The 72,089-nt window shown below is 46.2% G+C and overlaps 1 protein-coding gene and 1 long non-coding RNA gene across 2 annotated transcripts; one reads left to right on the forward strand and one right to left on the reverse strand.

Annotated features, from left to right (window-relative positions):
- The first annotated feature begins 9,829 nt into the window (after nt 1-9,829).
- Nucleotides 9,830-46,557, forward strand: LOC109281680 (uncharacterized). The gene is made up of 4 exons (XR_009461486.1): nt 9,830-9,986; nt 10,074-10,192; nt 40,283-40,394; nt 46,148-46,557. It is a non-coding gene; the product is annotated as an uncharacterized LOC109281680 (long non-coding RNA).
- Nucleotides 46,558-70,157: 23,600 nt separating this feature from the next.
- RHOB (ras homolog family member B) lies at nt 70,158-71,683 on the reverse strand. The gene has a single exon (XM_006269351.4). The coding sequence runs from the start codon at nt 71,537-71,539 to the stop codon at nt 70,949-70,951; it is 591 nt and encodes a 196-aa protein (XP_006269413.2). The 5' UTR covers nt 71,540-71,683; the 3' UTR covers nt 70,158-70,948.
- Between the last annotated feature and the right edge of the window lie 406 nt (nt 71,684-72,089).

Raw genomic sequence — 72,089 nt, forward strand, 5'->3', positions numbered from 1 at the left:
GCATACAATACTGTAGCTAAAGCCTAACCAGTGTCAAGTAAAGAAGCACTATCACCTCCACGTCTTGAACTTTATACTTCTACTAGCAAATTGCCCATCAAGAATGATTGGGTGGGGCGGGGGCGGGGGGGGGGAGGATGGAGTGCTACCACCCACCATCCTGTGCCGTTGCTGCCTCCCAGGAACAGGGAGGCAGGGGGAAAGTTTGCAAGCAGTGGCCACCATTGCCACCCACCACCCTGTGCTGCCACCACTCCGCGTCCAGCCACGTGCCACACACCTCCTGCTCTGCATCTGGCCCTGCACCCCCACCCCCCATGCTCCACATCCAGCCCCCACCCCTCCACCCCCTCAACCCCACCCCAGGCCCTCCCCCGCATAAGGCAGTGGGTGGCTGCTGCCACTCACTGCCGCCACTCCACGTCTGGCTATGCACCATCCTCTCCCACTCCGCTCCGCGTCTGCTACCACACCATACCACCCAAACCCCCTCCCCGCCACTGCGCATCCTCCTAGCCCATTCTGCTGGACCCCGGCCCCGCGCACCATTCTTGATGGGCATTCTTGATGCAGCACTGGCTGGAGCCACACCCCACTGGGAGTCATGTCTCCCAAGCGTGTTATGGACAGACAGACAGACAGACTAAGCCCTTGAGAGAGAGAGAGAAGTAGCGCCTCCTGATGTCTAGTCTGAACTACCCTCTGCCAGCTTGTGACCGTTATTTCTTGTCACTCCTGGTAGTGCTTGGAGGAACAGGGACTCCCCCAATGCCTGCTGGTCCCCCCTGACTAGTTTGGAAATGGACACTGGATCCCCCCTCAGTCTTCTCTTGCGGAGGCTGAACAGGTTCAGGTCCCTTAGCCTCTCCTTGTAGGGCCTGCCCTGCTCCCCCTGATCATGGATCTGTAATCCACCAAAACTGCTAGATCCTTCTCCATAAGCCTGTTATCCAGCCAGTTGTCACCTATTTCATATTCAGTTTTGAGTATTCTTCCCAAGGTGTAGCACCTTACAATTAACAGAATGATGCTCAGTATTGACAAGTCCAGCCCAACTTTCTAGTCTATCAAGTTCCTTCCGAATTTGATCCCTGTCCTCCCGTGTTTTCACAGTCCTTCCCAGTTTTGGATCACCTGCAATTTTACTTAAGAAGCTCTTTATTCCAACATCCAAGTTGTTCAAAAACATGTTGAACAAGACCACTGATTTGGTTTTGTATTTGTAGTTTGTACTTTTGTAGGCCACAAGCACAATGTGGCAAGACATCGTTACCAACACAAGTTATCATTTGCTGGTTCAAAAATAAACTACTATATAAAGGTGATAAGGGCACACTATAGCTGAATGGAAAATTACTGCTTGCTCAAGACCAACAGATTTGAAATAACAGCTATTAACCCCAAGACCACCCTGGAAGGCTGGAAGTATAAAAGCCCAGCACAAACAGCGGAGGTCAGAAAACTATCAGCAGAGGTGGCAGAGCATCGCAGCAGTGAACCTGAGAGTGCCCTCAGAGCCTGAACAACCCTTAGGTTCTGTAAGTCATTCTACTTAGTTTTACTGGTTATTTACTGATTCAATAAATTCAGTACCTTGCTTAGACCAAGTGTCTGTGCCTGTATCATGAATCTTCTTCACTCGCTACCTAAAGTAAAATTTTGGGCAACACCTTCAGGATGTGCGGAGGTCATGTTTTCAAGTTCTTGGGTAAAGTTTTCAAAAGCATCTCAGTAAGTTAAGAGCTGAAGTCTCATTTCCAAGAGTGACTCAAATTAGGTTCCTAAATCACCTTAGAAACTTATCCTTTCACTACATCTAATAGGACTAGAAACTCATTTAAAAAATAAATTAAAAAAAAAGCCCTAGGCAAAAATTTCTTCATAATCTTGTCACCAAGAAATTTGGCTATCAGTAGAATATCAAACATCACAAGGCCCACAATAAAAATCCCAAGATTTGTCAATACTTCAGTGTGTGCTGCTGACTTATCCAGTAGTTTGGATCTAGTGGTCATTGTGGATGTAACAAATCTACCTTGGTTTAAACTAGCACAGAAAAAAGACCTCTTATTTTACCTTTCCTATGCACTTAATCAGCCCCACATTCAGTAAAGACTTGATTTGGCTAGAACAGGGTTGTAAGAAGGGCTAAAGCAGGGCTGTAAAAAGAAATTTATAGGTATTTAATGTAGGACAGGATTGGGAGGAAATGGAGGCACATCATCAAGGAGGCCAAAGCACTACAAGTGCTGGTTAGATATAAGTAGAGCAGGGCAGTGCTGTCCATGAGGGATAAGTGTGCAGCCCTTGGGCTCTCCCCCAAGTGCTTCTCCACCTATCACTCAGGCTTCAGCAGTAGCCAGGGTCTCCAGGCTTCATCTTCCCTCCTTTGGCTGCCACGTCCTGCCCTCACCCCAAGGGGCAGGGCAATGCCACAGCACAGGGAGCTGAAGGCAAACCGGAGCCAAGTTGAAGTGGTCGGAGGGAGGTCATGGTTGCACCGAATGGGGGTGGGGAGGGGAGGAGGAGCATACCTGTGCAATGCAGCAATGGATCACGATCATACACCTGTGTAGCACAGCTGCTGGAGGGAGGCATCCCCAGGTGGATACACAGTGCAGCGTGGGGGAGGGGGCATCCACACAATGCACCTGGTGAGCTCCCAAGGGCTTCTAAGTTGGACAGCTCTGGGCTAGAGCATATTGCAGCATAAAAAGTATGGCTGATTTAAATGCAATTTTTTACAAAACGCTGAGTAATAATTGAGTAATGTAAAAACATTTCACACCCAAACTTGGATCGAGTTTCCATATTCATGAACAGACACTGACAGATGAGGTGAGGCTGTTAAATGTGGATTTTGCCAAGGCTCTGTTGTGGCAGGAATAGTCCCAGGATACGTGCAGGGTTGATGCCTTCTAATCTCAAAACCAGCAAAACCTGCTGAGTCCTTACCATGGAACTGGGAAAGTCTCAGTAAAGGGGAAATGGAAGAGGACCACAGTGGGCTATGGATCACTGCCTTACACTAAGAGATGTGGTGGGACTCAGTGAAACAGTCCCAGGCCTGTTCTTGCAATTTACATTAGACAGTCATTAGACAAAACATAGAAACAATCTTTAAAACCAAGACCAGAACTCAAGTCTCCCCCCAACCACTAGACAATAGAGGCAGGCCCCCTCTTACTTTCTCATTTCTGATCCCCCCAGTCTTATATTTTTGTGCCCAGTGGCCCAGTTTCAGGAGGAGTGATGGAGACTGCAATATTTTAAACTTCTCTAGAAATTGAGAGATGTGGTTTTGAATTTGCTGAGGCTGAAGAAGTCATTAAATTCAGATCTCTCATTTGTTAGGTGAGTGTTCAAACTATTAGGCAAAAGGTGGGCAGCAGCAGCACCACTGCCAGCAACCAGGTCTTGAAAACACTAAGCTTTTCTGGGAGTCACGCCCCTACCTCTGAGAAAGGCGTAAGGTTTCACATCCCACATGGCCAGAGATGAGTAATGTGCAGCTCTGAGTCAAGCACTTAGACCCTTGTGCTCAGTATTTATGGCTGCATCCAGGAACCACCCATCTTAGGGCTTGATCCTGTTCTACCTCTTCGGCTCCTAAATACAATTGTATTCCACCTTGCTCAAGTTCCTGAAAAATTATTAACACACCTACTTTTGTCATATGCCTTTATTTTCACCTCAAGGATGAATCACAAAAGCCATTAGGTGGGAGAAGGTCCCACATGACTTTTGCATTCACTGCCTTTCAGAGGTTCAAGCAGAGGGGGAAGGGGTCACACATGGATGCCTCAATAGGTGGAACAGGCTCTGGCCCTCAGTGTCCAGTTTCTCTAAATAGCTCTGCTGAAGTCCTAACTTGCCCTTCATTAAAGCCTAGCTGCCTAACCTTGCTTCTCAGAGGCCAGGCACCTATTTTAGATGTTGCAATACCCAAATTGGAGTCACCCAAGAGACAAATCTGCATTTTCAGATGGGAGGGGGGAAGGAAATCACATTAGACACCTCTCCGCATCTTCAGGCACCCAAAAACTTTGGAAAGCTGCCCATGAAAACACAGCTATAACATAGAGAACCATGGCAAGAGATTAAAATACAAAAATTACAGAACAGAAAAGGGTGGAGGACTTAGAAAAAAGAGAAGGGGTTGAAAAGTAGGGGGAAAACACACTAAGGATATGTCTAGAAAGCATCAGGCTATAGCCAGGCTAGCCCACACACCAGTCAAAAGTAGTATTACAACATAGTGCAGCAGTCTGCCCAGTCTAATTAGTCCTGCTGAGAAAGTACCAGGCCCATAACTGATCACACAACTCTATAAGACACAACAGTGCCAGCATTATACAGCAGCTCTGCCTTGCACTGGAAGTGCGTGCATGTATCTATAGCTGAAAGCCTTCTTTTGAGCTCCCAGAGAGCCTTCTGTGTGAGTCTACAGCTATATAAATGTGCACTGATCTTAAGACCTTTAAACCAGCTGATTCAACAGACTGTCTTTGTTTATGAACTTCACTGGTGAGGAAATTATACTAAATATCAGGTCTAGTCATTTTTTGAAGTTCGGTTCATTTTAAATACATGCTTGGGTTGTATTTTTTGTATATACTTTCTGTAGCTTGAGCCTCCCTTTTTAGAAATTGCAGATTAATTTTCTGGGGGTGGGGAAATGGCAAATCATTCTTGAAACAGTCAAAAAAACACCAAGTTTTATGTGCTGTCAGCAGTGAGAATATCATTAATTCTTCTTTCCAGCAACGAGAGCCATGAAGGGGAGCACACAGCACGCATCTCTGCTGACTTTAGTCACAGTTGAAAAGGTCAGATAGAGTTCAATACCTTCCTAATAGAGCAGCAATTCAGGTCTTTAATTATTTGTCACGTAGACTAACATGAGCATCCTCTTGCAAAGAGCACGCAGTGAACAGAACAGTTAAAAATTACATTGAACCGTACTGTCTCATTTAACCCCCTTGATGACCCTGCGCATGGTGGCATACAATCTGATTTGAATCCCAGGTGTATGTTGTTCATATGCAAGTTATAGAGGAAAGGAGCAGGCTCTTTATGCTGTACATTTAAAGAGAAAACGCTGGCAGATGAGAAAGAGGAAAAAACCAACCCAGCTCATTCTCAAAAATGGGGCAAGACAAGCAACTTATGTAGCTTTAAAAAAACAAAAAACCTAGCACATTATGAAATCTTGAAAAAAATTTATCTTAATCTTTAGACTAGACTTTAGCCCTTCTCAGATGTTTACCACAACACTCCCTGGTCCTGGCTATGTCACAAGGCTGAGCTGTGCAGGCTGTCAAGAGGGGCAGAGTTTATGCTGGCCAGGAAGGATTGCTAGCACAAATTGCATGAGTCACTACCGCTCGCTCTTCGGTGGAATTCTGACCGAGGAGGCTTATTAGCCCATGGAAATATTACCCTGAAGCATTCGTGGAGGTCCCAATGCTTGAATCATTTACAATGGGACAAAACATGTAACATAGTGTAAGGCACAATCCTCCACTAGCGGAGAGACAGAAAAAGGGCTTGAACCTCAACCCATTGAAGCTAATGAGTGTTTTTCAATTGACCCCAACAGGCTTTGGAACAGGCTCTTAGCAACTGAATAGCTCCTCACCCTTTCCGATTTCTATGGTTAAATACATTTTCGACAGAGGCAGTTCTCAAACCGGGGTATAGAGAACTTCCAGGTGGTCCTCAATGCAGCTTCCATCACAGTGGGGAAGGAAGCACTCACAATTGAAACAAGAGGCGACCGCGGGAGTTTCAGAGTAGGCCTCCTTCATCGAACCAAGTTCCTTTTGATTAATGTTCCCTTTATGCATTTCTGCCTCTTCAGGTTTCTGCATAGGAACTGAAGGCTGTTAATCAGTTTGTAACTGCTGGTTTCTTTGCTAACTCTCCTTCCCTATCCCCCACCCCATCTTTTTGGCATTATAGAAAAACAGGGGATAGTCAATCCTAAAACATGAGGTCATGCACTCTCCAGACAGCACAACCAAACAGCACAGATACAAACTGGATACATGTAGAGCAGCTGCAATCATCGTGTTTAGTGAGTTTATTTTTATCGTGTCTACTTAAGACTCTACCTCATTTTTTCATCTTACTTAGCCCTATATTTACTACAGAGAACTGGGTCACCTCTCCAAGTAATCAACCTCCCTTCTTTCCAGCACTTGAACAATTTCCCCCCATGCCTTGCTTCAACTATATACATTTTTGCTGAACTAGTATTTTATAATAGTGTCTCAGGAACAGGGGAAATATAAGGCTAGAATAAGTAACAAGTAAAATGTGAAGTTGAACCCATGTTATGCAGCAGGCAGGTCACATGGGGCATTTGTACATGACACAGGAGTTTAATTCTCCCTAAACTGAAGTGGTGGTTTTTTAAAAACACTGCTTCAATTTAGGGCGAAGTAAACCCCCGTGTTGTGTACACCCATGTCAGAGCCCGATCCTTACCTGCCTCTCTCCAGCGGCGGGGAGGGGAGGGGACAGCAAGCTGCCGGCAGGTGGAGTGGTCCCTGTGCTGCAGGGGGGGGAGGCTGGTGCTTCCCTCCGTGTCAGCGCTGGTCCCCACCAGGCAGCACCCACCTGGCTTGGGCAGTCCCGGGGGGCACCGCAGCCATGGAGGGAAGCACTGGGCCCCCACACAGCTCAGGCAGGCAGGAAAACTTAGGGCGGGGGGAATGATTAGGCTTGCCACTTTTTTTTTTTTTTCCTTCTGTGGAGCCTGCCTTCCCAGGTTGCTGCCAGGCTGCCTGCACTGTCTTCCTGCACAGCCGCTGAGCCACACAGAGCCCGGTGCTTCCCTATACAGTGGTAGGGTAGGAAACTAAAACTCTTCGGAGGTATTTTACTTTGCAGCACCCCAAAGTCATTTGCTGCATCCCAAAGTCATTTAAGGTGCATTACACTGCCGAATGTGCTACAGCAGCTGGAATTAATGTGCAATATGCCACCGAATGTGCAAACAGCAATGCCATTAATGCAGTGCAAAAGGCATTTAACTTGCTTTAAACCCACTTTAAAGCATTGTCTACAAATGCCCATGGGTTTTAGCCACTGGAAAAAAAGACCATACTAAATGTTTACTATAAGGAGCTGTGGGATGGCCAAGTTCAATAATAGAGGAAAAGGGGAACAGATTTTACAAATCTTTTGGAGTTCTTTAGACCTTCCAAAGTCTTTCAAAAGCTAAACCAGGGGTGGGAGAAACATGGCCTATGGGTTGGATCTGGCCCCCCAGGTCATTCTATCCAGCCTGCAGGGCCCCTAAAAAACTTAGAAAATAAATATTTATCTGCCCCTGGTTGCCTGTCAAAGATGACAGGAGACAGGGGCAGTAGGACCCAGGGGAAGCCAGCAGCAGAACTAAACAACTGCAGCAGCAAGTCTGGCCTGGACCCTTCTCCCTCCCCGCAGTTCTCCCCCCTACCCTGAGCCCCAGCCAGAAGCCTCTGCCTACCAGGGGCTGCAGGAGGCTTCTGGCCTGGGACTGCTCCTGCCTCCCTGCACTGAGGGAAGTACAAATAAGAAGAAGTGGGGGAGGGAGGTGGGGAAGGACCATAGGCAATTGCCTCAGTTCTGAGGGCCAGCCAGGCCAGCTCCTGTGGTCATGATACTGCAGCTAAGAACCACATGGTGCCAGAGGGGCAGGAGGGTGGGGAAATGGCAATGGCAGGCCAGGAAAAGGGGCAGTGAGTGGGCAGGAATGCAGGGCATGTGCTGGTGCACCAGGGCCAGCACCAGCAGAGCCCAAAGCAGGGCGGCAGGAGCACAGGACGTGGGCTGCCAGGGACTATATGGAGCCAGGCTGCGCTGCTCAAGCAGGGAGAGGGGGGAGCCAGCTCAGCTCCACAGCACCCCTGGCAGCCCAGCCCTATGCTCCTGTCACCCTGCTCTGGTCCCCACCAGCACTGGCCCCAGTGCACCAGCACAAGCCCCACGCCCCCTGCCTGGCGGTTGCTGTGCTCTGCATCCCTGCTCACTGCCCTGTCCCCCTGCCTGCTGCAGCCATTTCCCTGCTCCCCCCCACCCCCAGCCTGCAGTGCTCCAGCACCATGTGGTTCCCAGCTGCCACACCGGGACTGCAGGAGCAGTTGGGACGCAGTGCTGGAGCCAGGGGTGGAGGGAGGGGGAAGCAGCAGGAGAAGGGCAGCAGTGGCAGACAGGGGACAAGTGGCAGTGAGCCGGAGCATGGGGTCCACATCAGTGCCCCAGGGCCAAGAGGAACAGGAGCACAGAGGCTGGGCTTGCAGAAGTGCTGGCAGGGACTCTGCCTGCCATATGGGGGGGGGGGGGGGCGGGGGAAGGGCTGTGGGCAAACCCTCTCCCTCTACACAAGAAATAACCTCCCCAGCCACCCTCCCCCCACACACTCACAGCCCCCCACAAAACCCATACACACTCATACCCCCCACCCCCACACCTATTCACCCCGCCCACAAATCCCACACACACACACCACACACTCCACATACCCACAAACCTATACCCACCCTCCCACCCACATATCCCCACAATACAAAACAGTAATACTTAATTTTAAGCTATAATACTATCACTCTATATACTTTACACAAACACATGCAAAGCAGGACAAAAATATTTTTTGAAATGAAATTAATGAAGGTTGTAGTACATGGTTGATTTTTAGAATATAATTTGATTTTGAGAATATAATTTTTTGGTTCAGAGATGGCAAAACTCCTTGCTGAAAGGACTACTTCCAGGGACAATGGGAAGGACTTCTGGTAGCAAAGGCCAGGGGTTAGGGGGCTGGATTTCTGGTCCTAAGGTGATGACTAGGGGATGGGGCACCTGTCAAGGGCCGGGGCTACCCATGCAGCCCTTGATGGCTTGCCAAAACTTGGTAACTGGGCATCCATCCAAATAATTGCCTGCCTCTGAGCTAAACAGAGCATGAAAACTGCAAATGTTACTTTTCCAAAGTACAAGGATTATTTCAAAAGTATACAACACACTGTATATTGGAAACACTCTGCCCTGTTACCTGAATGCCTCAGTGATAGAAAGAAGCAAAAAGGAGATCTGAACTTGAGCCATGTCATTAGTGACTGCATGCTTCAAGGCTATAAAGCAGGCTGATGTTAGGTGTTTTAAATGAGTGCCTTCCATTTTCTGCTCTGACCAGATTAGATGAAAAGCAATGGATTCACAGTGTAACAGGACAGTTTTCTTTCAAAATAGCATGCAAGCGATTAATAATGAAGGGGTATTTTTATTATTCAGCAGTGGTGAATTTACAGCTTAATATAATGGGGATTCTGTCCTTTTGAAAGCCAAGCCAGCAGTATTTGCTAAAGGTGCTGGATTAAGATCTCTGGGTAATGAATGCACGGACAGACTTCATGGGAAATCAGAACACAGCAGTGTCTGCAAAAATGTTTCCCATCCTGCCCAGCAAGCCTGACCTGCAGCCACTTCCTCAAGGGGCAACTTTTAGGGTTCTTTCTTCCTTTTTTCCTGGTTCATGTTCTTGCTACTGAGCTTCCAACACTGTGCCAGTTGTGGTGCTCACATTTGCTAGATACTATAAAGCAATTCACTTGGTCAGTCTACCTAGACTTGACAGCATTAAGGACCAGCCAGGAGCTAGAAACAATTTGCACATACCAATTACCCAAGCTGGGTCTGATCCAGTGCACCACCATAAAAGAAGGTGCACCACTTCCTAATGAAAATCCACCACCATCCCACGTGATATCCTCCTCCTAGACAAGGCATTCTCTTTTCCAGTGTATTTTTTGCTGAGTTGACTGAGTCTGTCTGTGCCTTGTACTTGTACAGCTGAACAGCCCTTGGCTCTCTCTCACCACAGAAGCAGTCACAGCGAGTTACCAGGCGTGCCTGACAGCAGAGCCCGCACAATGGGGCAGTTGATGCAAACAGACGTGTTTTGAAGACTGAGAGGGCTGGAGTATTTTCCTGAGGTTTGTGTGAGAGCCCATAGGAATGTGCAGGATGGTTCTCCTGTACTTTACCCAGGTGTTAGCAGCACCCTGTGTTGTGTTTTCCAGACGGAGGCCAGACGCTGGAGCGGAATTAACCAATTTCCAGGGCTTCCGATGGCTGGGCGTGCCGCGTGTACGTTCTGCACGCCATACCACAGCCCAGACTTGAATCAGCAGAATATCAGGTGAGCCAAATGAAAGCCTTGCCCTACCCACACTGCTAGGAGCTGAACCATAAGATTCTCAGCTACAACTCTCTCTTTGTGAAACTTAGACCGTGGCTGGCTGATTCAGCTAGTTGGAGACATTTGTGCTTTCAATTAGATCCAAGCAGTCATAAACACATATGAATGAGCAGAAAAAAAATACACTCAATATGAGTGGGAACAGTGTACGTATAATGGTAAACCTGAGTAGAGCTGGAATAATTAGCCATCATTTGATTGCATTTCATTCACAACAAGCATTTTATGATCTCCCAGAATTCATTATTTACTGGAGTAACTACTCTGACTGACCCTGCACTCGGCCCTCATTCCAAATCCAGTGATTGCAAACCTTCCACGTTTGGGTTGTGATAATTAAGCCACTAGGGTACATATAATCGTTATATTGATTGATGGAGGATCACTCAACAGAATCAGGTTTACGATGTATACCTATAAATTCCACCCTCACCCTACCCCGGTGATTACATTAGGGATACACTGGGGGTTCGTTATCTATTTTGGACAGCCCATGAATTGTGGGTGGAGGGGTAACAGGTACCTAATTGCATAGAGGTGGTTTGCTTTAAGTTTAGGGAGACAGGGCACATCACTAACGACTGCCCAGCAGCCTGCAGGTATAGCCTATGCAGGGAGGAAGGGCATATCTTTAGGACATGCATCAAGTCCTTTACAAGTGGATCCCACTCCAGTGGAGTTTGGACCCCAAGGGGAGTGCAAAGAAACAACAGAGAACACTGTGTGCAAAAAGGGACAGGAGGAGAGGAGAGGGTAAGAAGCAGAGAAGGAAATGGAAGTGATACAGGGGATGCCACAAGAAAGTGGTCTGAAAGAGGAGGAAGACATAACAGGGGGAAATGGTGATATTGAAGGAGGTGGAGAAAAGGGAAGAAGGCAGGAACCTGGAACAGGGGAAGAAGATAAAGCAGGGGAAAAAGGCATAGGCAATAGATAAAGAGGAGAAGGAGAAGGAAGTGGGAGAAACATAGATGCCTTTTGACCAAAGGAAAAAATCCAAAAAGAAGGAAACAAAGCAAGCTAAAATATGTAAAGGAGATTTGAAAGAGGAGCCCAGCTTCTCTCCCTTGTCCTCCTTGGTGTCTAGATGATGGTAGTAGTGACAGACTCATAGATTGAACTTTTTAATGCATATGCCCCCTCCACCCTTGTTCAGTCATGTAAAACCAGATCCCTAGCCTGATTGGATAGACTGGGCAGTGTTCTTTTAAATCTGGGGTGGGCAAAATATAGCCTGTGGGCTGAATTCAGCCCACCATGCCATTTTATCTGGTCCATGGGGCCCTTAAAAAAAATTAGAAAATTAATATTTATCTGCTCCTGGCTGCCTGTCAAAGATGACAGGAGACAGGGGCAGTAGGACCCAGGGGAGATAGCAGGAGCCAGCAACAAGGCCGACTGGCCCTGCTCCACCCCCAGGCCCCTCCCACCCCTGCCCCCCTGCCCTACCAGAAGCCTCTGCCTGCCGCAGTTTTCACTGCTTCCCTGTCCTGTGTGCCTGCTCCAGCATCACGTGGCCCCAGGCTGCATCTCTGGACCACAGGGCCACACTGGTATCCCCAGGGCCAGGAGCAAGAGGGGTGTGTGTGTGTGTGTGTGTGTGTGTGTGTGTGTGTGTGTGTGTGTGTGTGTGTACAGTGAGGGATGGGGAGAGAGAGACAGAGACAGCAGTGAAAGAGAGAAAGAGAGAGAGAGAAAGAGAGTGTGTGTGTAGTGTGGGATGTGCAGAGTGTGTGCAGTGAGGGAGAGGGAGAGAGAGAGAGAGAGAGAGAGCGCGTGTTCATAGGGTGAGTCCCACAAGCACACCCTGCCATACACGCAGACCCCCACCCCCTCTCACACACCCCAGCCACCCCCCCCACAAACCCCATACCCACCCACACATCCCCACACACACTCACATGCTCCCTCATCCCATACTCACACCCTCCCCCACACCCCACATCCCCACAAACTTATACTCCCCCCATGCCCCTACCCCCCACAGTATACAAGAGTAAGACTTCATGTTAAGCTACTGTGCAATCACCTCTATGTACGCTACACAAACACATAGAAATCAGGACAAAAATATTTTTTTAATCAAATTAATGAATATTGCAGATGTTCAATTTTTAGAATATAATTTGTATTTTTCTGGTTCTGAGATGGCAAAACCCCTTGCTGAAAGGACTACTTCTGGGGGCAAGGGGAAGAACTTCTGGTGGCAAAGATCAGGGGTTAGGGGGTGGGACTTCCGGTCCCAAGATGGTAACCAGGTGTTGGGGCACCTGTCAGGGGGTGGGGCTACCCATGTGGCCCTCAACAGCTTGCCAAAACTCAGTAAGCCCTCGGCCCAAAATAATTGCCCACCCCTGTTTTAAATTAATTGGTTGAAAGAAAAGCTAGAAGGCTAGCAAACCCCGACTGGATACTTGGGGAGATGTCATGTCATGGTATATAGGAGTCTTCCAGCTGCAGCTGGAGCAGGTTGCTGCAGGGCTGGGAGCTGAATAGAAATTGGGGTGAATGGCTGCCCATGGAAGGGGTGGGGACCTCCCATCTCTTCACTAGAAAAGTCAGCTGAAGCTATGTGAAAAGGGAGAGAAAGTCTGTCTCAGGGCTTGAGACTCCTCTTTTCTCCCCTTCTTTCATCCTTGCCGTCTTTTGGTTTTTCTGGGGTTTGAGTGGGATAGTACTATGGAGGTATTAATCCCTGGAGCAAACTGTCCAGGGTTGGAGCCTGGCAAGTTATGGGCTAGGGCCAGAGCCTGGCCCTCTTCTGTTGCTTAGTCCAGGCCCTGGTACAGATGGACCTGGCTCCTCTTGAGTTCTTCTGCAGCCGTTCTGCCCCAGCAGAGCTCTGGAACTGGGACTAGGAATTGTGGGGGGTGGTATGCTGACTGGAGCCACAAGTCACCCCTCAAAGCCACCACGTGGAAGTGGAGGCTGGTGTCCTACAGCTTCCCAGGGAGTAACAAAGGTCCCCTGGCATTGCAGAAGGACCTACACTCACCAGCAGCTCCCCAAGGTGCAGCAAACCCCAAGGAACAGTTCAGAAGTCTCTCTGGTGTGGGTCCTCTGTCCAGCCTGTTGCTGAGTAGTAGGTATTGGGGTGCAGGCTGCCAGAACTAACCCTTTGTGTGAGTCTCCACTCAGACTGCCTGGGCATGAGTGGAGTCTCCCAAAAAGGGGTGCAAACTAGGACACTATACCTTGTAGTTTAAAAAAGTGTTTGAATCGCATTTAGTGTTTCCTTTGTTTTCTGTAATAAATCTGTCCTTTTGTGTTTACACTGCTTGCAAGGAGGGGGTTTTGTTTATGTGGGACACCGCAGCCAAATTCAGTGATCCCAGATTTATGGGTGGAGGCACAGTGAAAACTGATTGGGTACCCTGAAATTTGAACCTGGCCCTTGTTGCTGCCAACCAGTACCCAGCAGAAGGGTTAAGCTTTTATTTCCAGGGTGTTGGGCATGACTAAGAGAGATTTGCCAGCATTTTTGCTACCCATTTTATGTTGAGTGTGGTTTTACAAACAAAACAGGCTCCCCACAAGAGGGGAGGGGAATGGAAGCTGAATGTATGAGTTTGGAAGTTGGGAAGAGCTGCCAGAGATTTTAAAGTTTGTACACGGGCTGAAACACCCTAAAAAGATGCTCTAGAATGAAGGAGGAGTGGTGGCTCATGGTAAAGAGGAGAGCTGGAAAGTATTTCAGCCAGAAGGATGGAGGGTTTTAAGAAGCTACAAAAGATAACGTTGATGGCTTTTAAAGGAAGTGGGGAGGGGGTAACTCATGAAAAACAAGATGGGAAAAAGTGAGGAGCCATGAAGGTGCGCTTTTTAAATAAGGCACAAGAAATGTTTTTAAAAAGTGCCCCATGGATGAAGGTAAATGAGGGCTGGTCCCCATACTTCTCTGCCTGGATAAAGTCGGTAAGAGGTGAGAGCAAGGCAATCTAATAGGAGGGAGGAGCCCAAATGGAAGAGCAGGACTCGAGATACTAGAGGTGGCAAGAAGACTGAGGATTTATACCAGAAGAAGGAGGTGGATGAAAGGAGGGTTCAAGAGTTATTGGGTGAACTAGAAAGGAAGGTGTGAGAAGGGGACACCTGGAGAATGGAGAAGGAGATGATGCCAAAAGACATAGGAGACCGCCATAAACTGTTTAAGAAGAGAGAGACCCCAGGCAAGGATGGGCTGCTGGTGGAAGTGTAGATAAGACTCTGGAGTCCCTTAGGGCCATATTTGTTGGAAGTATATGAAAAGATTTTAGAGAAGGGGTTGGAGGGGAAAGTTTTTACTGATAGCATTATTGTTGATTGTTCAAGAAGGGCAATGGAGAGTCTTTAAAGAATTGGATCTGATGACACTTTTCAATACAGATTATAAATTATTTACAAAGCTATTGTCTTAAGGATGAGGGATGCACTTCCTCAGGTTATACATGGAGATAAGGCATGTGCTGTACCAGAGCCGATCCGAGCAGGGTGCGGGGCCCTGCCCCTGCTCCAATCCCACGCGCCCCAGACCCGAAGAAGCTGCCGTCACCATCGGCAGCGATGGTGGGGTGGGGAGATAGCGAGCGGCTGGACATGAAGCCCAGCTCCACAGGGCCCCCCAAAGCGCGGGGCCCAGGGCGGTCGCCTCGATTCACCCCCCAACTATGAACGGCCCTGCCTGAGTGGGAGCCATAGATGGGTTGTGAGCACTACAGGACACACTTCTTTACTGTAGAGAGAGGAAGCTGGGGGTGGCTCTTATGAATTTTGTTTTAGAGAAAACATGATAGGGTGGCACACACATTTGTATTTAAGGTTTTATGGGAGATGGGGGGGTTTCTAATAAGTTCATTGGGTCGATAGAGCTTTTATATGGGCTATATAAAAACACTGAAAACCAGTGGACATTTAAGTGAAGCTTTTAGGATATTATCCAAGGCTGGACAGGGCTGTTCCCTGTCCCCAACATTATTTGCCTAATGAAGCCACTTGCACAAAAGCTAAGTAGAGAGAAGGTAATCAGTGGGGTACGAGTACCCCAGAGGTGTGCAGGCAGGATCTCTGATGTACCCTATATATGAATGATATAAAAGTTACAGTCAGAGATAAGTTGTCTTTGGGAAGAGTTCTAGCATACAATATCAGCATATAGAGGGGCTGAGTGGGGCAATATTGAATGATCCAAGCATGGCATGAATACTAGCAAGGTCACTGCAATATAAATGGGGCCTGGGCAGAACCCTATGGTGTCCAGAGAAAAGTGTGGGGTGGAGAAAACAGCGGGCCACATCTTTTGGGACTGCAAAGGGTCTTTCACTTGATCTGTGTGACAATGATTGTGCAGACATTATCAAAAGATATGGTTTTATATGGTCTTACCCTGAAAAGGCCAGATGAAGAGTACCCATGGGTGCTTTTACTATGTTTTAAAATGAGTTTATGGAAGTTAAGAAACCTGATCATTTTGAGGGACTTACTTTTACAGTAAAGGACTGTTTACCATTACCATTTGTAAAGGACTGTGTTTACCATTAGTCCTACTCACTAGGAATGAATGAACTGTTTTTATGTTAGCCAAAACTGGGAAGACTTCAGTGACGATGGTGCAGTGAAAACATTCAGAAAGACAGATTGGACTATCTTATTCACATCCAGAGTCTAGGACTGAGCTGTTGTTTTTTTTACCTGTTGTGTTTTGAGTACGTGTTTTATGGATCTTAAAGTGTTGTCTTTTCATACTGTGTTTAAATGTTTTTACACACTTTATGCATAACAGGCTTTGACATGGTGTGTTGGGAAACATTTTATATTGTAGGTGTTATTAGTGATTTTATATTTTTATGTGTGAAAAGAAGATTGGTTTTACTTTCTACAGGGATGCAGATTCTTGTAATAGTGTGGGGAAAGGCAGGGGGAGTGAACAGAAAACCAAGGAGGGCATAGCCACAGAGGTACACTGTAAAAAAGAAACTAAAAGAGTCTTAATAACAAGATTGGCCTGGTTATTTTGTGAAGTGGTCCTGAGTTAAGGTAAGGGGAAGTAAAGGAGGAAGGGAGAATAGGAATATGTGCACTAAAGGGATCTGGGGGGTTGGAGAGGGTAAACCTCTCGAGACCATTGCTCCTTGTTCTGTCATCTGCCACCACCCACAGCAGTCCAGCTCTATAGAGCAGGAGTGTCAGATATACAGCATGTGGACTGGATCGAGCCTATAGTCATGTTATCTGGCCTGAAAAGCTCCTTGAGGGGCTGGGAACTTGGTGGCAAAGTGAGTGGCAATGATCTTAAACCCCCTGCAGGTATCTGCAGGAGTTAACTTCCACCACTCAACCTATCACTGAAAGTGGGTGAGAAGTCCTGCAATTCAAACAAGTTAACAAGTTTGATACCCCTGCTAGAGAGTAAGAGGAGAATGTAATTGCTTTTTCATGTGAGATGCACAGAAAGGTGCATTGATGCTGTAGTTACATTCTTGACGGTATACCGATTGGTCCTTGGCCCACTCCTGATGACATTTCCAGAGGATACACAAATTGGGGGAATGGTAAATAACCATGTGGACAGGACAGTTTTACAAAGCAATCTGGACCATTTGGTGTGCAGGGCCCACACAAATAAAACATGGCTTGAGAGGGGCAAATGCAAAGTTGTATGTCTAGCTTGGTCTCTCCCTACAAAATGCGGGACCATGTCCTGGAAAGATTGTAGTGATCATAACAGTAAAGCAGCTCAACCCAATGACAGCCTGTGGCAAAAAGGGTTGATATTCCTCCCTTGCTTACACATTTAAAAAATGCTTGAAGAAGTCAGGAAATATATATTTCTTAAGTAAGTATAATAGCGCTGATGCTTCTTAAGGAAGTCTGTGACCAGTTCTGTTTTCTGGCTGTGGAAAAAGAAGTGAAAGTGGAAAGCAAAAAGAAACAAACCACAGAGACTGTTAGAAAGTCTGGAGTCTTACAGGTCAGTTTTCTTACCAAAAAGACCGGGAGGTGATTTTCTTGTAGTGTGTAGGAACTTCCATGGGAAAAAAATATCAGGCATTAAAGGGCACTTTAACCCAGCCGAGAAAAGCAGACAAGCTAAAGCAGCCAGACAAATTCCAGTAAATATAAGAAACAGATTTTTAACGCTGAGGTTGAGTAACCGCTAGAACAAGGGCAGTGGCAGATTCTCTCTGTCTTGATGTCTTCAAATCAAGTTGGATGACATTTTGCAAGCTAGACATTAGCCAAAAAAGTTGTCACCCTTATCACAACGTTAACCCAGTGAAGTGTCCTGGCCTGGGTTATTGAACAGTTCACAGTAGGTGAAGTTTCTAACTTAAAATTCTACAAATAGCCAAAAGCGGCTTTGAACCCAGCTTCTAGCTATAAATGCTTTTGAGCCCCATTAAGTCAACATAGATGCAACAGCAGCTTACACAGACAGGGAACTCTGTCCAGGATGTTCAGATTGGCTTGAAATGTGTCCAGCCACTCGCTACTGCTATGAGTTCCTGGTTTAAGGGTCCCTCTGTTTAGCTGAGATGCAAGTCCCTAGGTTTGGGGTCCAGGTTATATTTATTTTTGTACAGAAGAAAATGTTTCATGTTAACAGAAGGGACTCTTCAAGGAACAGATTGCTTGTGGGTGCTACAGTTAGTATTTTTAGACAGAGGCTGAGAAATATTTAGCTATAATGTGGTGTAATGAATAAATAACCTGCCTTACACAGGGCAGAGGGTGATAATCTCATAGAAATCAAAGGACTATCCAAGCTAGTTGTATCTTTCATATTGTAACTACTTCTGCATAGCTGTGAGTAGTAGGTCAATGGCACTCAACATTTTAGAGTAGCAGTCTGGACTCTACACTGAGGGTCACTGCCCCCCTCCCTTTACTAGAGGGGAGTAAAGGAGGTGGCTGCCAGGCCAGGTGCAGACATTATACAAACTGACATAAGTGGCCAAAACCCAGTCTAAACCCAAAACAGTACAGAGGTTTTGCTCAGATAAACCAATTTAAAAGTGGCGGAACCCGGTCTAAGATAGACCTGGATGGATGTAATATTAGACTTAAGTGATTTAGGTTAGACCAGTTTATTGAACTTCTGTACCAGATCCCATACTGACTCAAGTTAAGTTGCAGACCCCTGGCATCCCAGGCTGCATTTCCAGGTCCCCCCCCACAACCCCTTCTTGCAGGGTGGTGTTCTAGCCTCAGCTGTGCTCACCTGCTCTGGCTGAGCACACCTGTCAGTGGCAGCTGGGTGTTAAGGGTGGGGAGCTGGCTCCAGCCCCAGTCTGAGCCAGCAGAGCTGGAGGGGGCCTGTGTGGCAGGGGCTTCCTCCACCTTGCTGCCTGACCAGGGTGGCCAGGGCAGCTCCTCTCCCCAACACCAACCCTCCCCCCCCCGCCCCTCGAGTGGTTGGCTGTCAGTGGTCACAGAGGGTAGGGAATGGAAGCCACCCACTGTGCAAGCTCCCCCAGCTATACTGGCTCAGGTTGGGGAGTGGGGGGAGTGCATGGCAGGGGCCTTCACTCCCCCCCACCCCACTCCCACTGACAGCCAGCTGCTTGGGGGGGGCAGGTAGGGTTGGGAAAAGGAGCTGTATTGGCCAATCAGAGGTGGCTAGCTCCTTGATTGGGCTCAGCCTTCTCTGGCAGCCTGCTGGGAGGCATGGGGGCATACTCCCAACCTATGTCTTTGTTGGAAATCGAATGGATTTCCTGTGCCCATTTAAAATCACTGTAGCTGGCCACAACCTAATCCACACCCCATAGTTGTCCCTAATTTTATCCACCCATATCACCTTTTTGGTGTGACCTTCCAACCATAACTTAATATCTTCTGCCATTATTAAATCCGAGAGTAATTACAGTAAGAATGTTCTTCCTCATGCTGCTTCGTCTGATAAGAATCTGAAAAGTTTCAGCTCTGGGCTATTTCTCATCTCCCAAAATTGGCCTGATTCTTCAGTATCATTGAACATGAACTCCCATGTTAATCAATTTGTAAAAGCAATCAAGGTACCTCAGTCTTCCAGAAGCACTTTAGGAGCCTTAAATAAAACATCTTCCATAAAACCATACTTGCTCACTTTGCTTGTGTTATCATCAGTCCTTTAATTGGCCAACACCGCCTTTACCTGCAACCGTTAGCCTTTGTCCATACACCACCAGTCGAATACCATCCACCGCGGCCTGCATTTTTACCTCTGGTTCCCATCCTTCATCTTCTTTTGCCATCTCCTGCTGCCAACGATTCACCAACTCCCACTTGTTGCCCAACCCCACTCCATTGTCCAACTCTGTAGTCCATTCTCCATTGCTAGGGTCAGTCACCATCAATCAAAATTAGAATGAAGCTACAGACTCCTTTACCTTCCAAGTCATAGCTCTGGGGATCCACAAGTGGAACTAAATTGGGAGGCTGCTCTCCCCAGAAGCCAACCTGGAGATCTTAGCAGTGGCCAGATAACTGGCTCATTAGCTGAGGTGGGGCTCCCAGTCAGAGCCCCAAAGCAAGTGTGGCCAATTATACAATTAGTCCAGGCTGGGCTGCCTGTTAGGGCCCTTCAAACTGGAACTAGTATTGTCAGAGCCAAAATGTAGCAAACCACAATTAGAAGGATTTATGAAGTCATTCTAGAACCAAAATATACTTATAGAGATGACAAAGCATGGACTAAAGGACTTCACCTTAGGACAAAATCACACATCTCCACAGTGGTACAAGAAAGGAGTGCTTCCTTCACGTCTATACAACGGTCGCTCGTAGTCTACCTTGAACAGTTTGACTACAATACAGTCCTCGGTTACTTGTTCATGTTTCTGAGCCAGGCCTTAAAAAAAACAACCTCCCTTGTTTTGGGGCAACAAAGCACAGCCTGTTTAGCTTTTTGTCACAAAGAAGGTCCTTCCCTTTCTTACACAGTTTTTAGGATGGAATTAAACTTTTCTCCTTGCCGGCAACAGAGATATATGCATCTCACTCCATTTTCTCATCTCAAACTTATTTTTGCCCTATATTCATAAATCCTGCTCGAGTCCTGCCCAGTAGCTACTATATCACTTGGGCATTTAATTAACAGTGGTTTGGATTAACTACTTGTATTAATGCCTAAGCTTACAAGCCTGATATTTAAAGGTCCCTAAAGAATCTCTACTCTGTTCTTCAGCTATCCTATAAAAATGCTCACTGATGGAGAGGAGCTGGGTGGTTTAGAGAATTGCTAATGCTATATTGAGCCCTTCTGGCAAGGTTACTTGTTTGAAAAGGAGCCAGCTCAATGGTGACCCAGCTGTCGTACTGTCTGATTACTTTGCTGTAGGTGGCAGGGAAAAGGAGAGGGTCAGCTCCATTCATAGGTATTCCCTATAACTGCATAAATTAAACCCTGTAGATTAATCTGGAAATCAGGACCCAAGATCCAATCCTTCCTCAGCCTAAAGTGAAGGTTTTTGGGAAGCAGGAAGAAAGAGGAACTGCCTGCTGTACCCTGTTCCCATTAGTGTTCTTTTGACCAAAAATCCAACCACTTCCCTAATCACCATCCACCAGTTTGTAAGGGGGCACACGAGGTACTAGTCATTCCTGCCCCTTCCCCACAAATACACAGATGAGCAGGCACTGAGAAGGGCAGAAGGCAGAGGGCTCGTCCACACCCAGAGCAACTCCCTCCATCAACACTTACTTTGAAATAAGTGTGCGTCTTTCTAATGCAGCATGATTCACTCCCCAAGCAGATATGTACTAAAATAACTATTCAGGAATATTTGTTCCAGTACTGCTGTTTTGCTAAATAACCTAACAAAGCCTGGCTATCCCACTCCCCCACCACCCCCTTAAGTCCTAGTGTAAAGTAGCTTTAAAGTGATCACAAATATTACATTACCCTGTTGAGACTGTCAAGGGACCTTAAAGAAGAACACAAGAGGGCCTGATCCTCATCAATAAAATATATACTGTTCAAAGTGACTTTGATTAGAGAGGAGTCTCTCCATCCTACTCTGCTGTCACATGTTATGTTAATGAGGACAAATAAACTCACTGAAGAACTCCAAGGGCAAGCACAACAACTCCTAATATTTCGAAGAATTTCTGCACTTGCTGGTAAATTTATTTTATTGACTCCCAGCACTTACGCATTTTGTTGTTGTTGTAGAAGTCAAAGTGGGATAACTTTCCCAATGCAGCGTTCTTTTGTTTCTATATCCACTCTGTGTGATTAATATTACCTCCTTTGTGAAGGAAATGTACAGAGAAAGGAAGTTTGTTTTTGTAACCAAAACCAAAAGTTACCAAAACAGGTATTTACACTTCTCTTTCTTGCAGCGGTCCTATCTTTCTAAAAGCAGGATGTTTCCATGGCATTTAGGTTTGGGTTTTTTTCGCATTTTAGGGTTTTTGTCATCCCAATTTTTTTAACATGTCCTTCATCTTCAAATCGTGGTCCCAGTAGGCTGTAAAACCTTAAAGATGGAGCATATGTTCAGAACGATAACTCTTCCCCCAGGCCCTGTTCTGAAGTGAGTCGTGCCTGCATACGCTCAACTTCCACAGCAGTTACAATGCGTGAAGAAAAGTTGCAGACTGCATCTCTTTCACCAGACAGGCTTAGACAAACAGAACTTAGGGCATTTGTAGACGACACTTTAAAGCGGGTTTAAAGTGGGTTAAATGCCTTTTGCACCACTTTAATAGCATTGCTGTTTGCACATTCGTCGGTGTATTGTGCGTTAATTCCAGCTGCTGTAGCACATTCAGTGGCATAATGCGTCTTAAATGTCTTTGGGATGCAGCAAAGTAAAACACCTCCGAGGAGTTTTAGTTTTCTACCCTACAGCCACAGAGGGAAGCACCAGGCTCCGTGCAGCTCAGGGGCTGTGCAGGCAGCCCGTGCAGGCAGCCTGGCTGCAGCCTGGGAAGGCTGGCTCCACAGAAGGAAAAAAATGACGATCCTGATTTCTCCACCCCCCACCCGCACCGAGCCTGCCTGCTTGCCTGAGCTGCACGGGGCCCTAGAGCTTTCCTCTGTGGCTGCAGTGCCCCCCAGAACTGCTGGAGCCAGGTGCCACCTGGGGGGGCCCACTGCTGCTACGGAGGAAAGCATCAGCCCCCTCCCCCCCCACCCCACACAACTCAGGGACTGCTCTGCCCGCCAGAAGCTCACTCTCCCCTCCTTGACTTTGGAGAGGCAGGTAAGGATCAGGCTCTGACACAGGTGTACACGACATGGGGGTTTACTTCGCCCTAAATTGAAGCAGTGTTTTTAAAAAACCACTGCTTCAATTTAGGCAGAATTAAACCCCTGTCTCATATACAAGTGCCCTTAGAGAGTACTCAGTCAGGTAAGTGTGTAGCAGGGAATAGAAAACGAGCAAAGCATATCAGTATGGAATAAGTGGGCTGTATTGACAGAATACTGCTCCATTAATAAGTGAGATGTCAGGGCCTGTTCAGTGGCACAGTAGCAGTGTTCGGCATCGTCCTCTGAGAGGACCAGGTTCAGATTGTATTGCCGTCTGAGAGAACCAGTCTATTTAAGAAGGAATGCAGGAGGCAACATGGCCAGTCCCTGTGGTAAGAGGGCTCTGCACCAGTCAATAGCACGGCCTTGTTTAACAAACTAACAGCAGTCACGTGCTTTGAACAGAGTCTTGGCCAAGGTCGCATTCCCAGACAGCCATCGTTCCCAAACACTTTTGGGTCATTTTGCCCTTTAAGTTTCTGAACTGCTGTGTGCCCCTCTGATTCCATGAGATGGATAATAAATAATATTTCATGTCCCTGAAACTACTCAGTAACTTCTCCAGCAGGCTAAGAAACTCTGTAGAATTGCCCTTAGTGTTTTCTTTTTTCTTATGTTTTTTTCATTTATATTTTCTCTTCCATTCTCTCATGTGCCCTCTAGAAGATCACCATGTACCCTACTTGGGTAAATACTGTCATAAAGAAAGCTCCCGAGTACAACTTGATAACAGCATATAATAGCAGGGTTTGCAATAGATAGGGATTTTATTTCCCCAGAAAATAATGTCCAGGATTGCTGCTGAAAAAAACCCAGAAACAAGCACCACACTCAAAGTGCAATGGCTTAAAGATTTCATTTCCACTAAGCCACTATATAAATTGCCATATGCTGTCACTGAGAAGTATCCTTAACTCTCACTGGAAAGTGCTTTGAGTTACCCTAGGCAAAAAGTGCTGCTGAATATATATTTGCACCCATACAGAGTGGGTGCAAGATGCTGCTGCTCAGAGAAGTGGCTCTATAAGCTGCAGGGAACTCAGTGAATCCAGCCTGCAAGAGCTAAATTCCAAGACAAGTTTGTTATTCAAGTTCCAGATGCAGGGGCTGAGATGCAAGGAGCATGCATAGCTCTACTGAATCAAGGTCACTCAAGGGAAAGCTGAAATGAAACATAGCACTCCAGGTCTCAAAACACATGCAACATAGACACTGTGGTGGGGTACTGGATTTATGCCAATAGTCATCTCTCTCTCTCAGGCATGCTTATTAGTTTGCACCCAGGAGCATCCATTTCAAGACACAATGCACCTGGAACAGGTCTGCCATACTCCATGGCATTACTGAAGTGTGGGTGCATCTACACATGCATTAACATGCCTTAGTTAATGTGCATTAAATCTAGTACCTCCAGCCACTTTAACACATGCTCTGGAGGTGGGGGAGATGGAGCTTTCATTAGATTACCTCTGAAAGCCACTTTAAGTGCCACAGTCTCTCCTGCATCAGCATCCCCATGCTTAAAAATGGCCATGGGGACACTTGAACTAAAGCTCATTTGACAGGCTTTAATTCAAATGCCCCTGCCACCATTTTTAAGCATGGGGATGCTGATACACAGGACACAGGAGCCTGCTGGAGCATAGCAACTGCCATACTCCAGCAGATCAGCTTAACTGAGTCTGCTCCAACACACTAATTACAGCATGTCAGAGCAGCCTCGCTGCTCATGATAGGTACCCATGGTTTAAGTGATGCTTAATGTGCATTAGCCTATTTTAATGTGCATTAATTAAAAAGCATGGCTTTTAGTGATGCTTTAATGCATATTAAATAAACTAATGTGCATTAACATGCACATGTAGATGCGCCCACAGTAATTAAACTGTATTATGACAAGTTTCTGCCAAACTCACTAACCAGAATTGCTACCATCTTAACTGCCCGATTGCCTCGCTTCTTTGAGCTCTTAATTTGTATTCATGTTCCAGACATTCATTTCCTGAAATGAGTGGTTAATCCCACTAACTAAGCCTAGCACATGGAAGGGGTCTGCGAGCTGCTAAGTGACCTTGCTGTCCTGTTAGTGTTTGCTGTCACGGGCAGCTGGCAGAGGAGAATCCATTACCATTCCTGTGGATGTTACGCTCTGCCAGGGGCGGCTGTGGGAGTTCCCCGTGCAGAGTGATCCTATTGCTTAGGAATTGTGGGTGCGCTTTTACCTAAGCAAGGCAAATCCTTCTAGATTTCTAGACCTTGTCGAAAAGCCTGGCAAGACCAGTATTTCCTGATTCACATGGGCAGCAGATCTCCGCAAGGGGATGAGACGGGGACTGGCAGGTGTAGTCCCTTTGGTTCAAGCTTCAGTAGATGGAATCCAGCCCAGCCAGAAGCCGAAGTGGCAGAGGAGCGCTCCATTTCAAGGGGAAGGGGCAAGCGTGACTAAAGCTGGCAGGCAGAACGTCTGTATGCATGAGGAACCACGCTGCTGGCGTGTCTGCTCCCTCCCTCCAAGGCTCAGGTTTCTGAACTCCTTCTCGCCAGCTGAGGGACAATGATTGTGCCAGTCACTGACACTTGCATGTAATGTATTTGTCGGAGTGATCCAGTCCTGTCAGGCTGCCCGAGGGAGCGGCCGAACGAGTACATCCAAGATGCACAGCAAGGGGGAGATTGCTTATTCATTCATCAGCCACGGTGATTTCTCTAGGCCAGGTCTGCATGGGGCTCAGCAGGTTTTTGGAATCAATCCAGTCCTCGTGCATTTGCTCATGCAGAAGATGCACAAATAGCAGCATTCAATCCAATAGCTGATGCCACTTCACCATAGTACTAACGATGTGATGAAAGAAAAAAAATCGTTCCTGTGATAAAACACTGGCCTGGCAGTCAAGGGAACTGGGGCTGTTGCTTGGTCCTGCTATAGGTTTCCTGGGTTAGTAGCTTTTCCACAATGAGGAGGAGCTGTTTGCCTGGGCACTGCCTGCCACTAAGGGTGGTACTGCCTATTTCTGTCAGGGGCAGATCTGGGGGTGGGAAGCGGTGCATTGGTGCACTTGCACCCCCTCTGATTCCTGGTCCTCCCAGGCTAGGGACAGACATTACACAAACCGGTTTAAGTGATCAGAAACTGATTTAAACCTCTAACAGAACAGATGTTCAGTGCACATTAACCGGTTTGAAAATGGCTGAAACCGGTTTGAAATAAACTTGGTTGAATGTAGTATCAGATTTAACTGATTTGGGTCAAATTGGTTTATGCAATGTCTGTCCCAGACCCCAAAGTTTAAAACCAACTGCTTGGCAGCGTCAGCAGTGTAGAAGCAGTCAATTGACTTCATGGCTCATTATAATCTACCTGCTCCCTTCGAAAGTCTTCACTCCTCCATTTTGAGTTCAGCCCAGGACCTCTGTCACAAGCAGCAAAAGGCTATCTACTCAGACCTTCCACTTCACTTCCCCAGACCATTTTTCACTTTGCTCTATTTTTAGGCCTTTTCCAATGCCTCTTCTTGAATAGTCTCTCTGACCCAATACAGAGCACATCTACCCACCCACCCACCTCCTTGTGCAGGTAGTTATTCCTGGGTCTCCCAGAGATATTTTCCATCCATCTGCAGGCCACCCCTCTATCTGAGCTAGCCAGATGGCTTCTAACAGAAGCTGCACTTTCTATAAGAAGGCCCATCACCAAGGGAAGTAGTTGATAGGGCCCAGGTGAGACTGATTTTATCCCCGTTAAAGAGCCAGCCCACTCCAGGATACTATCTTTCATCTAAGGAGATCAGATTGGATGGAATGAAGCAGGGAAGCAAGGATAAAGAAACTAAGCTAATGTTTTCCCATAGATCTGCACACGCGAGTAGAGCAGTCTATATATTTGCAACTGTCTGGGTGGGGAACGTGCTTTGCCAGATGCACTGATTGCTTACAGCAGAATAACATGATTCAAAAATATACAGCTCACACTAAGGCTAGCCAGAACTATCTTGGGGCTGGCACACAATGGATATGAATGGGGACGGTAAGAGGCTGGAGTGGTGTCACCATGATCTCGCACATATTAGTGTGTGGCCAAAAGGCCCTACAGAAGCAAAAAGGATAAACAAGACACTTAGCTGGCTATTCAGTGACGTTGCTTAGTGAACAACTGCAGCCTTCGAATACTCCAGCTTTGAACTACTAGCCAAAAGTATCAGAAGAGGAGCGGGGCAACTGTGAAAGAGAGGATTAGTTTCAAAAGCAGCTCTCTGTCCAGATCTAGGATATTTACTGGAAGGTGGTTTCTAAATGTTTATTCTGCGTGTTTAAATAGAAATAGTGCAGTACAAAGTATCATCTGTGCCTGACCAAAAACCAGCTGAGTTTAATAGGACCTCAATGAGCTTCAGACCAGTCCCTGTTGTGCATATTCTGGTTTTGCCCAGCACTGTTACCAACAACAAGCAACAAAAGAAGAAAGGAATCAGGAACCGTCTGCATGGTTGAGTTGATGAGCACAGCTACTGCAGAATACTTATGCTACCATAGCACCCCATGCTGTATTCTTCAGAGCACCCTATGAGGGCTTTCTTAATCTGAAATTAAGTTTCCACATGGCAAGTTACTCCCCAATATGTTTGGTACTCTACGCTAACCCTATCTCATTCCAAAAATAGCCTCCCTGTGTACACAAGTCCATCGCACATAGATCAGTGCCACCCATCTGCAAAATGCCTCTGCACAGTCTGAAAATATTCTTATTGTGTCAGATGCTGAAAATAACACTAGAGAAGACAACTCATCATATCCACATGATGGATCAGGGAATGACTTCATTGGCTTATGGCTTTGTTCTGTTTCTTTAAATAGCACCATTGGGAAGCACAGTGTCAAGTTTCCCCACATGGTATTTCATGACTCTGAAATCCTGTCCCAAAGCAGCTGTTGTGCAAGAGTACACACCTAGGGTACAATGATTCAGCAAGGACTTCTGGAAAACATCCCCATTAAGTCTGCGCTGTGTTCCCTCCCAGCTGCTCTCATCATTAGCACTCCCACTTGCTTGAAGTTTTACTATGACAGAGCATTTCCTGTGGGTTGTCTAATGTAGCCCTGAGGCATTTTGGCACACAAGATCCTTGTCAAGTGGACTATGCCAAGCTTTATTTGATATGCGGAGCATTGTCCATAGGGCTCGGTCTCTTGAAGTTCTGGAAGCTTTGACGTGGTTTAACTGGCTGACAATTTGTCTGGTGAGCTCAAGCTGTATTCAGGTCTGCATTTTTCTGTACTCAGCTTTATTTGCAGGCTTAGCACAAAAAGAGACACAATAATATGCACCTAATCGTTATGGCCTACTAAAGGTGCCCCCTTCCTGTTTAACTGTTTAATCAGACCCCTTGTCTAGAAGAGATGCACCCGGAGACTCAGTGTCTGCATTAGCTCCTAATGTAGCTCAGTTACCTGTCATTTGTACTGAAGCAGTTTCTCCTGCTTGGAATGAGGGATATCTGGATTCATGCAAATTAAACTTGGAAGGAGCAATCAAATGCACAAATAAAAATGGGAAGTGACTGGCTAAGCTACAGTACTTCAGAAAAGGACCCAAGTGCTAGAGTGAACACAAGCTCAGTAGCACCCTAGAAGGTATTAACGGGGATGTCACATGTGAGTCATTGGAAGCGACTTTTCCCACTCTTTTAAGCACTGTTGAGGCCTCACTTGAACTCTGCCCAGTTTTGGGCAACACACTTCAACAAAGGTGTAGATAAATTCAAGAAACTAGGGGAAAGTACTACAAATTATTAGAGGTCTAGATAACCTGACATATGACAAAAGGCAGAAAGACTTGGGATTTCATACTCCAGAGAAAAAACAGCTGAAAGGAGATTTGAAAACAGTCCTTAAATACAAAAGGTCATTATAAAGAAGATGGCAAGCAATTGGTCCCTGTGTCTATAGGACAAGAGGTAACAGGCTTAAATTGCAACAAGAGATTAGGTTAAGTTAGAAAATTCTTTCTAATATCAAGAAACGCACAAGTCTAGAAGTCTTGGTTCAGAAATTATACCTTTTATTAGGCCTTTCTAATATCAAAGCATTGGAACGGATTACCTGGAAGTTTAAGTGCTAGTCAAACAAACATTTGTCTGGGATGGTTTGGACTGAAATGAACCTGCCTTGGGCAGGGGATTGAACTAGATAACTTCTCAAGGTCCCTTCCTGTCTATCTTTTTTATTACAAGTCTATAAATTGCAGCTTATCTTTTCTATGTTAGAGGTTTGTACCAAACGATCTACACCTCTTGCCAAACACTGATGTCTGGAATAGGGACAGATCTCCAGTGTGAAAGTCTTCAGTCACCAACAACTGCAGAAATAAAAGGAACTGTAATATAGCTGGGTGGCTGCCCAGACGTAGAGCTTATCTACTTGGGAGTGATGGCCAGCACCCCTATTCCAGAAGAGGTCTCCATGTGGATGCTGATCCTTTCCTACAGTTATGTGCACAGGGAGTTAGGGTTCCTAGGATCCTGTGTACACTCCTAGGGCTTTGTGCATACTACTTTAACTCTTTACCATATCCTGGAATAATTTTCCCTCGTATGCAGGCCATAAATGCTTCAGGATCGAGCCCCCTGAATATAAGCATTGCTGATATCACAATAAATTGTGGAGAACTGCGAACAGTTGCTTTGCTTACTGTGAAATGTAGACAGTTCTCCTAGCACTGGTCCCTGTACAGTGAAGTCTAATCAAAATGAACAGAGTGGTTCTCCCCACTCACAACTATTGCCTCAGTTTGTTTGACTTAGAAATATGCGTTTGTTAGACTCTGTTCACTCTAATTTAAAAGATTATGACAAGCATAGCAATATAAATAGAAATGAGTAATAGTTTTACTAAATCATGCTTTCTGGTACCAATAAACATGTTCTTTGCTTTAGACTGTGAAAGAGCCTTCAAGTCCCAATCCTCAGGAAAAAAGGGGAAGGACAGGAGCAGGGGTGGGGGACACTTCTCAAAAATATATTTCCATAGAGATGGCTTAAAATGGCTGTGACATGCAAATACGATAACTTCTCAGTTCTCAGAAAAATATATAGCCTTTCTTCTTAAAGATGCCTAAATACTTTACAGATGTTAATGGATTTAGCCTCCTGAGACAATTCTGGGGTTTAGGAGTATTATCAGCCAGATTCATAGGAACCTAAAACACAGATTTACAGGTGACTTGCCCCAGGTCAAACATGCTATTCTGTAGCAGACCTGAACTCCTCAGTCTTGTGCTTTTGGGAGAGAGACAATATTTCTTTAACTAGTTTAGGCCCTGAAGCATAAATATTTAGGCACCGTATATAGTACACACCTTGATTTTGAAGGGGATCCTGAAAAAAGGACCTTTGATTGAGTGGCAACAGCTAGGCAACCAAGCATTCTCCCAGCCCCACACTAGATGGGTCCAGCAGACCAACCTGACATACCAGATGGGGGTCATGAGCCAACTCTGACCCCTGTGCTAGCTCTGGAGTCATGTGCTTGTTTGAACTCAGCACACTGGGTCTGAGACCACACTGACTCCAGTGCTATATGCCATGTCCAAGGCCACACACTGGCTCCAGATCCATGTGCTGGACCTGACCCAGCATGCAGCCCCAGAGACAACATGTGGTCCCAGACCTGGTGCACCAGGTTGGACCCAGCTTGTGGCTCTGGAGCCAGAGTGTGCCAGACCAACTTGCATACTGGCCTGACCTGGCACACAGCAGGGGGAAGAAGGGTCCTCCAGGGTCCAATCATGACAATTAGAGCCATGGTAATAATGCTGCCACTGCTCCCCACCCCCCATGGGGGATCTCTTTTCCTTGCATATAATGCTCACCCCAATTTTCCCCAGCTGGGTTTTGGAAGGAAAAGGTGTTAGTTATATGGGAGAATATAGAGTTAAGCATCTTTGAGTCAGCAGGGCCTGATGAAATTCACCTTAGTATTTTAGGAAGTAGCCAAAGTAATCTCTAAACCACCAGTGATTGTGAGAACTCGGATGATAGGGGAGGTCTCAGAGTGGGACATGAGCAAAGAGTCATCTTTAAAAAAAGGGTGGGGAGTGGAGAGGGAGCTACTGAGCTGTCTGCCTAGCTATGATTCCCAGGAAGATAGTGGTGTAATCAATTTAGAAGCACCTATAGTTGTTAGAGACAGCCAACATACAAACTTAGGATCATAGGAAAGTAGGGCTGGAACAGACCTCACAAGATCATCTAGTTCAGCCCTCTAGTCAAACACAAGAATGTCAAACCCATCTAATTTCCTTCTCTGGCAGGATAACTAGCCTTTTGGATTAAGAGGAGCCAATGGGTGTGTTATAACTTGACTTCATTAAGGCTCTTGACCATCGCACATGACAGCATCAGAGATATACCAGGGAAATACAGTCTAGATGAAGTCCATCTTGGGTCAGATGCTATGTTATAGCAAATTCGTGGAGGAAAAGGGCACCCATAGCTATTGAGCATGGGGTTAAAGGATACAATATCTGAATCAGAACTTCTTAGACCTTAATGCTGGAGAGAGGAACATTGAAGAAACGGGCTGAAATCAACAAAGCCTAATCCAGTATTGATCAGGATTAAACCTCCCACTCTGGAATGGGAAACCAAATGCACAAATACAAAACAAGGAATAAGTGTTGGGGAAGCTGTTGTGGGATCACACATGGAACAGGAGTCAAAGCAGTGCTACTGTAGGAGAGGCAAATTTAGTGCTGGGATGAAAATGAAAGTATTCCTCACTGGTCCATGCTCTGGAGGCCTCAGCTAGAATAGCATATTTAGTTTTGGACACCACACCTCAAGAAGAAGGTAGACACACCGGACAGAGGCCAAAAAAGAGAAGCAAGAATGTTAAAAGGGTTTTTTTTAAAATATGACTTGTGAACGAACGTTGAAAGAACTGGATTTGTTTAGCCTAGAAAAGAAAAGACAAGACAAATAGGAGACATGATAAGAATTTTCCCATATGTAAAAGGGTGTTACGAAGGTGGTTGCGGCCAGTTGTTCAGTGTGCCCACTGCACTATGCAGAGGACAAGAAGAAACCAGCTTAATTTGCTGTTAAGGTGATGATTTAGGTTTGCTCTTAGGGGGAAATAACTCTAAGGGTAGCTCAGCATCTGCATAAGCTACAGAAGAAGGTTTTGGGATCTCTTTCACTGGCAGCTTGTACTGCTGCTCCTTGCTGCACTGTGCAGCTCACCTTGCCACTGCTCTCTACAACAGCCCCTCTACTGCTTCCCATGTCCAGCCAGCCTTACCCTTAGCTTCCTGGCCATGAGCTGTCCTGATGCACCCTGCTACTAAGGCACCCTTGGGCTGTGGACTCCCCTGCAGGCTGCACTACCCTGCCCCTGGGGCAGGGGAAGAAAGGGGAAGCCAGAGGGGCCAGATCCAGATGTGCAGACACATGTGGTTTATGATACAGCAACATGCAGTTTGTGATGCCACAAGCCTTTTTGCAGTGCCACAAACCATGTATGTGTTAAGCCAGGCATGGTGCTGCTAATTTGCAGTGCCAGGGCAAAATTTGCTACTAGGATTTTCCGGTAGCAAAAAAAAAAAAAAAATGGGGGGGAAAAAATGCGGCGCAAAGCATGCCAAGGAGGCATGCACAGAGGCGAACATGTAGATATGCCCCATGTGCCCCAGCCAACTCCACAGCAGAGCCCCCTATGCTAGGGCACATTGAGACAAGAGAGCAGCCAGTCCAGGGCTGCCTGTTCCCCCATTCTGAGACACACTGCACCCCAGCCAATGCTGCTCCCCACCTGCCTGGAGCACAGGGTGCCTCAGCAAGGGAGCTGCCTGCCAGCTAGTCCCATGTTGAGGCACCTTATCCCCCAGCCAGCCTCCCCTACAGCACATGGAGCAGCAGCACACTGCATCCTGCTGCAAAGTGTATGGGCATGGGCATGCACTGTGGCACAAAGTAGGGCCACTCATGGGCAACTGGTGCCTCCTGTGTTAGGAGGGGGGACGTTCCCCCTCAGCAGCTGATCAGCAACCCCCACAGCCAATTTTGCCACCTGAGAAGCATAAGCAGGGCACCCAGAAGTGCCAGCGGCACTCCTGGAAGTGCCAGCGGCGCTTCTCCTGGCGCCCCCACTCTCTGGCCAGTGCTTGCAGGGTGGGCATCAGCACTCCCTCTTGCCCCCCTGCCTATCGCTTAAGTGGGGAGCGCTGGCTGTGAGGGGGTGCACCAGTGCTCTCAGGGGTGCACATGCACCCCCCCCCACATGTCACCACTGGTGCCCCTACAATTTGTGCTGCTGCAAATGCACACCCCTGCTCTTGTGGACATGGCCAGGGAGCGGGAGCATGGAGTCCCAGTTGCTTCTGCAGCCAGAGCAATAGAAGAGCTGCAGCTGGGTGGGAGCCCAGGGGCTGCCAGTTGGACTGCCCTGCTTTAAAGCATAGGGTGGTAGACATGGTTGAATGAAGTGAACACAGGTCTGATTCAGCACATACTTCCTGTGTTCGCTCACAAAATCTCTCTCAAAGTGTTTCAATCTACAGTCACAGGAGACAGGAATAAAGGGTCTGAATCTAAGCCCTCTGCAATCAGTGGCAGAACTCCCACTGATCAGGTCCTTAAACATCCTGAACTCCCATATGTGCTCACTTATATGAAGCAAGTTTAAGTCAGGTACCTTCCCCACTGGACAAAATTATTTACCTTGGCAACACTTTCACAATGTGACACATGATTTCAGTCATATAAATTAACTGGGATTCATTGAAAGAGGTGTTTTTGGAGGAAGAACACTTGCTTCTCTCTAATGCCGATATGAGCAGAGGTTTTAGATGCCCATTTTAGTCATATATTTGTGTCAGACAACTCATAGCAGTTGATCTGAGCTCAAGCACCATCTCTTCAATGCAGAGATCATGATTTCTCTTATAGTTGTACAGAGACAAATGCCTTGCAAAATGGAAAAGCTTTCACATATTACTGCTGACCCTGCCCAATAAGAACACACTATAACACTAATATGTTTTCCAGTGGTGCAGAAACTCATCTGGACTGTGTCTTGTAAAGGGGGTTTTTTGCAGTGCTCTTCAACTGCAGAACAAGGAATGTTTCCCTGAAGGCAATAGGTGCCTTGCCTCAGATTTAAATCAAGGCAGAAATAGGCTATTTGGGCCCAATCTAAAATCTCAGTGGAAAGACTGATGTTGACTTTGGTGGGCTTTGAAACAGATGATTCTTTTTATTTCTATTTCCTAGGTAACATAGATTTAATTTCCATGGGAAAGCTGCAACAGTTTAATGCAAATCGTTTTTTTTAATCGAATTAAACTAGAGCAATCCCATGCCTGAACACACTTCAGATTGAGAGAAGAATAATTTTGCTTCCTTTAAGATCAGGTTAAAGTAACTCCAGCTAAATCCAGAACCACCAGTCTACACAAGGTCTGCTCTCAGTTGATTACAACTTCAGCTGTAAAACCAAAAAGATTATACCAGTGCAGATAGGACTTAGTTTTAGGCAATGATGTAAGGCTGGAATCAAATTGCTGCTGTGCTTAGTGCTGACATACAAGATGTGTACCCAAGGGCATGTCTGTTAGTACAGCCTCTGGTCCTGGATATGTCATGAGTTAATGTACTGTACCCAGCTGCACAGGAAAGGGAGTGGGCTGCCTGAAGCAACCCCGTGACTCGCACGGTGCATCCTGGAAGAGCTCTTGCCTGCTGTCCTGGGGAAAGAGTTCCAAGCAGGAGAGATTAAAGAAAAAGAAAACCAAGGGAAAGTTCTTAGATGCTGCTACAACATCAAAGCCAAACCTTGCTTTTATACAGCAAGAAACCTTCCCAAAAAATAAAAAAAATTAAATTAAAAATAAATAAATAAATAAAAACACTGACTTTTCCTTGGATACTTCTGCTTCTTTCTACAGTCAGTATATACATAAGCACCTTGGGAATGTATCTTTCTGCCTTGGCATAACAGAAAATCAGATCATGATATGTAGCTTTACCAAACTACTAGTCCATTAACACCCTGTGTACTATGACTCTGCGAGGCCTAGAGCCTGAGTCTGCAGGGTGATCATTTTACTAAAAATGTCATGCCAGCCTGCTAGAAGTGTGGAGCTAAAGCCACAGAGAGTGAAAATAGATGCATGAAAATGTTACTTTCACTAGAGGTCTGCCCACTTCACTTTCCCCAACCTTTATAACTGTAGAGTGGAAAAAATAAATTTAGAAACCAGGGGTTCACTTCTGCAAAATTGTGAGTAATTTCTCATCCAGATGGTTCACTGAAATCAAAGCTAATTGTACAAAAAGGAACTACTGTTCACATAAAGAAGTAAAGGAACAGGCCCTGAAATGTAGGGTCTAAGGCAGTGATTCTGCGAAAGCACCCTGGGGTGCCACCAGATCCTTTGAAGGGTGCCATGAGGTGCAAGGAGATAAGAAGATAAGCCAGCCTCAGGTTTCTCCCTGCCTGCACAATCCCTTATCCCTACTGCCCAGCCCCCGTGTAAGGAAGTAAGCACTGGGCATGTCTACACAAGACACTAAATGAGCAGTAGACTAATACTACTGTGCATTAGTGCGGCAGGCAAAAGTTATGCTAATGCACTAGCATGCAGTAGAATTGGTCTACTGTGCATTAATGTCACAAAAAAACATGTGCCACTGCTACTGCACAGTAGCACCACTTTTGGTGCGTTAAGTTAGCACTTGTTATTGCAGGCACTAAACTTAATACATTGTAATTATGGTGCATTAATGAACATGTAGACATACCCACTGTTATATATAAATTAGTTTCTGAAATCGGGTACCACTCAATTCATAAAAGTTACATGGGGGGGGGGCCTTGAGTCCAAAAAGGTTGAGAACCACTGGCCTAAACTGGCTTGAGAGTGTTCTCTAGCCAGCTGTCTTTATAAAACCTTTGGCATAAGAACTCAAGGCACAGCCTCTCTGCTTTAAATAGCTCAGCCCTCTGTTCTGCCAGGTTGCCCAGGCTTTTTGTGCTGCCCCCCTCTTCCCTGTCCCCACCACCCCAGTTCCGAAGAAGCCATGTCATTATGCACCCATGGCAGCAGCAGATACGTTTCCCAGAGACCCAGTGTAACTTCAGTTATAGTTCAAGCTCTGACATCCTTTTCCCACTCCTGCGCACTTGGGTGCCTTCCAAAGCACTCCAGTCACTTTGCTGGGGCTGGAAATCATTCTGCTCCAGCCTGCCTTAAGAATCACCTCACTACTTCTGCTAGTAGATTGTCTGCTAGACCAGTTAAATGGATATAACCCAGAGTCCAAGTGCAGCATAAAAATGCCTTATACCAGGAAGCTTCCTATACCACAATAGATTATACCAGTATTTCTAATAACATAACAGTACTCACATTAGGAGAGGGTGGCATCACTTAAATTATAAAAGTAACATTAGCATTATCCATTTTTTGCCCTGATGTAACTGTACCACAACCTTAAAAAACTTCAAAATCCCAAATGCTTTTGGCTTATTGCTAAGAAATACAATTTCAGGTCAGCCAAAATCATTGTCAGACCTGGAAAGGGCACCAAGAGGTCAGCTAATCTATTGCCCTGCTCTCAGGCAGGATTCATTACACCTTGGGACTGAATGCTGAAAATAGGTTTGGTCAAAAGTGGGAAGGGGGGGCGTGGGCGAAGACAGAGAGAGAAAAAGAAGTGGAATTTTTTTAAACAGCCATTTTATTTCAAAGTGTATCTAGATTCAATTTTTAAAGAGGAGAAAAAACAGAATAAAATGTTTTCTTTTCAGGCGAATTAATGTATTCTTACCTGATTTTTCTTGTTGTTGCTACTGCTGTTATTCTACTGAGAAAAAATATATATATTTGCCATGATTGTGTTTTCCAATTATTATTTCAGCCAGAAAATGGCAAGGTTGATGGGGGGGGGGGGCGGGGGGGGATCTCATTTACAGTCAAACCCCAAGAACACAGGATGGGGAGAAACATCCTAGAACACAAAGTCCAGCCCCTACTACTGCAAACTGCCACATCATATCATCCCTTTCACACCCCTCTCTGTTCTGCTTGCAAGCTTAGTGTGTGGTTGCACCTTGACAGAGATGGCCCCTAGCGATCAGTAGGAATTTTCTTCAGATCTGCTGTTGTATTTTATATTTCCTGTTGGCTCTGCAGGGTTGAAGTAGCAGAATGCTATTGCTGCTTCTGTTTCACTTGCATAGGAAGCAAGTTAAGCACCCCGGGCATTTTCTGTTCTGGTTTTTGTTTCTCTATGTGGAGCCTGCCACCAAGGGGTGCAGGGAACCTGTGCAGGACATTCCTTTGAACTGGGACTGGTGCTTGCATTTTGGGGGATTCATTTCCCCCTTTCCTTCCACTGGAGGGCCAGATTGTGCCTGTAGGGGCAGAGGAGACCAGGGAAAGGGGGTGGCTGATGGGGTACCCTAAACTTGAGGTCACAGAGTGCAACTAGAGGGTGTTCTGTGGCCACCGGAGGCCAAGCTTGGCTGAACTGTGAGACAGGAGGTGGCAGAGGGTCCCTAGCTGCCCGCGTGCTGGATATTGCAGGTGCTGGAACCTGCGGTCACAGGGAGTGACTGGAGCTGAACCAGGAGCTTATGACCCTGATACTGGGCCCTGGGCTAGAAGGCTCAGCAAGAGTAAAATTAAGCCAAGGTCAAGGGGGGCGGGGCTCAGGTGAGACGGGGACCATCTCTTCCAAAAGCATGCTTTGCCCTCCGTATAGCCTCCCCTACTAATTCCAACATCAAGGCACAGCGGGTGAGACTACTGGACAGGGGAGAGGCTGGAGGGTGTAGGCGCTAGTAGGTCCCTAGAGACCAGTACCTTGCAGCAGCACTTGCAAATGGCCTACAGGTTGCTTCCAGGAGGGAAGAGATAGGCCTGCAAGGGCCTCAGTCATGTCCAAGCATAGCAGCAAATAGCGGATATCCAGATATATTTGTGTCAGTGCACTACTCTCTGGCTGGTTTTCCCTATCTTAGCTTTCAACAGCAAATGCTCCAAAGGCTCCCAACATTGGGTCTGCATGATGGGTCCATAAGAAAGAATTTCAGGTGCCTTCATCCGCCAATCTGCAGATCTTAGATTTAGCTTTTCCTTGGTCTGCCCAGGTTTTATCCACACCCCATTCGGGGCACTCTTTCAAAGGCTTTGGTGACACACAGCCAACTGTGACTCCAGCTGGTAGGTTGTGGGTAAGGAGTCTTTGTGGGGCATGGAAAATTGCATGTGGGGAGATGGGGAAGAGTTGAAGTGTAAGGAAGGAAGGGAGGGTAGAGAATAATGACAAAATGGGTGGCAATTGGAAAGGATGCCCTTAACCTCCAAGGGGCAAGTGGGGATTAAGCAGAAATAACAGGGAAAAGCAGCAAGTCAAAAAGCTCAAGAACAACTCAACAGGAAAAAAAAATTAAAAAGAGTGGTTCAGAGTTGGGCATAGTTAGACATGAACCAGATGTTTATGTAATCCTTGATCAAAAGGTATATCGTGGGTTAAATCCACAGAAGGACTAAAGCACTGCAGAACTCAGCTGGGCAAGACAGCTAGACTTGTCATTTACCTAGGACTAGGGGATGGGGAAGGACCTGGTTTCACTCCCTGAACCAACAAATGCTGATGTATAGTTGGTCACAGTATAAAAATCCATACAGCAATCAGTTGTGTGGAGCACAATCCAACAGCACAAAAATGTCTATCAGATCTTCTTGCAGGCAAGAAGCTGAGCGTGCAGGGTTTCAGTGCAAGCTAAGCTCCTATGGTGCCTCTGAGGTGCATCTGTGCTTGGCTAGAAGCCGACTTTTAGCCACGTAAGTAACTTTAATGCCAAAAACTGAGGCATCTCCAGGGGGAGGAAGCAGCTGAGCAGGGGAGGGTTGCCATTTGGAATTCAAGTGTCCAAAATAAATTAAGCTACAAGTTAGGCACCAGTTCTTCTTGGGTCTAGCCCCAAGGCCAAATATGTAGCATTAAGTCTGTTACATTGCTGTTTTTTCTGTTCATAGGAAATGACAAAAGTGCTTCACAAGAGCATTGAAGGTGGTGCTAACCATAAACACTCAGTAAAGGGCCTACAAAGATTGCAGAGGTGGTATGACAGAAGATAGAAAGCACTTTTCAACTTTGGGCAGTTGTAATACATGCTGTAGATAGTGTGTGTACTACTATCCGCCTAGTTTTTTAGCACTCAAGAGCTGGTGCTTCGGAGATGCTATCACAGCAGTTACCCACCAATACCCAATTAATGGGAGGGGACCCAAACAAAATGAGAGACTTTGGGAAGTCTTTAGGTATCAGCTGATGACTGTTAGTGAGGCATAGACAATGATAACCAAGACTGTACAGAAAACAATCCCAGAGAGAGACCCGTCCGAGAGACTTTTAGAAAATGTGAAAAAGTTAGAAGTGAAGCCTGTATAGGACAACCCATTCTTTGTATTTTCAAACTTTGAGTGATGTCCAGCCTAGATCACTACAACTATACCTAGGACATACAAGGTGCACATCTACAAATATTTCACCAAGTACTCCAAAGCCACAACCTTTCAAAAAAAGAGACAGAAGGGGAGGGGGAAAAAAATCAACTCCAAGACAGAGTCCACAACAGTTGCAGTGTTAGCCTAATTGATTGACTACTGCCTGCAAGATTTTCTATTTCATGACAAATGAACCTCAAAGGATTTGGTGTAATGGTTGGGATATCAATCTGAACTATCCAAACCCTGACTTTACAAATTAAGGCCAACAATCTCACATGGGCAGGCTTTTTTGCAGTGCTTCCGGCACCACAGCTCAAGGCTGGCTAGAAATATCATGAGTAAAACCTCTACAGCATGAGCTTGGCAATCATGCTTGCATTCCCAGCCAGGAGTCTACCGAGGCAGACAAAAGGGAAATGCACATGCTATCTGACCATTTCACAGCTTCAAAGGCATGTTGAGGGTCAGATGTAAAGTCCAGATACAGCTCTACACTAAAAATTGCTAGTGGTGCCAAGGACAGGGTGGGGGGGGAAAAAAGAGGCTGTATTTTTCCAACCCAGTTTTCCTGTCAATAATGCTGAACATTTAAAGAATATCCAGTGTCAGGAGAGAGGACTGCTTAGATATATTTATGGCCAAGGAGCAGAAAGGAGAGGCAGTGATCCCTAACAAGGGCTGAACATCTGAAATGCTTCAGGTACGTTTAAAGGACACGGCTAATAATGCCTGATCTGCAGTTGCAAAAGCCAAATGTATTGCAAGGCACAGAATATTCTTGTGCTGTAGAAGAATCTGACATTACTTCTTTATAAAAGAGATCCAGTTCCTGTGCATCTCATCTTGCGATGTTCATCTAACAATCTATTGATAGAAACAGTGAGAACAGGCCTAGACACAGATGCATAGCTGAGGGACATATATTCCCACTAAAGCATAACAATCAGAACTGAATTCAATTAAGAGATTTTTTTTTTAATCCACTGAGTGTGGTTTTCCCCACACGCTGCCATTCAGAAGTTCACAAGCTAATGTATCATTATGCACCTTACTAATTAAGTCAAACAGAGATGTTAAAAAATGTGATTCTTGCCTGCAAGGTGATATGATCACATGATGCTACATGGCACTGCTAAAAACACAAAACTTGTTTTGGCAGCCGGAGTAACAACATTGGGAGCCGCAGCAGCTAAGTTATTCTGTAGCATTCCCATGGCAACAAAGGTACCTACACTTGATATCTCAAGAAAGTCAGTAATGTCAATGTTATTTGTTTCGGCTTTTCTGTGTGTATTCACAGCTGCTAGAAGTTGCCATTTTGGCAGCCCTGGAAAATGGAGCTCATTCAGGGAGCCAGTACATCTGCCTGAGCCCACGCCAAACTGGAAGAGACTATTTCCAGAGCTGAAGAGGTAGGTCAGTCTCTGTCCAGTCCTTCCTCACTCTCTCCACTGATGTGTTGGCAGCTCCTGGGATGCAGCGTTTGTTCATTGGCACCTGAACTGATCACCAACATATATGAGCAGACAGTCCTCAGATGGCTCTAACTGTTACACTGCTAGGCCATGTGTAGACAAAATGGGGGCCCTAAATTGAAGCGGTGGCTGGGTTCTTAAAAACACCGCTTCAGTTTAGGACCCTTTAAATCCCCGTGTCGTGCACACACCTGAACTTACCTGCCTCTCAGAGTTTTAGTTTGCTGCGCCCCCAGTCATTTAAGGCGCATTACGCCACCAAATTTGCTACAGCGGCTGAAATTACTGCGCAATACGCTGTCGACACGTGCAAACACCAACACCATTAAAGAGGTGCAAAAGCATTTAACCTGCTTTAAAGTGTAGTGAACACATGTCCCTTGTTTTGTATACACATGGCCCTAGGAGCTATCACCAGTCCCCCAAACCAGCCAGCAGGGCCAGACAGAGCAAACCGGGCAGCCGCCTGGGACCGGGACAGAAAGGGGGCCCAAAAATGGTAATTTTAAAAATTATTATTACCATTATCTCTGGCAAAGTGGGGCCCCCAATACTAAAAGGCTGCCAGGAGTCTAGGTACAGTGCTGCCAGCCAGTTGCTGTATTCAGGCCCTAAAGTCTAGAGTAACTTATGGAGACATGCCCAAGCTAGCTTTAAACCAGCTGACTCAGGTAATTGGGCTTACCTGCCAGTCATCTGGGCTTCTCAGCTGGGATGTGCACCTTGCACTGTGCTCCATGGTACTGTGGCTACACCATTGCAGTCACAGGAGTACATACATACCATATAGCTCAATTGCTCCGATCCAGCCAGTTCAGTTCAGTTACAAGCAGACCCTAGGAAGCATCTCTTTGCCAACTTGGTTCAGGAATTATCTTTGTCAAGCAGCATGAAAGAGGTATTGTGCAGCGTGGGGCTATTTCAACAGATCAGAGTAGCAGAGCTTCAACAGGGCTAGACAGGCCCTGTGCAAAAATCCCATTTAACCACAGTCTGTGCTGCTGTGCTTATGCGCCCACAGGAAAACAAACCAGCTAGGCCTGGTTGAATAGGCAAGAACATTGTTCCCTCCTGCCTTCAAGGACAGGCATTTGGCTCTATAGGCAGGAATCACATACAATCTCCTCAATGAAGGGGATGTATATTTTATCCCCGTCATTCAACTTCCGATCAGGACACTGTTGCAGATAAAACCACAGGGTTCTCTTGATATTATCAAGTTAATTACTATCCAGGCACCTTAAAAAAACTCACCCCCACCCTTTAAAGGTCATAGGAGCAGTAGTACCAGCGTAGTTCATGAGCTCACACTGCAGTTTTTAAAATACTAGGGCTGAAACACCATTGAGTCTATTTGATAAGAGGATGCCAAAAGGAAAAAAATGCACCGACGTTGATCTCTTCATAAGAATGTCTGAAGCAAGGGTGGATTTTATTGTAAGGGCATACGGAGAAACATTACTTTAGCATCACTTAGATTCCCATTTTAAAGGGAATTAAATTAGCGCCACTAATTGCTGTAGAAATAATTTCAGCAAGAGCTCTGCTTGTTGCTTCCTACAGCTTTTGGAGCCGAGGCGTGCCCACTTAGCAAGGCATAGGGTGCATCTGAGCACAGCCAAGCCAGTCACCAGCTGTGTCAGAACGGTTTAAAAAACAGCCTCCCCTCACATGGGGGCTGTGCTGCGTGTACTGGAATGACACCAATAGAAAAAGAAAGGCCTTTGTTAGTAGAAGGAAACAGCACAATGACTGGCACAGGCAAAAGGCCAGCCTTTGGCTAGCAGCACAAGCTGTGGGCTCTTAGCCAACAACGCCACTCCCACCACTGGCCTGGGCATCAGAGCCAGACACTCTGGACAGAAAAGCTATCAAAAGGAGTGAAAATAGGCCCCATTTAAAAGTTACCTCTCCTATTGGTTCATTGACTCAGTCCACACTTCTGAGGAAGGCTAGAGGTCCACTTACAAGTGTCATGGTATAAATATCATGGGAAGCACCCAGGAAGTGAATGGCATTTAGGGTTAGCTTCTCTCAAGAAGACTGGTGTGTGGATATGCCAGTCCTCAGCCTGTTTGTCCAAACTTCATTCAGCTCTAGTTGTTCAGATTAGAAGCTACTGTGCTTTCTTCCATTTACAAGAAGCAAGGAGAGAATCTGGGCACAGTGGGTCCCAGGTGAGAGGCTTACTTATGCACACAAGTGTACAATGCCCAATTACAGACATGCTGCTGACTCTGAACAGTTTTTGTGTTTTGTTTTAGAGGCCACCAAGAGGCCACAAAATTTAAGGATAGTACCCTAAAGACCCAAACTCTTCCCTCTGCATGCATGGGCAGAGGGGGCCCCGAAACCCTCAGAAAAACCTTATACAAAATAGTTGCAGACTGGGGTGGAGGGAGACAACCCCACGGTTCCATCTTCACCAAGTACATTGGGAAAATAAGCACAAATGAAATGAAATGTGTGTTGGTTCCCCATCTCACACCCCCATCTTGAAATTCTTTGGGCACAAGCTGAGCTATCAATGATTTGCTAATGAGTCAGTGTGTTGTGGGGGAGGAAGAAAAGAAATGTAGGGGAGAGGAGCAGATGTAGTGCGAAGGCTTCAACACACAGATGCTCTCTATCTGGCAGCCTCCCCACCACCCTTCCAGTTTTGGGGAAGCATTGGTGCTATGAAGTAAACCTCCTGCCATTTTCTTAGCAAGACAAAACACAAAAACCAATCCAGCACGGGAGAATAGTCAGGAAATACTGGGGATGGCTTGAGATTTCTTGTCACCACTGTGACATTAGCTAAGACTCATGTTCCCCCATACATCTTATGTTAGTCTATTTGTCCCCTTCAAAGATCACACACACACACTTTCAAGCAGCAATATAGCTTTAAATCTGCTTGAAGACTATAGCACTATCTTGCATTTTGACCTAGCTGAGAGCCTCTGCCCAAGGTCAACAGTATAACATACTATCAGCTAGTCGGGATTGTTTGACCCCAGCATCCTTTCCTGCCCATGGCAGGGGGTCAGGCTTGATGATCTGCTCAGGTCCCTTCCAACCCTACCAACTATGAAACACAGATAACCCAGCTAGCTCAGGTGCTAGAAGCAGTATAACCAACACTAGCGCAGCAGCCCACCCAGGGTATTTAGCTTTGCTGAGAAGTGAGGTCTTTTTTTATCTGGACAAAGTACCACACTACCATAGCTGTTCTGTCTCTAGTACCCAAAGTAATTCAGGTACTGCTGCATTGTGCCAAGTAGACAAGTACTGGGTCAGGGCTGGGTGTAAGCAGTCCAACCCACGGGGTAGGGCTGAGGTTTTGACACAAACTGTCAGGACCAGTCAAAATCACCTAAATTTATGGACCAAAGACAGGAAAGAAGGGACTAGCCTAGAATCATGAACTGATAGAAGCCAACATACCAGACATCAATAAGCAGACAGGAACTGAATACCATGGCTAGCAGTATGCAGGCACATGGACCTGCTTCAGAAGGAAAAAGGCTGTATTGTACAAGCTAAGCACAGCAAGAGGTCTACTTGTTGCTTCCCCGCAGCTTCCCTTAAATGTGAGACCATAGCCAATCAGGCAAGGTAGTTAACAGGTGAGCCTTGCTTGACCCCAGCAGAAACCAACTAGTTTGTTAAGACACCTAGCACCAAATGATCGCTTTCCACATCAGTCTGGCAGACTTTTCCCTGCCAGGCTGTAACACACTTGCACTCCTGAGTTATATTTGCAAAACAGTGAAGGTCATACTTTCCAAGGACAGTTGGAAGGTCCTCAGATTTGACTGTGGAATGGGTTTGGGGGCGGGGGAGCGTGAAAGGGCAAATGAAATAATCCAACAGACTTCGGAGCATAGCCTTTTTGAAGAGGGACAACCTTCCTCCCCTTGCCCCCATCACTTTCCCTCCGTCTCTTGGTGCACAATCACAACTAACAGTTGAATAAATGGTTGCCTGAGAATGCACAGAAGTGGATTCAAAGTCCTTGGAGGCCCATTCCTCTCTAGGAATGGTTTTGCCCCATTGAAGCACAACCACAATTTTTGTTTAACAGAGCGTGGAGACACTTCTCTACAATGCAAGGTGGGAAATTGTTGATGTTAACACTGTATCCTGCTGAAACTGCTGGGGTGGTTTACCTGCACTGCTGATAGTTGCCCACCGCAATGGAGTTAACACTTCTCCTTGTGGTAAATTAGAAGACTCCTGAAGAGGTACCGCTGTCTTGGACAGCAAATGTGTGGGTTCCGGGTCATCCCTGCCCACTCCCCAGCTGGCCATCCTAGGGAGTGAATTAAAGAGGCACACTTAATTTGATTATACTTTATGCCAAGACTCCAAGGCCTGGTAGTTTGTGCTCAAGTGTAAGGCAAGATTTTACTTCTTTGTCCTGGCACAAGAGTCCAAGTAACAATACAGCTTTCTAATTGCTTTATCCGTGGCCAAATCCACCAAAGAAAGGAACACAGAAAACAGGCTTAAGCACTGAAAGCATGGGACTGCTCATTATTAGTACATACCTTGCTGAAATGAGGCCTTAATTACCCTCTCTCTAGTTATTTGCCTTAACAAAGAAAAAGGCCTAAGTAGGGTACTGCGGTGCTTAGTTGTTCCCGTTACACTTGCCATATCCCAAGTTTCATCAATAAACTGAAATCCAGAGGATTTCTTGTGGCATCCAAGCTGCAAATTGGAATGTCAGGTAAAATGAAGATATATAGGGTTGTAATTCCCTAGGAGAAAAGAGGGGCTTCTCCTATAAAGCACTTCTGTCAGCTCCTTGGAAAGCTTTCCAGGCTGCTCAGTTCTGAAGGGGGAATTTATAAACTGGTGATTATTAAAATCCAGAATAGCGAGAAAAGCCAACAGCCTTTTCTTTAAAGCCCTCCTCATTCCAGTGCAGTGCTTAATGGTATGCCAGCAGGTATTCAAGTCTTCATGCCATCACCTGTCACACAATGCAATGAGAAGCAATAATAAAATACCACATATTTTATTCTGATCATGAGCTGCATTCTTGACCACTTTGCATCAAAATGAAATGTAAAATGCAATGCACTTCCAAATGTCTTTCCTAGAAACATCCTGGACCCACTGGAAATATATTCAAATGTAAAAAGAAGAAACTAAATCCAAAATTAAGAGACAAATTCTACTCACTGACCGTCAATACTTTATTCATGCTGATTAATCCCATTAAAGATTTGTAAGTGTGAGTGACAGCAGCTGTACCTGACCCCGGTGTCCTGTAGAGGTATGCTGGGAGAGCGTGAGCTGAGGCAGCAGAGAACAAGTGATCTATACCCATCCCCTATCCCTTCTTCAACGAATGCCAAATGGCAGGCTTTTCTGCTTTGGGGACTGCTCTATTTTTATTCCCTACTGTTCCAAAATAACTTTGCCTTCCTCGCAGGAAGCAGCAAGATCCCAAATACATTCCAGCAAGTTGCCAATATTCTAAAACATGTCATAAAAGAAAAACATGCTTTTGTCCTCCAAAAGGGACACACCTTGCTGCTGTATGGAGACTCCCATACAAATGGGCTGCAATGGGTCTACAAGACTGCATATGCACAGAAAAAGGAAGGACTGTGCTGTCACTCTTTAACCTTTACTATGTCTGCTTGTTTTAGATAGTAAAGGCCATATTTGCTGCTCATTGTTTCTAATTCTAGGTACTACAGTAGAGTCTGGAGGCCCCAGATGAGACCACAGACCTATTGTGCCAGGCACAAATGCATCACGAGTGACATGAGAGAAGAAGCAGAGGTATGGAGAACAGAGCCTGCTTGTGACTTGCCTAAGCAGGCAAGCGGCAGAGCCAGAATTAAAACCTAGGGGTACTTTTATATGTGCTCCAAGGGTGGAGGGAGGGGTTTTGCTTTAATCAGAGTGGCTCTGAGAGCGCCACAGCCACCATTTTGAGCTGCTGTAATTAAAGCACCTCTGTCTTGTGTATCAGTGTCCCCACACTTCAAAATGGTGACGGGGGCTTGAACTACAGCCCTAGGAGTCCTGACCCATCCAGAGCACTGACCACAAGACCTCACTGCTTCCCAACTAACGAAGAATTTATAAAAAATAAAACTAAGCAATGGCCAATTCCAAGTATGTGTCCTCTCGTCAGACTCAGTGACTGCTGAAAACAAACTTAAGCCCAAAGCTGGCAAAGATCAGCTCCAAGTGAAACTGTCTCTGCTGAGTCAAGCAATAATTAGTTGTGTTCCTATTTATCCTCTTATAATACAAGAACAAAACATACACAGTGAACTGAAAGGGTAATGCTTTAAAACAGAGTAAAGGGAACCCCTGCTCACTTTAACCTGTGGAACTTCCTGCCACAAGATTGTTTCATAGATAACATAGATTTCATAGACATTAGGGCTGGAAGGGACCTTGCAAGATCATCGGGTCCAGCCCCCTGCCCCAGGGGCGTGGAGTCAGCTAGGGTCAAAGGATCCCAGCAAGATAAACATCCAAACTTTTCTTTAAAATGTCCAGAGTAGATGCTTGCACTGCCTGTGGGGGGAGTCTGTTCCAGGCCTTGGGGTCTCGGACAGTAACGTTTTTCCTTATGTCCAACCGAAAATGATCTTGGAGGAGTTTGTGACCGTTGGACCTTGTCCTCCTCTGGGGTGCTCTGGTGAACAGGCATTCCCCTGGTTCCTGATGCACACCCCTATGTACTTATAGGCTGCAACCAAGTCACCTCTGAGCCTGTGCTTCTCCACGCGCTTGAAATAAGGCAATTCAGTCCAGTCTAAGTGTCAAATCTGTGCCACTTATATTATGCCAGTATTGTTACAGCAATACAGACCCCATGTGTAAACATGGATATAGTGATATAAATGTGTTTTCTGTTGATAGAATTGTTCCAGCACAGGAAAATGAATAAGCTATATAAGACACATTTATACTAGTATAACTGTCCATCCTAGGACCTGTAGCAATATAATTATTTCAGTTTAAAAAAAAAATCACCCCCCAAACCAAAATAACTACGCTGGTCAAAAAACATGTATAGGCCAGGCCTCAGTTTGATTCTAATTAGAATAAGATACTCCTGACTGGGCACATCTATACATGCATTAATGCACTGTGGTTATTACACATTAAGTTTAGTACCTGTAATAATAGGTACTAACTAAATGTGCAGTAACCAATATTACTGCACAATAGCACTGATGCATGCCTTTTAAGTGATGCTAATGCGCAGTAGACTAATTCTACTGTTCATTAGCATAATAGCACAGCTTTTGCCATGCCGCGTTAATACACAGTATAATTAATCTACTGCACATTTAGTGTCTCATATAGATGTGCCCACTAAGAATAATATCATCCATGGTCACCTTTGTAAATACAAATGTTCACAAGGGTTATCAGCTTGCTTTAGTAGCGTACAAGTGATGTTGTAACTATGAAGGTCCAGAAATTATGTGAAATATCCTTGCCATTTCTGCATCAGGGCAAAAAGAACAACTGGTTGCTTGAAGACAGAAATCAACTTACCTTTTGGAAAGGCTTTTCCTGGATATCTATTCTTGGTACCTTCTATTCTATTCTCAGATGTCTATTCTTTTACACCTTAAGCTTTTACACCTTCTTATAAAGCATTTACTAATGGGCCCTCTCCAGAGCCCTGATTCCAAGACCGTTGCGTGGGAAAGCTGCCCAGAGACCCTAGCTCTGGGAAGCTTGGGGTTGAAGGCTTCAACAGTATAAAAAAATCCTATAAATGTAAGAAAAAGGCATTATGCAAAACATACTGAGAAACTGTTAAGTTCTCAGAAGCTTGATGGAGTTATCACAGAGGAAGTAGGGTCTGCATGTACTGTACATGATAATGAACTTGAGTGCCTGGCTAAAAGGAAAGGAAAGATATAGAAGCAAGAAAAAGGCTACAAAGAAAAGAGAATGAAGTACAGTTGAATATAAGCGAGAGTGTGGGGTGTCCTAAGAGCCTGTTCATTTGTTGCCAGCCTTTTCCTCCTATTTGCTGGGGCCTTCCGCAAACAGCAGGCTCTTTGTTTTCAGGGAGGATAAAAAGGGAAGAAGAAATATCTGGAGGAAAAAGACCCTTAGGAGAAAACCGAAGGAACACGAGTAAAAGAAAGAAGGCTTGGGTGGAACAACTGGGACCCTCTGGCCCTCATTCATTTCTTCTTATCTGCAGAGTAGAAATCACATGAACAAGAACAATCAAGTTTCCTCAGCTAAAGAAAAAAATATGTGGTTTAAGGGCAAATGTGACAAAATTTACATCTCTAGCTAGATAAGAGCCGTGCAAAGATGCAGATTAAGATGCTCTTTCTTGTCCAGTTATCAGGACATGGAACTTGGCAAAGGAGACATGTTTTCAATGTGAAAAGAAAAGACTCTCCAAATCCCTCTGCATTAACTGTTCCATTGTGAAGCACGGCAGCGGATGAGTGATAATTCCCCCGTTCAGAGTGGAATGTTGCCATCTTCGCGAGTTTTGTTAATAAGCTGTTTACAGGCAGCTATGGTAGATTAATTGGGCTCCATTCTTTACCTAGGGCTAATGGAAGAAGAGAGGAAGGGTTTGTGAGAGGCTCTGGGGAGTCAGAAGTTAAGGAAAACAAGGAGGGTTACTGAATTCTGCAGCCAATGCTGGTATTTCTAAAGAGTCAAGTCAGAGCACTCTACCTCGCAGACTGAAAAACCAACTGCTGGGGAGTCCTGGAAGTGGCCCAACACAAGAGGCAACAAATGCATACGCTGCCTGAGCTGCAGAGGTGGAGCAGAGCACATACTTCAGACAGGGGTGAAACATCTGTCTGTCTCCCTCTCCAGATTAAAAAATTTATCTCCAAGACACAATGTTCTGGAACAGATATAGGTTTGCACAATAGGAAGGAACAGACTTACTTAAGCAGCCCATATTTTGGAGAGCTCAGAGACTTTACAACTTGTAAAAGATTAATGGAACCACAACTAGAGCAGAACGCCCTCGGTATCAGTCCTCAGTGTCCATGGACATCCGGGTTATCACTGCAGTGTTGCTGCACAAATTTCTGGTGAGGGGGAATTGGAGTAACCATTATCTGAAGCTGTGAAAGAAGACAATTCATAGCAGGGAGCAAAGAAGGGAAGACAGTGTCACATAATTTCCACAGCCTGGTGCCAATAACATTTAAAGAGAAAGATTTGTAAAGATACAGGGATTATCTGAGCAAAAGAAGAGCAGGAGTCCCCAATGCTTACTTCTTTAAAAATACACAAATATCTCCTGTAAAATATTTCCATAGTTGATTAAAATGGCAAAACTGAAAAACAAACCATCCCCTACATGCACTTAACCTATTAAGTGGCATAGGAAGTATCCATTTTATTATGATAGTTATTACAACCCAAGCGAGAAGAGGAAACATAAGCTTGACAAGCCCGTCTCCAAAGAGGTATTTGTTGATCTTACAGTACAGAGCTGAATTACTGAAAGTATAGGAGAAATAAAGTGCATTCTAGTTCCTTCAGTCATAGAATCATAGAAATCATATAAAATGAGGGTTGGGAGGATCTTCAGGAGGTCATCTAGTCCACCTCCCTGCTCAAAGCAGGACCATCCCCAACTATATCATCCCAGCCAAGGCTTTGTCTAGCCAGGTCTTATAAAGCTCCAAGGATGGAGATTCTACAATCTCTCCGGGTATCATTTTCCAGTGCTTTACCACCCTCCTAGTGAGAAAGTTTTTCCTAATATTTAACCTAAACTCCCCTTGCTGCAACTTGAGACCATTGCTGCTTGTTCTTTCATCTGCTGCCACTGGGAACAATCCAGCTCCATCCTCTTTGTAACCACCTACCCCTAACTTCAGATAGTTGAAGGCTGCTATTAAATCTGCCCCTCGGCCTTCGTTCCTCCAGACAAAAAGGGTGCCTACACACGTGCAATGAGGCTGCTCTGACACGCTGTAATTACTGTGCATCAGAGCGAGCATGGTAATTACTGTGCTCCAGCAGACGCCAGCGTCCTGTGTATCAGCATCCCCACACTGAAAAATGGCAACAAGCTTTAGTCATTTGACAAGCTTTAGTTAAATGCCATTTTTCAGCACGGGGACACTGATACATGTGATGCTCCAGGCACCTTAATTAAAGTGGTTCTCAGAGTCACTCTAATTAACCCTTCCCCCCAACCACTGCCAGAACACATCTATAAATACCCAGAAAACCCAGGTCCCTCATTTTCTCCTTAGAAATCATATGCCCCAGCCCCCTCACCATTTTTGTTGCCCTTCACTGGACTCTGCAATTTGTCCACATCCTGTCTGTAGTGGGGTCCCCAAAACTGGACACAGTCCTCCAGATGTGGCCTCAGCACTCACCTCACTGATCTCCTGCCATACTTGTTAGTCTTCCTGCACATTGGACAGTTCATTCCTGCACCCTCAGCAAGGTTTCTTTAAAATAAAATCAGCTTCCCCCGTCCTCCTTCCCCCTCAGACTGGTCTGTCAGAGGATCCTGCCCATGAGTTGCCTGTGTGTCAGTCTGAACTCCTAGGTCCTCACTCTGCTCTCTCCATCCTTCCTTTCCTCAGGATCCTGAACTCAGTCATCTTGTGGTCGCCACTGCCCAAGTTGCCATCCACTTCTACATTCCCCAACAATTCATCCCTGTTTATGAGCAGCATGTCAAGAAAAGCACAGCCCCTAGTTGGTCTCTCCAGCACTTGCACCAGAAAGTTGTCCCCAGCACTCTCCAAAACCTTCCTGGATTGCCTGTGCACTGCTGTATGGCCCTCCCAGCAGATGTCAGGATGACTGAAGTCCTCCATGAGAACCAGGGCCTATGATCGGGAAACTGCTGCTATCTGTTTGAAGAAAGCCTCATCCACCATTTCCTCCTGGGCTGGTGGTCTATAGCAGACCCCCACCATGACATCACCCTTGTCGCTCTCCCCTCTGAACCTAACCCAGAGACTTTCAACAGGCCCATCTCCAGTTTCATACTGGAGCTCTGAGCAATCACACGACTCTTCTATGTAAAGCACAACTCCTCCTCCTTGTCTCTTCTGCCTGTCCTTCCTGAGCAGTTTACACCCATCCATGACAGTGCTCCAGTCATGCGAGCTCCCACCACGTCTCTGTTATTCCAGTCACGTCATAGTTCTGAGGATGTGAAAGAGTTTCCAATTTTTCCTGCTTCTTTTCCACACTCGATGCACTTTGTGCGGACACCTGAGTAACTAGCCAATTGCCCTACTTTCTCAGGAAGAATGGGAAGGCCTCTGCTGTTGTCCCCTCCTGCTTGTGCTTCCTCCAAGTCATCCATTTCCCCACTTACCTCAGGACTTTGGGATCCACCCCGTGGCAAACCTAGTTTAACATCCTCCTCATTAGGTTAGCAAGTCTGTCTGCGAAGATGCATTTCCCTCTCTTTGTCAGGTGGATCTGGTCTCTTCCTCTCAATCCTTCTTCTTGGAATAACATGCCATGGTTGAAGAAGCCAAAGCCCTGTTGGCAACACCATCTATGCAACCATACATTGATCTAAAGGATATGTCCACTCTTGTCCTTCCCCTTAACTGGAAAGATTGATGAGGATACCACCCTTCATCTTTGCACCCGGAGCCCTGTAGTCACTTTGGATCTGCTCAGGGTCACCCCAGTAGTATCACTGGTGCCCACATGAATGAGCAGCATGGGATACTCATCAGAGGGATCAATAAGTCTTGGTAATCCTTCCATGACATCTCATATCCAGGCTCTGGGCAAGCAGCAGACTTCCCAAGACAACAGGTCAGGCCAGCAGATGGATGTCTCTGTCCTCTGCAGAAGAGAGTCTCCAACCACCACGTCCATCACTTCCTCTTGGTGGCAGTGGTCTTGATCCTAACAGCCTTGGGGATGCAAGGTCTGGTCTCCTCCACCAACAAAAGGTGCTCCTCCTCCTCTGTTGCTAGGGCTTCATATATGTTCTCCAGGCAAACTATTGCAGGTGGAGATGAAGATTTCTGCTTGCTGACAGAGGTCACAAACTTCCAGCTTCCACCTTCCTGAGAATCCATGTCTTCTTCCTCTCTAGCACTACTTCTGGCAGTCCTTCCTCCACAGTCCTACAGGTCTCCTTCAGCATCCAATCAATGACGTCCTCGTGGTGGAGGATACTTTGGAGCCTTGACACTTCCTCCTGTAGCTCTCTTGCCTGCTTTCTGAGGGACATCACCAGGAGGCACCGCTCACAGCGCAGGCATTTTGCCTACCAGGCTGTCACTGGAAGGACCTTCAAGCTAGTCTCCACAGTACCAAATCGGGACCTGGGTGGAAGCCTCAAGGGTGAGCTGGCCTGCCTGGACAGACACCTCACAGGTGCAAGCAAAGGAAGCAGTCATCATAACTGAGTGAAGTCTGCAGTCTTTCAATGCCATTAGTCTCTCCTTGAGTTTGGCTTTGTTTTTTTTAAACATGGTTTTTGAAGCGTGACAGCAATGGAAAGTGGAAGTGGCTGTTCAGTCACAAAGCAGGGACACCACGGGACGCAACAGTACCTCGAGGCTCTGTATCAACCTTCTGATTTGCCTCAGGGTTGACATAAAGGGATCGCCCAGGCTAAAGAGAGCAGAGGAGCCTAGTGTTCGGTGGAGAGATGCCTTCCATGCAGAGTTGTTTGAATGACCAGCACCAAATTAGCCTTATGAGCAGCTGCTTAGGGATGCCCAACAGCTACTTCGGAAAGCTCTGGTATGTCTCTTTCCAGGTTTGCTCCTGGCAAAGTGCCGCTGCTGCATTTTCAGGTTTGGTCCTCCTTGGGCTAAGTGCTGGGCAAGCACAGAAAAAAAATATACTTCCTGGCCCTCATAATATAAAACCCAAGTTCTTGCGTAAGTATAACAAGAGAAACTGTTCATACCTCATCGTTCCTCTGAGCTCCTGCAAATCTCCTGATACCTCTACAACATGCGTCCTTCACAAATACTTATGAGAAAATTATATGTTAAAACAACACTATTGGGAATTCCAGTTGATTTTTTTCCAGCTATGCTTTGGGATTAATAGGCTAAATACAGACAATCACAAAGCCTGAGGCTGAATTGATTCAATCTTTGCAGGTTAGTCTAAGCTATCTAGACTGAACCAATAAGCAAGTGAACAGACATTTACTTTTGATTCCGGAAATGCAGTCACATGCCTGCAGTGACCCAGGCCAGAATCCACCCTGCTCCTCTGGAGCAGATAGCTTGGGCCAAGGCTATCCTGACCATCACACAAGGGGATGGTTGTGGGGGAGGTACAAAGCATCCTGGGATACTGGGGTCTGTCAGTTAACTTGAATCTGGAGGGGATCTGGGACAGAAGTTCAATAAACTGATTTAACCTAAATCAGTTAAGTCTGATACTACTTAAGTTTATCTTAAACCAGTTTCAGCCATTTTGAAAGCAGTTTATGGGCACTGAACTTCTGTTGTGTTACAGATTTGAACCAGTTTCTAATTACTTACACTGGTTTATGTGTAATTTCTGTCTCTAGCCATAGCGAACAGCAGAGACTAGGACTGTAATGGGAATTTCTGTGGAAGCTGAGACTTTTTTTATATTTTAGTAGTGTAAGAGTGATGTAGCCCTGATGGTCCAGAAATTATGCAAGAGGTAAAGGTTTCTTAGGCTGATATATTTTATTGAACCAACTATGTAGTTGAGATAGAGTTAGACAAAACATTTGAATGCAAGACATTCTTCTTCAGGTCTAACCAGAACAAGCAAAGTACAGCATAGCAAAAACCCTTGCCTCCTTTTTTATTTTAATAATACAAAGGTAAACCAACACATTGCTTTCCATAGGGCAAATGGTATTTAAGGAAATAGGCTGTATTTTGTTCAAAGTCAAGATTCGGCGGGGAGGAGGTGCTAATTAACTCAGCCGCTCAGGAATGCCAACTATGGGACAACTAGCGTGACACTAGCCACTCAGGAATGCCAACTATGGGGAAAACTCAACCTCAATGCACGCTCCATAAAGCTTGCTCTCCTGCAACTGTGCCTGCTGCCCACATCACTTAGTGCTAATGTAATCCTGCTGTGTTGCATGGGTGTGCTGGGGGCCAAGCGAGTACATAAGTAGCTGCCCTAGTTCGGTGCACTCAGAGGGAAGGGAGTCAGCTTGTATGCCTGTTGGCACATTGTGGCACCCAGAGGGTGTTGTTTGTGTTATCAGGCAGCACAGATTAGCTGGATGCCACCCCTCCCCCTGCCCAGCAGTGTGACACTCCTCAGTTAGGTCATCTTGAAGCATCCTGCCGTGCGCGACAGGCTATGTACTGGATCAAATCCACTGCTATTGTCCTCCTGTTTCCCCCACCCTCTCCTCTCCATGTTGCTAACAGTGAGGCCAGGATTTTGCCAATTACCTTAAAATAACAGTGCAAATAAGTTATTGATTATTCCCTTCAGGTAACATTGACTCTAGAAACCCTGCATTAGGCTTTCAGATCATTACACAATGTAGATCAGGAATACATTTTAAGAGAAGCAAAACATTTAGGGCTTCTCTCTGCAGGGAAATGTATCCACGTTGACTGATGCAATATAATTATACCAGTATCGTTATACTAGTTTAGCATCCTGTGTGGACGCTATAGCTGGAATATCAGTGACTTTTTTACAGCATAGTGAAAGTGAAAAAGTCTGTTCTCCCAAATAAGAGTACCCACTGGTATAGTTATAGTCACATAACTATAACAGCATAATTACATTGGTATAGTAATTTCAGTAAGTTTCCCCATGAAGATAAGCCATAAGTGATTAAAAAAAATGTTTAAATGGAAACTTAGCTCATTCTGGGATGGCTGAGAGTTTCCTCCAAAAGATCTCACTTTTAATGTTGCTGAGAATGTCAGTGATAGGGACCTAAGGAGAAATAAACTGGAACAAACTCAGTTTGCATGAATTAACTCCCATGCAACAGGCCTGAAGAGCACACTGTAAAATCATTCAGCAATCATTGCTCACCAGAATGTGGCATCCAGCACTAAGGGCCATGTTGACCTGGTCTTTAGTTACTCATCCACAGATTTAAGATTTAAAGTATTCACACATACTGCACACTTTTAGATGCCCATTTCCTAAAATATTCATGTGCTGGTTTCATCAGCCAGACTAGGGCTTTCATGCTGCTTAAAGGGCACCTTCACGTTGGCCCAAACTTAATCTTGCGCATCAGAAAATCTTCTGTAGCAGAAACAAAGACATTTTTCCATGTTTAACTTTCAGAGGAATCAGCTGACTGTTTCAAAAGGCTGGCCAAAAAATAAGCCATTCAGTGTTAGCAAATCAAAAACTGCAGCATAGTGTTAGTGCATGAGAATTTGCAGGTTACTTGGCTATACACTAGCTATGAACAAACTGAAGCAGACTCTACTTAAGGTAATTACTGGACTGTCACTAGACATTCACATGTGCAGAGTTTTGTGAGAGCATGTGTGACCTTGAATCTTTCTATTCATTATCTTAGTTGGTCATTCCTACAGGTTTTGAACTCTGACTTTCTCAGTGGCTTCGTGGTCTGTTCACAACTGCTTTGTACCATGAGTCTGACCGTCTGTCCTCGGCATAAAGTGTTTTTTTTGTCTTTGCTCTATAGACATGACCTAATCTTATTCTGTGTCTCTGAGTCAGGGGAAACTGCTGGCACAGATTTGAGACTTACCGTATAACACACATATTCTGGAAAATTAAAGGCCTGTCCATATTACTGTTGTAACCATGATAACCACAGTCAGGTTAGTGTTGTTCTAGTGAAAATCTACTTTAGGGAAACCATGTGCAAAAATGGGTTTTGTTAGCACTATTTTTCAGCCATAATAAAGACAGGCCCAGCATTGCCCATAGGTGTTGTAGTCCAAGTCTGCAACATAGAATTTCTGAACTTTTCTGATAAAATGCCCTGACCTATTTTTCAGACTTCACTATAAGCTCCATTTACATGGGGAAAAATGCTACAAGGAAAAAAAAAACAACCTCCTGAGAAATACATCCAAGTTCTCCAAGAACCTTTTTATTTCTCAGTAACAGCCTCAAAGTACAAAAGGAATCGTTCAAGGGTACAGCCAGCTCCATCAATGCTCTTGTTATTATGGTGCTTTATGACTTTTCTGGGACTGATTCCCAGCAATTCATGCTCCTTTGCCAAGGGTTGCTGCTCTTAGAAAACAGTAGGCCGGCATTCTCCAGTCTGATTTTTGATTTTCTAATGTTTTAGTGTAAAAAACTCTTAAAGTTCAAGAACACTTATTTTTTTTATTCAGAAGCTGAGATTGTGAGCTGTGCTGGTGGAAAAAGTAGCACAACCCAAGATGGGAAGAGCTCTGAGAACCAAGGAAATGTTTTCATCCAATACCTGTATTTGACAAAAAGTTGTAATTTTGGTTAACTGGACATGACTAACAAATCCTGATCAAGTTCACCCATTGTTCTGGCTGAAAACTGTTGAGAATAGATTCCCAAGGGGGGGGTTGCATTCACAAAGCAGGAGATTGGGGGGTGGAGAGGAGGCTCCATTTTTACCTACTATGAGTAGTTGGGATAGTCACTCAGGACTATTGAATACCCAGGTTCAAATTCCTCCTTTTCCAGGGGTGATTTGAACCCCATACCTTTAAAAAGTTGGTGACTCTCAAACTCTCCTGTTGAATCTGTTCACTTTGCATAAAATATTTAAATATTCATTAGGCCAGAATGAGAATGAGAATGAGTCTAGAGGCCAGGGGTACTCAACCTTTGGCCCATGGGCCAGATCTGGCCTACAGTGCTATGAAAAATTATGAGAATCCCTGGTGGCCCACGGGTCTCCCCAGGAGTGCAGAAATTTGGCAGTGAGGGAGTGGTTGAAAGTAATACTGCTGCCACCACCAAATTTCAATGCCCCGCATGGCTGGATCGGCCTCAGCTAGGTTGGCTCTGTGAGGAGGAATCAGGCCCCATTCCTGCCTAGTCAGATTGAACTGGGGCCTGATCTAGCCTTATAGGAACAATCCAGCTGAGGTCTAAACTAGTTGGGTGGGAATGACCCAACTGAGCTCAGTCCAGCCGCATGGGGCCAGCCACATGAGATGCAGCCACATGAGAACGGGCCTGCTAGGACCTGATGCATCTGTGTGGGATCAGGCCCTGTCCAGGCTGTTCCTATTTAATAGCAGCCTTCAACTACCTGAAGCAGGGATTGAAAGAGGATGGAGCTGGACTGTTCTCAGTGGTGGCAGATGACAGAACAAGGAGCAATGGTCTCAAGTTACAGCAAGGGAAGTTTGGGTTAGATATTACGAAAAATTTTCTTACTAGGAGGGTAATAAAACACTGGAACAGGTTACCCAGAGAGGTGGTGGAAGCTCCATCCTTGGAGTTTTTCAAAACCTGCTAGACAAAGCCGTGGCTGGGATGGTCTAGTTAGGGTGGTCCTGCTCTAAGCAGGGGATTAGACTAGATGACCTCCTGAAGTCCTTTCCAGCTCTAATTTTCTATGATTCCTACTCAGCTGAATCAGACCCGGGCTGGACATTCCCACATGGCTGAATCAGGTCCTGGCCCTGTGTGGCTTTATCATGCCCTGACCCTATGCAGCTGGATGGGCCTCTGGCTGGGCCAGAACTTGCAGACAGATCTGATATCGCACACCTAGCCTGTTGACCAAAAAAAGGTTGGGTATGGCTAGTATAGGCAAATGATTGAGGCAGTCACTGAGAACATCCAGCTTCCAAACTTGGTTTTGTGAAGAGTTAAGCGTTATATAAAGTTGAACCACTTCGGTAGGGAGAATCCCCACCTCAGCATGCCCAATAGCATGATGGTTGGGGCAGTCTCATGAGAGAAGTGGAAGGAGGATCTGACCACTAAGCTATTGGTTAAAGGGAAGAATGTCACCTCCACTCCATCCTCAGAGCTCTCTAAAATACCTTTGTTTTTGTTAAAAATTCCTGGAAAGGGAAACAACATGTTTTGCTTTGGGTCAAATGCCATATCTTGTTGGTCCCCAAATGAAAATATTTACGGATTTGTTTCATTTTGAAAAAATATATTTTTCCCAATCTGGTTTGTGTTGCAATGTTTTAATTAAAAAAAAATTATTGACCCACATGTAGAGGTAGGACCCCACTGGCTTTATGACATCTTCATGGCTCTTCCACCTACCCCTACTGTGGGTTTCTCCAGGGTTTGCAGACAAAACTAGAGATTATTAAGTCCAGAGGTGGTGGATCTAAGGCAGCTAAAGCCCCCACAAATGAAGCAGGGGCTGACTGTGGGGGACACAAAATGAACAAGCAGGGATGATGGTGAAGCATTTCAGACTCCCACCCAACCTGGTATGTCTGTTAGTTAGCTTGCTCTTGGAGAGCTCTGTCCTCAACCTGCTTGGAGCATTTAAGGGTGCTTATTCCTGAATCCAACCCAGACTCACAAAAAAATGGGCATTTTACCCTAGCAAAATGTCATTCTTTGACATGTGGTGATGTGATGTGATCTGTCCGTCAGTATTCCTCCTGCGGTACATTTACAGCAGACTCCTGGTCTGTAATACTGTTGAGTGATATGGCTATATGACTCGATGCCCATCTACAATGCTGCCTCTGACATGACTTTGTCACAAGTGATATTTGGTGTTTTTCTTAAAGCCTCAACTCCTGGATTCATGCGATCACAGGAGACCGTTTGCATTTTTTGCACATTTACAAAGTAAAATGTCAGAATGTGACCTGAGTGAATCCTGAAGGCTCAGAGACCAATAGGCACATAGAGACCCAAAATAGTTTATTATTATTATTTTTTAATCTAAAAGATATTTTGGGCCTGGTTCAAGTTTTCCTTTGGAGTCAGCAAGACTACAAGGACATATCTAAGAGAAAAATATCTGTGCTGTAACATGCCCAGAGACACTGGTGTGTTATAAACATTATTCCCACTGCTCTTTCAGCCTTCTGATAATTTTCCAACTACAGGTAGCTTCGCCTCTTTGCATTCAAAGGAAAATATCTGTCCCACTAGTCCGTGCCATGCCTGGTATTTCATAGATTTCATAGATTTCATAGACATTAGGGCTGGAAGGGACCTCGGAAGATCATCGAGTCCAGCCCCCCGCCCAAAGGGCAGGAAGTCAGCTGGGGTCATAGGATCCCAGCAAGATAAGCATCCAGTTTCATCTTGAAGGTGTTCAGTGAAGGCGCTTGAACGACCTCCGGTGGCAGGCTGTTCCAGACCTTGGGGGCTCGGACAGTAAAGAAATTCTTCCTTATGTCCAGCCTGAAACGATCTTGTAGTAGTTTGTGACCATTCGACCTCGTCATCCCTTGGGGTGCTCTGGTGAACAAACGTTCCCCCAGATACTAGTGGTCACCCCTGATAAACTTGTAGGTGGCCATCAGATCACCCCTGAGCCTGCGCTTTTCCAGACTAAAGAGCCCCAGGGCTCTCAGCCTGTCATCGTAGGGTCTGCTTCCCTGACCTCTGATCATGCGCGTGGCTCTTCTCTGGACTCTCTCAAGCTTCTCCACATCCTTTTTGAATTGTGGAGCCCAAAACTGGACGCAGTACTCCAGCTGTGGACTCACTAAGGCCGAGTACAGGGGGAGAATGACGTCCCAGGATTTGCTTGAGAAGCATCTATGGATGCAAGCCAGCGTTTTGGTCACTTTACTAGCCACAGCATCGCATTGCAGGCTCATGTTCATCTTGTGGTCAATGATGACCCCCAAGTCTCTTTCTTCCATAGTGCTAGCCAACATAGCACTGCCGAGCCTATAAGGATGCTGCAGGTTTTTTTCCCAAGGTGGAGAACCTTGCATTTATCGGTGTTGAACACCATCAGATTCTCATCCGCCCACTTGCTGAGCCTGTCCAGGTCAGCCTGGATCATCCGCCTGTCTTCTGGTGTGGATGCTTTGCCCCAAAGTTTGGTGTCATCTGCGAACTTGGCCAGTCCACTTCTGACTCCAGTGTCCACATCGTTAATGAAGATGTTGAACAGTATGGGTCCAAGGACAGAGCCCTGGGGGACCCCACTGGTCACAGGACACCACGATGAGTGACTTCCATCAATTACTACCCTCTGGGTCCGACCCCGGAGCCAATTTTCCAGCCAGTGGATCGTGGAGGACCCAAGGCGACAATTGGCCAGTTGCTCTAAGAGGCGATCATGGGACACCAGATCGAAGGCTTTTTTGAAGTCAAGATATATGACATCAATCTCATCTCCCTTGTCCAGGTGATAGGTCACCTGGTTGTAGAAGGAAATGAGATTGGTCAAGTAAGACCTACCCGCAACAAACCCGTGCTGGCTATCCCTTAAGATGTTGGCGTCGGCCAGTCCATTAAGGATGGCCTCTTTAATAAACTTTTCTAAGATCTTCCCCGGGATAGAAGTCAGGCTGATGGGCCTATAGTTAGCCGGATCCACTTTCCTCCCTTTCTTGAAGATAGGCACTGGCCTTCTTCCAGCCTTCGGGCACTACACCAGAGCACCAAGAGTTTTCAAAGATCCGCGCTAGAGGCTGGGCTATGATGCTCGCCAGCTCCTTGAGTACCCTGGGGTGAAGATTGTCAGGGCCGGCTGACTTGAAGGTATCCAGCTTCTCAAGATGTTCCTTCACGAAGTCAGCATTAATGGAGGGCAGGGGATCACCCTCACCCGGACTTCCCGGCCCTGTAGCGGGCATGGGCGTCCCATGGGGCTGATGAAAGACCGACGCAAAGTACCTATTTAATAGGTTGGCTTTTTCCTGGGCGTCAGTTGTCAGTTGCCCCATCTGGTTCAGCAGGGGTCCAACGTTGCCCCTGCTTTTCCTCCGGCTCCCCACATATCTGAAAAAGGACTTTTTATTGTCCTTGATGCTCAAAGCTAGCTGGAGTTCAGTTGCAGCCTTGGCTTTCCTGGTCTGCTCCCTACAGGACCGGACCAGTGCAGAATAATCCTCCTTGGAGGTGACTCCCATCCTCCATCCTTTGTAGGCCTTTCTTTTTAGCCTCAGGAGGTCTGCTAGGTCCCTGGAGAGCCAGGGGGGGCTGCTGTGCCCTCTTGCTGCCTTTCCTCCGAGATGGAATAGACTTAGTTTGGGCACTGAGGATCGCTCCCTTGAGGAGCAACCACTCTTCTTGAACTCCCCTCTCCCTGTGGTATTTTGTCCATCTCCTCTTAACTTAGCCAGGGTCCCCAGAATCTTTCATTTTACAATCTTGGGCTGGGCAAGAGAAGTTAGGAAAGGGGGGATATATTACGTACTCACAGTGGAGTACCATTCCAGGACTGTTGTGTACTTTATGCATTCAAGAGATTTCTAACAAAGACAAAAAGGACCCGCAAAGCCAGCCAGTCCATCTTCCTACTTGAAGAAGCTCACCCACTCCTAATGCAAACAGTAACTCCCAGCTCTGAACATATCATTACATCTTTGATTCCAGGCAAACAGAAACATGCCTGCACACCGCATTTCTCTGTTGGACTGCCGCTGCGCAAGCAGGTGAACCTCCTCAGCTGCTGCTGCATCAGTTCACAACATAGTCATTTTCCTTATTGAATGAACCACATCTGAAATACCCGGCTTGCCACATGTACCTTGGCAGGAACACTACCCAGCCCAGTTACTAGAAGTCTATATTTGGACACTAATCACTTAGGGTGGAGTTCTGTTTCCCTGTGAGGGCCTAAATGGCAGTTTCTAGCCACATAATGGGCATTTTTGGTATTTACACACAGGTTGCAACTTTATTACCCCTGTGCTATTGCTGCCTATATACACTAGCCAAGTACATGTGTGTGTTCTTTAGTGTAAGTCCAAGGCAGCGCAGGACACTTGTGAAGGAAGCAGAAGACCCATGTTCCAGACCTCTCTCACCACTAGGGTTTTTGAACCTGTGCCTCTATCACTTCCCAGCATAGTGCTCTAATCACAGGTTAGGCAGTGTCCAGGCCCTTCCAGCACACTTTTAAATCTGGTCCTCTGGGCAGCCAAAAGAGGCAGATATGTGGGATCAGGAGGAAGACAGCAAACCAGAGTGTGTGGCTCAGTGAGATAGCTGCTGCCCTGGGAAAAGGAGCTCCTGTGTCTAGCCTGGCCCCTTGCTCCCAGCGAGGCAGTATCTTCCCTATGGCAATGCTCTCCATCTGTTTTATCTAATGCTTAGTAAGTGCAAGGGGCTCTGGCTCAGTTTCAAAAGGAGTGGTGGAGAGGCATGGATAATCTCCAAAGTAGAAAACCCCACCACCACCTATTTCAGGCCATGGAGCAGTTGTGAGGAGACTCTGAGGACACCATGGGAATTTTAGTTGCTTTTTCCTCTAAAAGGTTAAACAATTGAGTAACCCTATTTCCTGCCTCTCCTTATGCAAATGAGCTATCAAATGAAATAATTTCAGCATCCCTAGGTACCAGCAAAGCTCCAGTTCTGCTTTACTGGAAGAGGATGGAGCCTTCCAGTGGCTGTGATCCTTCCTCTGCCTGTAGTACATTGGTAATATCTAGCTGGGAGTGCAGCAGGGGGTGCAGGGGGAGAGGACATGGATGGTTTTGGTGCATTGTATATAACAAATACATACAAAGACCTAAAACTGCATGATCTCAGCATTGGCCTCCATGGGATGTCTTTGTGCCTGCAGACAGAGTTTGACCTTTAAATTGCTGCTTTCATTCAGCTGAAGTGAGCTATCACCTTGAAAAATTTATGGTGTAGTTCATTCCTTTGCTCCTGGTATGATGTGCCTTAAATTCAGTGAGTTCATGTTTTAAACGCTAACATGAAATGCACTGAGGCTCCTAGGTACCTCAGTTCTTCAAGTACTACACATACCTGTGCTTAATTCTACATTGCAAGTCAGTGCTCCCCCCCTCCACCCCCACACCATATGCATGTCTTGGGTCTGACAGGGTCTTGTCATGCCCTGTGGCAATGTGCTTTTGGCCCAAGCTCCTGGAATCATCAGCAGTAAAATGTACAACCATGGGGTATTCCTGGTTGAAGAAAAAGCAAAAGAAGTCATGGGGCTGACATATTTGTTAGCATGCAGCTTTAGAAGAAAACAGGGGCACAGCTCTGACATCAGGTCTTTCTGCTCCAGCCTTTGGGTGAGGAAAGTCCTTGTACAAGCAAATCTGTAATGTTAGCTCTCTCTCCATCAGCCTCCTCCATGCCAAAGCCAGTGGTAATCTATGCCAGGGCCACCCCCATTGTCAGACAGAACCAAGAAAGTAAGAAAACCCCTCATGAATAAGTATAGAGTAACCTGCACCTCAAAAGGAAGTTTCATCCTAAACCTGGCAGTTAGCACTTGCTTTAAGCCCTGAAGCATGAAGATTGTTCTCAATGGGTGATAATCAAAACCAAGCACATTCTTCTCTCAGGGCAGCTATACAGTGCCCACTAATGCTAATGCGGGATGAGCTGCTGCTATTCCTAGAAATCTTCAGGCCAGAAGTTCAATCACAGTCTCCCAGCATCCCAACATGCTTTGCAGGCCTGGGCTGTTCTGTGCTGTCTACCCCAGAGAGCAGGGTTGTCCCTGCCCCTCTGCTCCCTAACTGGAGCAGTGGCTGACAAGGGTGTTGTGGGGGGGCAAGCTCTGCTGAGGATGCAGCCCAGTCTGGGGGGCAGTGGGTGGGGGGACTCTGGGACCAGGGACGGGGGTTAAACAACCCTTCCCCTGTTCAAACTTACTGCTGGTTGTATCTATGGACTACAAATCCCAGAGGCACCTTGAAGCAGGAAGAAGTGATGAGCAACCCTGCAGAGTCCTGCTGCTGTAATTCTGGACTACAAATCCTGGAGAGCTCAGGGGCAGCAGGAAAAGAAAGTGAGAACACAGCCAGAGAGCCGTGCTCTAGCATCCCCCAGCTTCTGGCCTGAGCCACTATAGGCATGTGGCTGAATTTCCTGACTTCTGGTTCAATTTAATCTGTGCAGTTTAGACTACAGGCAACCCATGCTTAACGCTGTTTCAGTTAGCACTATATCACTATAGCACTCGTTTAGAATTAATATCCAAGTCCGCTGAGCGCTCAGCCAGTTTTGCTGTAGTGCTCAGTGGAATCGGCGGGCAGGGAGAAGCGGCGGTGGTGGCAGCAAGTGGAAGGTGAGTGGGTGGGTGGGCAGGCATGAGGGCCCAGGGTGGAATGGGAGAAGCGTGGGCCCAGGCTGGCACATGGTGTGGGAGTGGGCGAGGAGGTGTAGGGGTGCAAGTGGCTGCAAAAGAGGAGAGGAGCACAGGGCCCAAACCGGTGCTTGGGGCCAGGGCTGACAGGGGCCCGCACCCTGGGTGGGGGGCAGGAGCATGGGGCCTGCGCTGGTGTGTAGGGCTTGTGCTGGGGCCAGTGCCCAGAGCCTGCACCCAGAGCAGGAAGGCAGGAGCACTGGTGCCCGGGCTGGAGTGGGCAGGGTGGTGGGGAGAAGTGGTGGCAACAGAGGCAAGTAGCGCGGGGCCCGCACTGGTGCCCGGGGCCAGGGCTGGTGGGGGCCAGTGCCCAGAGCAGGGCAGCAGTAGTGCCAGTGCCCAGGCTGGCAAGTGGGGCCAGAGAGGCCAGTGGGCAGGTGAGGGGGGTGAGAAGAGGCAGCAGTAGTGAGAAGCAGCAAGGGGAGGCCGGGCATGAGCGTGGGACCCATGCCAGTGCCCAGGGCCAGGACCGGTGGGGGCCCAGAGCAGGGCAGCAGGAGCACAGGCCTGGGCTGGTATGTGGGCCTGGAGTGCCAGAAGGCAGGCAGGGGAGTGGGGAGAGGAGGTGGTGGGGCAGGCAGTAACCAATTAATTTCTACTTAAATTAATTCCTATGGGGAAATGGGTTTTGCTTAGCACGGTTCCGCTTAATGCTCAGTTTTTCTGGAACCGATCAAGAGCGCTAAGCAGGGGTTGCCTGCGCTTGCAAAGACTGAATCGATTCAGCCTCAGGCTTTGTGGCTGTCTGTACTTAGCCTGAGTGCCCTCAGCTCCCACATAAGTCCTGACCAAAGGTCTGATTTCTACTGGGCCCAACCTCTGCATTGACTTCAGCGGAAACTGAACCAAAGTAAGAACTGTAAGTTTGAGTCTCCTTGAAGGTCGAAAATAGCACAAAAGCTTAAAATGAGGGGAAAAGCCTGTTCCACAAGCTGGTCTCATAAACATTCCCCTTCTGCAGAGCTCCCCCATGTAGCCTCAGAGCTTAAAATCAGTTCCCAGAGCAGTCACCAGCACTGTTATGAAAGTGCTGTAAGCTGGAGCAGAACCGTGGGAATTATCATGTAAATGAGCCCACCAAGAACCCCACTTTATTTCCAAATTCTCATCCCCAGCACTGCCACATGCAGTGTTTTCACCAACAGGAGCAGACAGCATGAATGAATGAATGAATGAATGAATAGTGCAAAAGCAATGGAATAAACATTGAAAGCTAAATGCAACCCACTTCACTTGGAACCAAGATTTAGTATACAATTCCTACATCCCACATTCAGGCAAGGGGAATACATATAACAAGATATAGATGCGCTTAGCTAAACATATGATGGCAACCTAATATCCAAACCTATATAGCTGTTCTATTAGTAAAGACAGCAGACCCATCAGTGCCTCTCTTTCCACCCTTCCTATTTTATCCCTGGTTTGAAATTCCATTCATGTAAGTGAAACAGATATTCTGGTGGATATTTTTCATAGCAAATGGTTACTTCCTTGTGAATTATGCATGAATGATAAATTGCATGCACATATATACATCTCATGAATTTAACCGCAAAACCTCTTAAAGAATGGCCCTTGTAAAAGCAGAGCAATAGACTTCCTTCCTATAGCATATGTAGTTATCTAGCTGTCACCAGGAAAGCCATTATATCTGTCTGCTGCTTATCACAAGCTGTGGCTTACCACTCTGTCATTAGATGTGAATTTGAAAGAAAATCCCTTCTCTCTAATATGAGCTATGAAGAACTTGGGAAAAAAATAATCTTACTCCTTTCCCCTTGTGTGCCCTTCACATTTTCCTAAGCATGTACATAGCCTATTACTTTTTGCATTTGGGACCTGATCCAGAGCACAATGAAGTCAGTGGAAAGACACCCACCAACCACACTGATCTTTGAATCAAGCTCTTTTAGTCATATTCAAGGTAATAAGAATACATGCCACATAAAACAAATCCTGGCCCTGTTGATGTCTCTAAACTATCTATATTCATGGAATGTAGAGATTTAGATTTCATACTGCGAAAGTAACAATGGGCCACATCAACTCCTATTACTTGTGTGATTTGCATGGATTGGAATTTGCTGAGCATTCAACAACTTGGCTCACACCTGCCGGTCATGGGATTCCAAGGTGATCTCCCATCCCACTACTAGCCAGGCTTTTGCTTAGCTTCCAAAACCAGATCCAACCACGCTGGCATAGCCCCACATACCATGAATTCATGGGAAAACTTTCTTGAGTAGTCACATTGATTTCCATGGAATTCCTCTCTACAGCAAAGAGTACAAGAGTCTTCATTGGGTGTTAAAGGGAAAATGTTACCTCTTTAGGGTGGTGATGTACCCTGTAGTATCTCGTTATTATGTAAAATGAGAAACAGGGTTTATTTTATTAGCTGAAACAGAAACATCTTCAAGCCTAGAACATATTAAAAAGCTCTCAGAGCATATCAGAAAAACACTGGCTTTAGGTCAATGGTATTTAGCTAACTGACAGATGATTTATTCAACCCCTTTTTATGTAAATACTATTACAGAATGAGCACTAAAAGGTGTTTGATTCTGCAGTGATTATAATGTTTCACTAAAATGTGAAAATCAGTTTGTAAGTTACATCTTTTATTTTCTCTTCAATGACCAGGCACTGAAATCAATGACTGAATTATAGTTAGTAAAATCTTAAGTTATAGCTTTTAAAAATCTTTGTTGATTTCCTGGAGGTCTCTTTCTCCCTTTCAGAAAAAGCAAGGCCATATTCAACCTTTTAGCTGCTTGAAAAACATGATTTACAAACTTTTCATTGCACAGAAAAAGTAAAAGAAGTTAAAATAAGTTATTGCTGCAAAAACGAAAAGGCCAATAAAAGCCTGTGGGTGAAATTCTCCTCCCACATATACCCACAACCAAGTTGGGTAAAAATCTGTCATTTTATTGCACTAGATAAAAATGAACATATTAAAAAAATAAAACAAAATAAAGTGGATTTCTACCCGAGCTGTCTTGAGACTCTCACTAACACGTACGTCCCACCAAAGACAGTGTTATTTTCTGCTCTGGTGAAAACACTTTATAATCACATTACATAAATTTGAGAAATATTTATAGAAATCCTAATAATTGTTATTGTTCTATCTGTGTTTGGGTGGGGGGAAAAATAACTGAGCTTCTCTGTGCTGCTTCTGTTGCGCCACATGCAAACCATACAATTCTTTGGATTTAGAAGTCAACAGGAGCCTGAAACTGTGCTTGTTGTTCATGCAAACCTCCCATTGACTTCTCAGCTTGAGAACCAAGTCTAGTATAAACTCAAGAGGTTTGGTCTTCCGATAATCAGGCCTCTATAGGGCTCCTAAACTTTCTGATAGTTACATAAAAATCAAGGCACCCACAAATCTCTAGTCACATTTGGAAAAATCTGGCCAAAATTTTGCTTTGATAAAAAGTGCCAGTATTTGCCAGGAAGGATCATTAAAGGCAATTAAATTAACTTTCAACGATTCAGTAGCATGTGCTTTTTTGTTATTATTACTCTAAATGCAATATTCTTGTGTAAGTTCTGATTGAATTTTAAATCTGTAGAACAAATGGGCCAAACCTCTTTCCCCTGAAAATAATGGGAAAACTCCCACAGACTTCAAGGAAAGAATGATCCGGCTGCCTGCGAATGAAGCAATGTGTTTGCTTGTTTTGGTAATTATAATTTATAATCCGCCCCACGTTCCTATTCTGTGTAAGTGAAGGGCTGCATTCTTCTCTTACTTTATTTCCATAGAGATCAGGGGTAACTGTGCTGAAGTCAGAGAGATCTGCTAGGGTAGAAAATTAGTAAAAAAAGAAAATTGGGCCCAAAATCTTAGTACAAAGTAGTATCTCTTGACTGGCAGTTTTGCTGAAACCCCAAGATCATTGTGATCGTTGTTTTATGAGCAAGACAATGAGGTATGCACCTTATATTAGGGCACATGGATGCAGCCTATTTTGTACCAGACTGAAGTTGTGTGCATTGTTGATCACAAAGAGAAGCTTCAAGTGAATGAAATGTGAACATTATACTCTCTGAAGGTGGATGCAGCTATAGTTTATGTCCAATGTCAGAACGCTCCCCCCTGCACCCCGCAGAAACACACGCACCTGGCTAAGGAAGGGAATAAAAATGCCAAGTCAAGTGGGTAGGTTGTAGTGGTGTTGGTCCAAGGACATAGGCAGGCCAAGGGCCTTTGGGTGAATCTGATATCTTTTATTAAGTTGGTCTAACAAAAGATATCAGATTCACCCGAAGAACCTTGTCTGCCATCAAGTCTCTGATAGAAAATTAACTAAACCCATGCTTTGTCTGGGTCTTGCAAAAAGGAGATGTACACATAGCTCTGTGAGTCGTTTCAGCTATAGGATCTTTAAAGCAGGGACCGCCTTTTTATGTTGTGTGTACAGTACCTGGCACAAAGGGGTACTGAGGCCTAATTAAGGGATCATCCAGAACCCCCCAGTACTAGCACTGATCATGGTTTTAGACTGTCCAATTACAGAGCAGTAGCCCAATTGCCAGGAGCATAAAGATCTTCTCCCGGCGAGATCCCTCCCCAGGAACAAAAGCTCAAATAAAATGGTTACAAAAGCAACTGAAGCCAGCACCTAGAGACCCGGGGCAGTCACTGCATGACAACCCTTCTCTGCTGCAAGGGTCTGCTCACCCTGTCTGGGCTGCGAGCGAGGGGCTGGCACTGCTGCTCTGAAGGAGAGGAAGAGTTAATGCAGCAGTGAGTCATACTTAACCTCTCACCTCATTGCTACAGAGCTGCTGTTTGAATCTATTACAGAAGAGCACTTGTTACCAACCTTATCCTGCAGTTGAGAAGACAGAAAAGTATGTTTTATTACCATGGGTTACTTCCTATGTCAAGAAGAAAGCATTGTTTGTGCTTCCCACAAGTAAATCTGCATGGGTGTTCCCCCAGGAGGCCCAGTCACCCTCCTCTGTTTGAGGGGGGGGGAGGGCAAAAAAAGGAGCATAAGGTTGCCCCTGCTCTTGGCACAGATCTGTGCCAAATGCATTAGGACCCAGGAGAAAGGAGCACAGATTCACTGACCTCAGAAAAGCCTTCTGGTGACTTGCTGAGGAAATAAAACCAAAAGGGGAATGGCCCTATTTGAGAAAGTCCAGCAGGAGACTGGCCCATCCTTTCCCTCTTGGAAACAGGTGGCAGCCTAGAAAGGCTACCCCAAATTTCTACCTGGGAGAAAATTGTACAATCTTTGCATTCTCCTTTGCTTAAGAGCACGTGAGCCCAAAAGCTTGCAAATAAAAGACATTTTTTTTGCAATAATCTAGTTGGTCTAATAAAAAGATAGCGCCTCTTCCACACCGACTGCTACCCCAAATGATGTAAAAGATGCAACCAATGCCTTGCTGTACTCGCAAGAGAAGTCTTTCGCCCCTGCCTCAGCCCTCACCCTTGGTCTGTCAGTCAGTCATTTTATAAGATGTGATAAACTTGGGAAGACTTCATTAAACCACGCTGGGATTCTCACGCATTTCAGCATAGACTCTTTTAATACATAAAAAAACTGCATACACAGCTTATGTAACTTCATGTAAACAACATCTGTCTCATCATTTTTGCCATGTCAGTTTATTTTATTAAAAAAAGAAAAAGAAAACCAACAGTAGACATAAGTGAAACAAAACAGTCTTAGTACCACTGTCAAGGTGGGGCAGGGCAGAGGGGGGGGACCAGAGAGAGTTAGACAGGATTGTTCTCTGAATCAGAGAAAAAATACAGATTATTTTCACATTGGTGTACAAGCTACCCCGTGAAAATAAGTTTTTAAATAAACCCAAACACTTTAAAACTGCCCTCTAGCATTAAGAAGAAAGAGAGGAACAATTATTCTGTGCATCAGACAAGGAAAACAAAACAAAACAAAACGCAAAGCAAGACAGTGTTTCCTTTCCACTCATTTTTTTTCAAAAAAAGAAAAAAAAATTAAGTTACAGTGGTTCTATTTCCTCTTCTCTCTGTAGTTTAGTCGGCAGCAACATGAGGTTACCGAGTCCAAAACAAAAAAAGTGTTCGCAATGCTAGTGTCCAATGCAGATGACAAGTGCAGCACAGAAACCCCCGCCTTGTGCAAAGTAAGATTCTCTTTTGAACATAAAAAAAAATCCTTTAAATTAACCCCATCGAGACACATGTGAAACATTATCAACAAGCCCAACCCAGGCGCGCAGGGAGGAGCGGGCAGCGAGCTCCCCGCGCCGGCCGGCGGTGTCCGTGGGGCGGGCGGGCGGGCGGGCAGTGTCCCCGGGCGGGCAGGCGCCCCGCCTATAGCACCTTGCAGCAGTTGATGCAGCCGCTCTGCGCGCCGTAGCGCTTCTGCAGGGCGGCGCGCGTGGCCGTCTCGAAGACCTCGCGCACGCCCTCCTTGGTCTTGGCCGAGCACTCGAGGTAGTCGTAGGCCTGGATGCGGATGGCCATGGCGCGGCCGTCCTCGGTGCGCACGGGCTCCTGCTTCATGCGCGCCAGCTCGTTGCGGACGTGCTCGTCGTTGCGCAGGTCCTTCTTGTTGGCCACCAGGATGATGGGCACGTTGGGGCAGAAGTGCTTCACCTCGGGCACCCACTTCTCCGGGATGTTCTCCAGCGAGTCCGGGCTGTCCACCGAGAAGCACATGAGGATCACGTCGGTGTCCGGGTAGGAGAGCGGGCGCAGGCGGTCGTAGTCTTCCTGGCCCGCCGTGTCCCACAGCGCCAGCTCCACCTGCTTGCCGTCCACCTCGATGTCGGCCACGTAGTTCTCGAAGACGGTGGGCACGTACACCTCGGGGAACTCGTCCTTGCTGAACACGATCAGCAGGCACGTCTTGCCGCACGCCCCGTCGCCCACCACCACCAGCTTCTTGCGGATCGCCGCCATGGCCAGGGGGAGCCCCCCCTCCGCCTGCTTGTAGGGCACCGTGGCGACCTGCCCGCCGCCTGCCGCGTCCCCGGCCCCGGCCCCGCGCTGCGAGCACGCTCCGCTCGCCGCCGACCGCCCGGCTCTGCAGGCGCTGCCTCCGCTCCGGCGCCCGGCGCCGCTATTTAAAGGCTGCCAGACTTTCTTAATATAGCCGGCCAATGGCGAGCGCCCGAGTGAGCTCATCCTGCCGGAGCCGCCCGCCCATTGGCGCCGCGCTGCAGGCCGGGGGGGGCGGGGCGGGGCGCTGCAGGCAGAGGCTTGGCTGCTCCGGCTGCTCCGGCGGCGGCGGGCGGGGGCTTGAGCAATGCAGGAGACCGAGGCGGCGCCGGGTCTGCTGCCAATGGTCCCCCAGGGAGAGACAAGTGGAGGGGGAATTTGGACCTTATGGAGTAACGGGGGGGGGGCAGTAGACACGTGCATACACACACACCCCTTGGTATGTACACACACACACACCCCTCCCTCCTTTGGTACCGGCACACACACTGCCCACCTTGGTATAGACATG

The sequence above is a fragment of the Alligator mississippiensis genome, chromosome 1, assembly GCF_030867095.1.
Source record: "Alligator mississippiensis isolate rAllMis1 chromosome 1, rAllMis1, whole genome shotgun sequence".
NCBI lineage: Eukaryota > Metazoa > Chordata > Crocodylia > Alligatoridae > Alligator > Alligator mississippiensis.

Excerpts from the sequence above, each read along its gene's own strand:
- RHOB (XM_006269351.4), bottom strand. The coding sequence starts at position 71,539 with ATGGCGGCGATCCGCAAGAAGCTGGTGGTGGTGGGCGACGGGGCGTGC.